Here is a 72,089-nt window from a genome sequence, read left to right on the forward strand (position 1 = left end):
CATGAACACTGCTCTCAGTTTCCCCCAAAATTTACATCTTACAAAACTCTTGTATGACATCACAACCAGGATACTGATAGTCAAAGTAGTTTGGGATATACAGATTTACAAGGGCCTCTGATATCAGAGAATTTTTTTCAATCAAGACAACTTTCGGGGTGCCTGGATGACTCTGTTAAGCATCCAGCTCAAGATCTTAGCTCAGGTCTTGATCTCAGGGTCATGAGCTCAAGCCCTGTATTGGGCTTCATGCTGGGTGTGGAACCTACTTCACATAAGAAGACTACTTTCTGTGCTGCGTTAATGCTAAGTTAAGGAGCATCTCACCCTCAAAAGCTAGGAGGGAGCAAGGAATAAAGTTTCAATCCATCCTTTCATTGTATCAACTCTGGAAAGTATTTCTTTTTGTTTATTCAGCTTTTGGACATACTGTTTAAATATCTTCATCACACATCATCCGTTTCCTTTTCTGACAAAGAAAACATGGGTAGGGAAGACCTAACCTTAGTCATCTAGTCAGTTATGCCACTCTTGACTTTTCGATATCCCGATGATGTCTTAACTCATTACAAAGAACAAGGTTTCAGGGCAGCCCTGGTGGCTCAGCAGTTTAGTGGGATCGAGTCCCAAATCGGGCTCCCTGCATGGAGCCTGCTTCTCCCTCTGCCTGTGTCTCTGCCTCTCTCTCTCTCTGTCATGAATAAATAAATAAAATCTTAAAAAAAAAAAAAAAAGAACAACGTTTCAGTCCTAGTGTGGTAGCTACAGGCTTTGCAATGTACTGATATGTCTTTCAGATTCACCACTTGGGCTGGGAACTTGAACCAAGAGATACAGAATGTAACTGGTCTGAGTATCATGCTTGAAGGAAAGTTTTTGTCCTAGCCCTCATTTTTTTTTCCTAGCCCTCATTTTAAAACCCACCTAAGCTCCTTGCCCCCTTGAGAGACTGTGAACTTGAACATGGAATAGCAGCATTTTGTTACCAGCGTCCTTTCTTCTCCTGTCTTGCTGAGATGTGTGCTGTGTTGCATCCATGGTGACACTGACTATATAGTCATATTTTTTTAAATTTCTGAAAGCCAGAGGCATCTCACTGACCTCCAGCTGTTGCCTGTGGGTCGCCACCTTGGCACAATCTCTTTTGGTTCACGTGTATATGGTCTCCATCAGCCCTGGCCTGATCACGTCTAGTCTCTACCGTCCACAAAAGAGCCAATAACACAATTTTTAAAGCTTCTTCCATGCCATCAGTTTTGAGTGCTAAGCAGAATAAAATGTTATCAGATGCTTCTGTTCTGCATCTTTTTCCAGCACTGACTCATATTTTATACACAGCAAATTGTCCAACTATAAAGCAAAACTACTGATGAGCTCTTTCATATTTTATGCCACATAAGTTAAGAGACATCTTGCAGAGTCATCCAACTCAGGACGGTAGCCAATAGCTTGTTCTGCTTGTTCCCTGAGTCCCATACGTGGTGGCATCATTTTAGTAGCTGGTCCAACAAGCTCTTCCATGGCTGTTTGATTAATAATGCTCTAGCTACATAAAATGCGACGTTGAATGAAGTCAATGAGTTTTGTTCGCATCTCTACTTTTAGTGGTGAAATTCATTTATTTCATGTGGGAAGGCATAATTTTGTCCTTTAAGGAGTGAAAATAAATCTTGGCTTATCAGATGGCCACCATGTTTTGTGATAAATACTATGAACACATTAACCCCTTTATGTTACTACTTGAAAAGTTTTGAAAGAAAATTGACTGGGAGAAGTTTGTAAACAGTCCAATAAAATAGAGCATTTGATATTTCTTTCTTGCCCCTAAAAGACAATTTTATTGATGTATAATTTCCATCTAGCATTATATTAGTTTCAGGTATACAACATAATGATTGATATTTTATATATTGTGAAATAATCACCACAATAAGCCTATGTGAATCCGTTACCATACGTAGTTGCAAATTGTGTGTGCGTGCCTGTGTGTGTGTGTGTGTGTGTGTGTGTGATGAGAACTTTTAAGATCTATTCTAGCAACTTGGTTTTGATATTTTTGTATTGCATTTCCCACCTGCAATTCTTTCTTCAGGTGACTCTGAGAATCATCCCATGCACAGATATATTTTTCCCGGTTCACAGACCTGCATTCCATATTTGCATCTTCACTATTCACGTTTGTGTTGTTATCCCCAGTTATAATATTTACATTTCCATTTTAATCCCTTTTGAATCATTGAGCCATTTTGTGCATGAAGAATATGACATAATCTAATCGTGGTTTTGAAAAATGCAGACCTAACGAACAATTAGAAATCATGCGGAAATATATTGAAGACAAACAGCCCACTGCTACTTAAAGCTAACTGGCATGAGGTGATCAACAGTTTCCTTGCAGTGTATCCTCTGCCCATACATTCACTTTCTCCTCTGTAAATAGACAAGGTCATTGCGAGAATGACAAACACCTCTCTGAAAGGGCCTGCCAGGCACATAGTGAATTATCAATAAACAGGGTTGTGATTGTAGTGAAAATGGCACTCACAAACTAAAAAGCCGAGATATGCCTTATGAACTTTTCCTAGAACAAGGAGAGGTAAGAGAGTGGTAGAAATGGACAAAAGCATCAAGAGCCTGACCCGCCACTGCCGGGAGAAGGCAATCGATCAAGCAGATAGGAGTGCTTTTGAGTCTGATGGACGCAGGCTGAGTTCCCAGAGGCTGCTGAGGAGAGAACTTCTTGTGCTTTCTTCAAGTGACCACAATAAAACAAGAAATGCTCATGAATTCATTTTAAAGAGACAGAAAGGACAGTTAACGGAATTCAACTCTACTGAAGCAAACTCATGTCATGCAAATGAATAGCTATTGAAGAAAATTTCCAAGAAGGAAAAAATCAGTAACCCCGGGGTCAGGACTAGGCACTCGCCTTGTACCCCAAATTTAAAGGGAGTTGGGGGCAGACAAAAGACTCAATAATAGAAATAAATCATGTTTAAATGCAAAAAATAGTCCACAATGAACAAAATACTAAAATTTTAAATACAGACAGGACTCACGTTGTTAAGAAAAAGGATAAAAAGTATATGATCACTTCAGTAGATGCAGAAAAAGCAAGTAACAAAGTACAGCATCCACTCATGATAAAAATCCTCAACAAAGTAGGTCTAGAGGGAACATACCTGAATATTAAAAAAAAGACCTTAAATGAAAAACTCACAGCCAACATCATACTCAACGGGGAAAAACTGAGTGCTTTTTCCCTAAGGTCAGGAACAAGACAAGGATGTCCACTCTCATCATTTTTATTCAATAGAATACTGGAAGTCCTGGCCACAGCAATCAGACAACAAAAAGAAAGAAAAGGCATCCAGACTGATGAGGAAGAAGTAAAACTCTCTCTATTTGCAGATGATATGATATTATATATGTAACCCTCAAGATTCCACCCAAAAGCTATGAGAACTGATAAATGAATTTAGTAAAGTCCTAGGATATAAAATCCATGTACAGAAATACATTGCATGTCTATACACTAATAAGATAGCAGCAGAAAGTGAAATTAAGAAGGCATTCCCATTACAATTGCACCAGAAACAAGATACCTAGGAATAAACTTAAACACAGAGGTGAAAAATCTGTACCCTGAAAACTATAAAACACTGATGAAAGAAATTCAAGATGATGCAAAGAGGTGGAAAGACATTCCATGCTAATGGATTGATAGAACAAATACTGTTAAAATGTCTATACTGCTCGAAGCAATCTACAGATTTAATGCGATCCTTATCAAAATACCACCAGCATTTTTCACAGAACTAGAACAAACAATCCTAAACTTTGTATGGAACCACAAAAGACCCCAAACAACCAAAGCAATCTTGAAAAAGAAAGACAAAACTGGAAGTATCACAATTCAGGCTTCATGTCATATTACAAAGTAGTCATAATTTTTAAAATATGGCACTTGCATAAAAACAGACACATAGATCAATGGAATAGAATAGAAAACCCAGAAATAAACCCACAAGTATATGGTCAATTAATCTTTGACGAAGGAAGCAAGAATATGCAACGGGAAAAAGACTGCCTCTTCAATAATGTGGGAAAACTGGACAGCCACATGCACAAGAAGGAAACTGGACCACTGTCTTACAGCATACACAAAAATAAACTCAAACTGGATTAAGAACCTCAGTGTGAGAGCTGAAACCATAAAAATCCTTCAAGAGAGCACAGGCAGTCATTTCTCTGAAATCAGCCATAACAACACCTTTCTTGATATGTCTCCTGAAGCAAGGGACATAAAAGCAAAAATAAACTATTGGGACTACATCAAAATTAAAAGCTTCTGCACAGCAAGGGAAACAATCAACAAAACTGAAAGGCAGCCTACCGAATGGGAGAAGATATTTGTAAATGGCATATCCAATAAAGAGTTAGTATCCAAAATATATAAAGAACGGATACAACTCCACACCAAAAACACACAAATAATCCAATTTTAAAAAGGACAGAAGACATAAACAGACATTTCTCCAAAAAAGACATCCAATTGGCCAACAGACACATGAAAAGATGCTGAACATCACTCATCATCAGGGAAATGCAAATCGAAACCACAATGAGATTAGCACTCACACCTGTCAGAATCTAAAATCAATGACACACACACAAAAATAAAAATAAAAAAATAAAATCAATGACACAAGAAACAACAGGTGTTGGTAAGATGTGAAGAAAGGGGATCCCTCATGCACTGTCGTTGGGAATGCAAACTGGTGCAGCTACTATGAAAGACAGTGTAGAGGTTCCTCAAAAAGTTAAAAAATAGGGCAGCCCCTGTGGCTCAGCGGTTTAGCGCTACCTTCAGTCCAGGGTGTGATCCTGGAGACCCTGGATTGAGTCCCACGTCAGGCTCCCGGCATGGAGCCTGCTCCTCCCTCTGCCTGTGTCTCTGCCTCTCTCTCTCTGTGTGTCTCTAATGAATAAATAAATAAAATCTTTTTAAAAAATTAAAAATAGAACTACCCTAAAATCCAATAAATTGCATTACTGGATATTTACCAAAAAAATACAAAAACACTAATTGAAAGGAATTCATGCATCCCTATGTTTATTGCAGCATTATTACAATAGCCGAACTATAGAAGCAGCCTAAGCATCCATACATAGATGAATAAAGACAAGGTGGTGTATGTATACAATGGAATATTACTCAGCCATAAAAAAAGAATGAAATCTTGCCATTTGGGGTGCCTGGGTGGCTCAGTTGGTCAAGTGTCTGCCTTCAGCTCAGGTCAGGATCCCGGGGTCCTGGGTTGGAGCTCTCTGCTCAGTATGATGACTTTTTAAAACTTGGTCTTTAAATAAATAAATAAATAAATAAATAAATAAATAAATAAATACTTGGTCTTTTTTTCCAGCAATTTAAATAAAGAAAAGTCAGCTTTACTACAGATGAAGAATCAAATGGCATTAGATTTAGAACAACTTCTAAATCATCATGAGGTACTTTTTCCTTTTTGTCACAGTGGGGAGCCTGCTTCTCCCTCTCTCTCTCTGCCTACTGCTCACTCCCTTCTCTTTCTCTCCGTCAAACAAATAAATAAAATCTTCAAAAATCAAAAAACTTATAAAATGAAATCTTGCCATTTGTGACACGGATGGAGCTAGAGAGTATTAAGCTGAACAAAATAAGCCAACCAGAGACATACCATATGATTGCTCTCATATGTGGAATTTAAGAAACAAAACAAACAAAGGGGAGGAAAGAAAGAAAAAAGACAAACCAAAGGACAGACTTAACTACAGAGAACAAACTGATGGTTCCCATAGGGGCAGTGAGGGGGACGGGGGATAGAGGAAATGGGTGATGGGGATTCGGAGTACACTCATTGTGTAGATCAGAGAGTCATATACGGAATTGAGGAATCACTATATTGTACACCTGGAACTAACAGAACACTGTACATTAACTACACTGGACTTAAAATTTAAAAAATAAGTAAATAAATGAAGATAGGACCAGAATTGCTGATTTTTTCCTTTTGTCTCATGCTCCAGCATGGCTTAGCAGGCACTGATTCTTGTATCTACCACTTTATCCCATCTGAGCAGGCTTTTCTCAGCCTTTCCATCATGGCCCAGCTGGCTCTTCCTAATTCTCCAGCAGACAGTAACTTTCATTGCTGTGCTTAATTCCAGCTCACAGGGCCATAGGTTCCTTCACCTGTTATTAAAAAAAATTGTAGTTTCTTTTTCCCCCACAATCCACTAGGTCAAAAATCTCTGTGAGGGGAGCCTCCTTGCCCACAGTTCATACACATGCTAGTATTTGAGAGTCGTGGTTCTAGAGCACTCTGTTCCTTTAGCTTTCTTGGCACGAGTACCAAAAAATTCCTCTTTCCTCATTTGCTGATTAAGAAATTGAATTTTTCCAGAAAAACATTAACTAGAAGACAAAGAAGGAAAGCAAAAATATTTTCATGACTACTCAAAAGGATGAAGACAGGTGATTCTGCAGAGCACATACTTCTCCAGAGAAGATTCATACTGCGTCAAAGATGCAAGAGTTCCCAGACTATTCAGCCTCTGGGTACTTTCCTCCCTCAGGCCGAACTCTAGAAAGAGAAGTCTTCAGAGATTTCTACCGAAGCTGCATTCAGTGGCCAAGTTTGAGAAACACTGCATAATCTAACGCCCTCTAGAAAATTTAAAATTTACATCAGTATGTAAAACTCCAGCCATAACAATATTTGTTTATCTTTGCTTTGCCTAAGATTTTTGAATGTTAGCCTAACACAGAATCTTTTTATAAGTTAATCAAAAATTAACCATCCTGAAAGAAGAAAAGAAACTAATCCAAGTAACTTTTTTTTTAGGTTTCTCTGTATGCAATTTTATTTTTAATTCCTTTGTCTTTCATACCTATTGTTGACATTTTTATGACTTAACAGGTGTGTTTTTTTTAATTGTGGCATGTTTATTGTAAGAAATTTGGAAATACAAGTTTAATAATAAAAAAAAGGTCATCCAGCCACTAGCCATCATCCTATCACCCGGAGGTAACAATTTGTATTTCCTTCCAGTCTGTTTTTCTACATGCACACACATGCGCATACACATATACATATATGTTATATGCATATGTATTGCAAAATTGGAATTATATAGTATACCTAGACATTTACCCTGCTTCATTCACCTGAACAATATATGCTAATATTTTATATCTTAAATATTCTTTTAAAATATTGTTTTAAATGGCTGCAAAATGCCCATATTCTATTACTGTTTTTAGTTTCTCATTATTATACATAAATCTAGGATGAATGTCTTTGTTCAAGTATCACTGACAATGTCCTTAAGACAAATTACTAGGAATAAGTACCAGGCCAAAGAATTAAACATTTTTAAGATTTGGGACACCTGCTGCCCCACTGCTTACTGAAAGCTTGTACCAGCATATATGCCTGCCACAGTGGAGAAGGACCCCATGTCACTTCATCCTCACCAGCCCTGGATGTTACTTTTTAAATTTTTTAAATTAATTTTCTAGGAAAGAACAGCATATCACTGTTTTAATTTACTTTTCTTTTGATTACTAATTAGGTTGGAGATGTTTTCATTAGATTATTGACCACTATATGTTTTGTAACCATTTGTGATTTATTCAAGTTTTTATTCATCCTCTTACTGGAGTGTTTACCTATTATCATTTTACGCTAGTATATTTTATAATCAGGTCTGTGTCATTTGTATTGAAAATATTTTCCCTAGTTCTTCATTTACCTTTGATTTGGCTTATGGCACTGTTTGGTATACAGAGTGTTTCATTTCAATGTAATCAAATCCACTGGTCTTTCTTCTTGTGGGAAAAAGAATATATACTTAGAATAGTATTCTTTTCATACAGATCTGGTAAGATCTGATAAATATTTACACGTATTTCCTTCTGGGTCTTTACTAGTTTCATCATTTACATTTACTTCCTTAATGAATATGAAATTTCTTTGGGTATAGGGCATAAGGTAGAGAGCCAATTTAACTTATTTGCAAATATTTAACCATTTATCCTACCACCTTTCTCATTTGCTTCACATAGGTCCTTCATGTTTAGAAGATTATTTCCAGATACTTCATATTTTTGCTGCTACTGCAAGTAAGATTTTTTATTTCTACTTTTTATTTATATTTACTAATTGACCTTATTTTTTAGAATATAAGAAGCTGTTATTTTTTGGACATTAATTTTGTAAAAAGCAATCCTACTAAACTTTCCATTTTGAATTATGCATCAGTTGTTTGTCTTGGATTTTCTAGATATAGAATTATATCCTTTACAATTAATGATAATTTTTTTTCTTCTTGTCTAATACTTGTGAAATCTCTTTTTGTTGTTTTATACATTCACTAAAACACTATTAAAGTGTTAAATAATAGTTACAACAGGCCATCTCATTTCTGATTTTAAATAAAATATGAAACCATTTATTCATTTAACAAATATTTATTTATAGTCTGTTATGTGCCAAGGTGGTTCTAGGTACTGGGAATACAGTAGTAGACAAACAGTAAGAAAAAAAATGAACTTCCTGTGTCTATAATTCTAATAATACTTATACTTATTTTAAGACAGATCATTCTTCATAGAAAGAATTTTTGAGGGATGCCTGGATGGCTCAGTTGGTTAAGCGTCTGCCTTCAGCCCAAGTCATGATGTCAGAGTTCTGGGATCAAGCCCTACATAGGGCTCCCTGCTCACTGGGGAGTCTGCTGGCCCCTCCCCCTGCTCATGCACTCCCTCTGTCTCTCTCAAATAAATAAATAAAATCTTTTTTCAAAATTAAAATAAATTTTAAAAAGAAAGAGTTTTGAACATCCAGAATTATCCATAGATTAGTGGATGGTCTCATGTGGTGGGGCTTTCTGAGGTCTAAGAGTACTCACCCATAGAAAAGACACCTACACAAGAACGTCCTAGAAACTATTCCAGCATTGGATGGATGGTTGGGCTACATTGTTTAATTTAACAAGCATTTATTAAGCATCTATCATCTGCTAGCTGCAAGAGAGGTAAATAGAACATTCTCTGTCCTTCATGGTTTCAGAATCTAGCGGGAGACACAGTCATATGGACAAATTCATTATAGTAATGTGAATTATGGTATGAGTGGTTTAAATAGTCTTATACACAGACATGAAAAGAGAAGTGAGTAGTTCACTCTGCTCATTTAAGGGAATGAGGATGGCATTCCAAGAATAAGACACAGCATATGGAAAGTCAGGATCATAATGGAACATGTTCATGGTTAACTACAATGGTTCAGTGTGACTGGAGCACACAACCTTGGAGTTCCCTTGAAATCCTGAGATTATATTATCTACTGTTAATAGAAATGTTATTAATGTTAACATATATATTATTCACTGTTATATAAATTCATGTGTTGTGTTTCAAATTTCTTATTAAGCTTCTTTTCTCAGTCTTCCTATGCTAACGTACATTGTAAATCTCTAATCATGAAATATTTACTTATAATTTAGAAGCCATTTGTTTTTAAGAGGAGTTGCAGGGTTTAAGGTAGCTAACAGAACAGTAAAAATATAAAAAGATAATTAAAGTAAAAATTGCAAATCAAAACCACATTAAAATAGGGTGACAAATATATCAATCATTTGAATGTGTGTGTCCCCAAAGTATATTCTGTGGAAGTAAAATTGTGGTTGCCAGTAGCTGAGGGTGAGAGAAATCAGCAGTTATTATTTATGGAAAGTTTGGGGAAATGAAAAAATGTTCTGGATGATGGAGGTAGTTGTGTAACATAACATACTTAATGCCACTGAAGGGTGCACTTAAAATGGTTAAAATGGTAAATTCTTTCTTATGTGTGTATTTTATCACAATAATATATGTATTTTATGGAATGCTAATACCAAGAAGTGTTAATACATGTTATATGGGAGAAAAAAAAAAAGAATCCTCCCTTCAAATAAACAGGGGGCAGAGGAATTGAATCAAAGTAACATAGGTTTCTTTTCCACAGACATTTCTGAGTCTTTTGTATATTAATGTGTATTATGGAATATGCTATCCCATAATTCCCAGTTGTATTTACGCACAGAGTATCTTGTGGGGCTCTCTTTCATGGAACCCACTCAAGGCAATGCTGGCATAGGAAATAGTGTGTCTACTATGATTGATTATTAAATTTACTGTCACTATTTTCTTGACAGCTAAAACAAAAAAAGAAAACACAACCAGTTAGAGCTCAGAATAGGAAGCATTTTTCTTTTTCTTGTGCCCAATACTTAAAAGAAGTGATTATGTGATCCTTCCATGAAAAAACAAAGCAAGGGCACCTGAGCGGCTCAGCAGTTGAGCATCTGCCTTCAGCTCAGGCCATGGTCTCAGGGTCTTGGGACAGAGCCCTGTGTCAGGCTCTCTCCTCAGCCGGGAGCCTGCTTCTCCCTCTCCCTCTGCTGCTCCGCCTGCTTGTGCTCTCTCTCTCTTTCTCTGTGTGTGTCAAATAAATCAATAAAATCTTTTTAAAAAGAAGAAGAAAAGAAAGCAAAAAACAAACAGTATTATCTTCAAGAGTTTTACAAAAGGTGCAGAAATGTTCTTCATGCAGCTCTTTCTAATATTGACTCTCAATAAATGTTAAAGCTGAAATATGAACATACAACTGAGTAAAGGTGTCAGGTTGGTGTAACAGAATTTGGGTACAGACAAGAGAACTTTACAGAAGTAAATTTATGAATCACAGAACGGTGGTTATAAAAACGAACCTAAAATTCCTGGCAATAAAACATACGGACATAGTGCTAATAAACTGACCTCTCTTGTGATATTTCCAGAAAACCAGAGTTTTCGTATTTTGGCACTTTATGTCAAACTCGTATCCTTCTTCATAATTTTCAGTTATCACTTTTTTGTCATAGGGAACATAGAGACACTATTACGATGGCTTTTGTCACCATGTCTCCCCGAGACGGATCACAGTCTAGTATTCATGCTGCTTTTAAATATTCTCCTATCTGAGATGCATCCAGAGGCTACTTTTAATTGCTGCCTCTGATACACGTTACCCGTTGTGACTTCCCCCAAATTCTGTGACAAATTAGCTTGGAAACTCCCATTCTGAACAATCACTCTTGTTTCTGAGCCATTCCGACACACCAGGCTGGCTAATTGTGTCATAATGTATTGCTGTAATTAAGCATCTTGACAGGAAAGGGACGTGTTTATGTTCCTCGCCAGCATGCCCTCCTAGGTTTCACACCCTGAAGACTGAAACTCAACAGAGAAGCATGAAAGGGGCAGAGAAATCTGTGGGACATATAAACTATACATCTCTGCCAGATGCCAGAGCCTGAGGCTTTCACGTTGACCTTGCCTGTACTTGCTCTGTGGCATCAACTGTATGGATCCAGAAAGCAATGAACTAACATTGTTTCAAAAGGCAGCCATGTTGGAAAGCCTCCTTCTGCGTTTCCGGTCTTGGTTACCATCCGTCTGGTCAACCAAGCTAGAGAACTCGGGGCAACCTTTGTCTCTCCCTCTCCTTCCCCATCTGTATTCTATCCATCACTTAATCCCAGCTCAGAAAACTGTCTGGACAAAATCTGCCTCTGTGTCCATGATCCCTGTCAATACTTAGGGCTCCCATTTTTCCTGGACTATTAGAATATGTTCATGATTTTGGTTAGATTCTTTTGCCTAACTTGAGTCTAACGCTCTTTAAAGCAAAGTTTTAAAATATTTTATTTATTCTTGAGATTTTATTTATTCTTGAGAGACACACAGAGAGAGGCAGAGACACAGGCAGAGGGAGAAGCAGGCACCCACTGGGAGCCTGATGTGGGACTCGACCCCAGGACCCCGGGATCATGACCTGAGCTGGAGGCAGACGCTCAACCACTGAGCCACCCAGGTGCCTCTCTGTATAGCACCTTTCAATCCGCTGCGTGAGTTATTTTTCTAAAACACCTATCTGGTGATCCTACTTTTCCTAAAATGCCCCCACTGACCCTAATAATCACCTGCAACAATATTTCTCTCAGTGAGGCCTGGGAAACACTAGCACATAAAAATTTTAATAGGTATTGTCTAAAGTAAGGATTGTATACAGCCAGCTCTCTTTGGGAATGTCAAGTTAAGAGATGTGTTCACTTTTCTTTACCCACAAAACCTCCTAGAGCCTTGAAAGTGATGCTGTGTATCATGAAGCTCCAAGATGCAGGAGCATAGCTGTGGGGCTTCACAAACATATCAGTTCTGGAACTCTTTCTCAAGAGTGTCTTGCAGAAGTGTGTTTCTATGGAGAACACTTCAGGAGATACTGACCTAAAGGGGAAATCCTCACTCCTTGGTGTGACACAACAATCTTCAAGACGTGTCCTTATACCTCCCTTTGCAATCACGATGACATGAGTTCGGATATAAATGGCCAGTGGTTGGTTCCTATCCTTGGTCCAGCCCCTTCCCGAGCATGTAATAGGGACCCCTTCTCATAAGTTCTTGTCTTCTGGATGGAGGTGTGATCATCAAGTGACGACCCTATGAAATGAAATTGACTTCAGCCTTTCACAAGGAAGCAGCATGTTGCTTATGTCTGGGAAGGTTTAGAAAATGGAAAAGCAGAGCTTACCAGCCTGCTCTCTGAAGTGAGAGGGCTGCCGTGGGACTGGTTGCTCATGGTGGCAGTGGTGACAGTGTGGACACTGGGTGCCCTGACTCGCACAGGCCACCAGGAACCAATGAGGGTCTTTCTATTGTAGCAAGTCCAGTAAGCCTGCCTCTAGTGTCATTTATCTGAAACTATTTCAGCTTTTCCTGCGGGCTGTCTGCTCCTACTCTGTCAAGGAAGAGGCCCCTCCTGAACTGGACAGTCACCCTCTAACCCGCCACATGGGACCAACCCCAGATATGCAGACACCTCAGCAGGGCTGATGCCAAACAATCTTAAAACTTGTCTTTGATGACCTGCTTGTGAAAACCTGAGAGACAGCTCAGCTGCTTACGGCTCAATGGAAGAGAAGAACAAGGCTGAGGAGGACAGGGTATGCAACAGCTCTGATGATATCAGCCTCCATTTAGAACCTTCCATGGCTCCCTATTGTCTAACCAAGATGACTCAGCCTGGCAATAAGGATCTCCAGGAAGGCCACATCCCCCCACTATCCCTCTAATTATTGGGCAACACGGTGATTAAGAGTGAACACTGAAGGCTGACTCTCTGATCCCAACCCTACATCCATTACTTGTTACTAGGCAACCTTAATCTCTCAAAATTTCCATGGTTTCTGTGTCTGCAAATGGGAAAGAATGGTAGTAATCGTGCCCTACTTGCATGATCATTTTGAGAACTGAGATAATGCATACAGAGCGCTTAGCACAGAGTTCGTTTGTCACACAGTACTAGTCAATAAATCAGGGTTGGCAAACTCTGGCCTGTGGGCCAAATCCAGCCCACTGCCTATTTTTGTAAATAAAATGTTTTGGGAACTCAGCCACAGCCATACTGCCTATGATTGTTTTCACGTATGACAGCAAAGTTGAGACCGTGTGGTCCACAGAGCCTAACGTATTTATTATCTTGCCCTTTATAGAAAAATCTTCCAACTTCTGCAACAAATGTTACCTTAATATTTTATTCCACTCAAACTGTACCACTCACCATTCCTTGAATGAACACTGTGATTTCGTCCTTTGGCCTTTGCTCAGTCGTTCCCTTCACCTGGAATGCCCTTTCCACCCACCAGGATATGTAAAACACCCAACGCAATGCCTGACTCAGGGAGTGCTCAGCCAATGTTTCTTCCCTCTCTTCCCAGCTCTGTTTTTAAAAATTTCTGATATTGATCCATGGAATTGTACTTTCTTAATTGTCATCACTACATAATATTCCTTTATAAGAGTATACCAAAATGTATGCAGTCTTCTGGTGATGGATATATTGGTTGTTTTGAATTTTTACGACGACAAATAATGATCCTAAACATACTTCTGTACACTATATTCCTTGCCGGGTAATTGCTGAGTTGCAGGTGTGTTCACCTCTACTAATTAGCGCTAACTTGTTTTCTGCTGTCGTCGTGCTTGTTTTGACTCCAAACAGCACTAGATGAAGAGGTCTTGCTTCACCACCTCACCAACGCTTGGTATGGTTTTACTGTATTTGCTGCCAATGATGGGGGTGTAAACTGATACCCCACAGTGGTTTTAAATTCCACATTTCCCTTCTTGCTATTGAGGGTGAACATTTTTCATGAGTTTATTGGCTATGTGTTCTGTGAAATGCTCTTTCATGGCCTCTTGCCCATTTTTCTTTGGACTTTCTCTTAGTGATTGTTTTTTTTCATTGACTTTCTATTATGTCTTTATTACTAATTTGTAGGAGTTTTTTTTTTTTTTAAGACTTTATTCTTAAGTAATCTCTACTCCAACATGGGGCTCAAACTCACAAGATCAGGAGTCGCACGCTTCACCAACCGGGCCAGCCAGACACCCTAGAGGAGTGTTTTGTTTTGTTTTGTTTTGTTTTGTTTTGTTTTGTTTTGTGGACTGTTGTCTGCTACATGAGTTGCAAAGAATCTCTCTGGAACCCTTGGAGGGTCCCTATTTGGGGAACTTGTTCCCTGAGGTTCATGCCCTCAGAACCAAGTCCAGTGATTTGGCTCAGAGTATCAGAGTTTTATGAACTGAGAATGCTCACACAGGCCCAATCTCACTTTTCCTACTGGCCACCATGGGTCACAGGCCTGTGACAATTCCATCGATGGCACTGATCATCCAAAACTACCATTTTAGGGCTCCAGACAGCATTTGAGGTATGTTAGCTTAACTACAGCATCCTCTGCATCAAGTGCTCATGTCCAGATGTCCCTTCTTCAGCATCCTGAATGTGAGTTCCTAAAACCACCTCCCCACACACTGCTCCAGAGTCAACTGGTCCAGGGAAGCTGAGAAGCCTGATGACCGCTCCTGTGCTGTCAGCATCCAATCTCTGCTCAGCAATGGCCTTTGGCTGACTGGCTGTGCCCTCTCCAGTAGGGTCTCAGCTCAGCCCTCCCACAGCTCACCAGGCTTTTTCGAGACCCAGCCAGGCTAAGAAGAAACTGGAGTCCCCCTGCTTCACCTGGAGAAAGCGAGCCAGTGTCCTGCTCTGCAGCTCAGCTCTTCTAGGGCCCAGCAAAGGCCCTGTGGTGTGCAGGTAACAGAAACAGCCCCTTTGTCAAACGTTTCTCTCCTTGAGCAAGAAAAAAACATGAAAATACAAGCGCAAGTTGTATTCTTCAAGAGGTAAATATGGAAAATGTGTAAACTTCACCCTTGATTTTCAATATGTTTTCCAGATCTGAGAAAGTTCCCCAAATAAAGTTCAAAAATTGAATTCTATGGGCATGTTTGAAAACATGCTCCTTCTCTGATGCAGCTATTGAAAAATTCTAGAGGCAGGGTGCCTGGGTGGCTCAGTCAGTTATGCATCCGCCTTTGGCTCAGGTCATGATCCTGGGGTCCTGGGATGGAGCCCCCTGTCAGGCTCCATGCTCAGCAGAGAGTCTGCTTCTCCCTCTCCCTCTGCCGCCCCCCCCCCATCCCCCATGCTCACTCGGGTGATCTCTCTCACTCAAGTAAATAAATAAATAATCTTAAAATAAAATAAAACAAAAATTCTAGAGGTGAACATTTCTGTGGCCTGAGACCTCCAAAGGGGAAGCTCCTTTCCTGGAGATGCATTCCTCATGTCTCCACCAGGACTCCCTTCCGTTATGTACCTGAATTCCCCTGAGGCTGACTGTAAGGAAATACATATCAAAGTACCACAAAAATATTTTTTTTCAGTTATTGATTTAAACTTCGTGGCCTGGGAAAAGTAGAAAAAGAGCATCAGAGTTGACTTCAGTGTTTTAAAACACCTAAACAGAGGTACTCTTTGCCAATAAGATACACACCCAAGAGGAAGGAGAGTCAGCATCCAATCTCTGCTCCAGAAGCAAGGAGAAAGCCACCCTCCTGTAGAGTGGATGAAGCAAGATCTTCTTCTTGAAGGGAAATAATCTTCTCCCAATAGTAATAAAAACTATGGCGCAGAGGAACAAACTGGTTCTGGGTTAACTGCTTGCAGATATGTTCGCGCCCTCGCTTCCTGTTTATCTGTGTCATAGACAGTGATACTGAGTCGCTGGAAAAGCCATCGGAAGGTGAAGTGCCAAAGCCACAAGTGTGCAGCTGTCAGAGGATGCTGTCTAATTAGTCCTCATCTTTCACCAGAGAACACAAGAGAATGAAATGGGTACAAACCAACCGGAGCCTGAAAGGATGAGCATATAAATGCTTTTCTGGCAGGTAAGGTTGTGAAACATGCCATTTCAGAGGTTCATAGGGGGCGGGGGGTGAGCAAAGGAGGTGGGGGCAGGGGGAAGCAGGAGGATCTCCCGGTTTGGAAATGGGAACAAGTAGTGAGCTAGCAGGACGCTGAGCCAGATGATGGAGCAGTGTGAGTGATGGGGGAGCAGAGGGCCAGCTGGGGACAAGGCACGAGCCGGGCAGCACATTGACAAGCCCTTGAGACAGGCAGAGGGACAGTCCTCTAGGGACTCAACTGCCTCAATGTTCATACTGTGCTGAGGGCGAAAGGCCATCTTAGCCTGACCCCCAGGAGCCTGTGGGTCTACTTTAACATGTAAACACTCCTTTAGAAATTTCCTTTGGTGACAAAACATGAGACACCTAACTCTGGGAAATGAACAAGGGGTAGTGGAAGGGGAGGTGGCCGGGGGGTGGGGGTGACTGGGTGATGGGCACTGAGGGGGGCACTTGACGGGATGAGCACTGGGTGTTATTCTGTACGTTGGCAAATTGAACTCCAATTTAAAAAATTTAAAAAAAAAAAAAAGAAATTTCCTTTGTCTCTAAACCCCCAAGGTATGCGTTGGTGATCTCCCCCCAAGCACATGGCCCACCCCTACTCATCTGAAGGGTCTCATGACTCAGGTTTAATTAGACGGAAATCAGTGGCCTCTCCCCAACAATAGCTACCCCCTCACGGTCCTGGAAACCCTGCTTCCAAAATTCCTTAGAGAGCACGCCGTCCCCAAACCCCTCCCGACTCCCAGGTATATGATGAGCCACCCCTCAGGGGCCCGGGGCAGCCGCGCTTCCTGCCCCCCTGGTCCTGTCCAGCATTTTGCCCCAAGGACGTCTCAAGAATTCTCCCTTGGTCGTCGGCTCTGGACCTCACCCCACCAACCCTCACCTATATTCCAAAACTTCATCATGAGGACAACATATCACTCGACCCTGTTGTTTCAATCTCTTACACCTTCTCTGGTTGTCTCTTTGACACTCGTATCCACATCCAGGCCCATATCATCTTTCTGTTGGAAAATATGACTCCTCCTAAATAAATCCCCTGTCTCCATCTCCCCCACCCCCTCAAAATACCTCCATATACCTCCAAAGTGCTCTTTCCAAAATGCAGGTGAAATCAAAACAGTTCCCCAGGGCCTACAGCATAGGATCAAAACTGCTTGGCATGGCGTACATGATCCCTTCTGACCTAATCCTGCCCTTCACTGTCCTGCATTTCCTCTTTTTTTTTTTTAAGGTTTTATTTATTTATTCATGAGAGACTGAGAGAGAGAGAGAGAGAGAGAGTCACAGACAGAGGGAGAAACAGGCTCCCCGAGGGGATCCTGATGCAGGACTCGATCCCAGGACCCCAGATCATGCCCTGAGCCGAAGGCAGATGCACCACTGCTGAGCCACCTGGGTGCCTCTCTCCAGCATTTCCTGATTGTGTTCTGCAGATGACGGGAAGCTGAAGAATATTGTTGGGCACCCCACACACGATGGCTTCTTGCTTAAATAAGGGGAGGAAATGTTGGATTAGACAGCCCCAGGATTTCTCAGAGCCTTTTAAATGCTGATAAACATTGCAGATTTCCCAGGGGGTGTAGTAAATACTGTGGTGCCCCAGCCAAATCTCTCCTTCAGGATGGGTGACCCATCCCCCAGCTTCTGGGACTCTGGGCCACTGACACACACAGCTCTGCCCCTCTCTGGATGACCTGAGGCCTCAGAGAGCAGCCCTGTCCAAGGCTCGGCCTCCTCTGGGGGTGGGGGTGGGGGGTTGCCCATAGCCAGGGGTTGGCTGGTGGAGAACACAAAGGCCTGGCCATCTTGCCTCATTGGAACCACTCTGAGAGGCCATCCCAGCCCCAGGAATCTCCGCAGGTTAGAATGAGGCCTCAGTGCCAACCCCACTAGGGATCAGCATGGCAGCCAGGAGAATGTGCCTCACAGAACTCCAACCACGGGCAATGTGATTGGCCAAGGGCCCAGGGGCTATGCTTTGAAATCTGTTCCACGTTTGCACCAAGGCCATCCTGCCATGGGCATCTGCCTCTCAGTGACTGAGTGTCAGGGGCACAAAGACAGAATTCCTTTGCCAGCAGACTTTCCTGACAGCAATCTAGATGCTTCCACCCAACTCCCCCAGCTCCAATGATAGACGTCTGGTGTAAATGTTCACCAACCACGTGACTTGATTATAAATTGTGCTGGTCTACCCAATGCACCAACACACAGTCTTCGAATAATAAAATATACAGTACAGCTCATTGTAAGTTCCACGTAGCCATTGTCACAGATCGCTCTCAGTTGACTTTGGCTAAATCCTGTGTCTGTAATCAGCCTCTGGTCATTCGGGATGATCAAGCACAGATCCAACAGGAGTGTTGGTTGATGCCTTGTTTAGGTAAAGGCAGAAGGCAGAAGGGAAACAAGAAAAATGAATTTCAGAACTTTGCTTGTTGGTCAATGACTAGTGAATTCCTTGTTTTTTGTTTTGTTTTTATTTTTTTATTATTTTTTTTTCTTTGTTAAATCGAACAAGGATTTTCAAGCACTGGAAGATTATTTCCTCAATTTTTGTGCTCTTCTCAATGTAGCAGCTACAGACCTGATACACTTTTAGGTTTAATCTGCATTATTAGCTTTTTTATCCATCGCCGTCTTAAGCCCGGCAATCAACAAAACAATTAATCAAGCCTTGATTTGCAGTGTGTATCAATACGGGGTACAGATCATCACCACGGCTGATTTTAAGTTGTTGGAAGATGATCACAAAACAGAGGTTGGGAAGAGATGTGTACAAGCCCACCATCATACAGTTTTTCCATCATATAGTTGCAATACACATTAATGTCCTCAAGGATGGAGAACAGGAAGTTGTAATAAAATAATTAGGAGATGATGACGTTTTGCTCACAACCAAAGATTTAATGAAGCACTGGGATTCCCTGACTCTCTTAAGCCTGTACGACCGTCTTACGCAGAATGAAATTTGGAATCCATGTCGTCTGGTTTCTAGACTGACCTGTAAGTCCTATTTCATACCAATGCTTGTTGACGACCTGGAAAATCACCCAGAGCTCAGCGGGTGCTGTTACCATGTTCCATGATGATAGAAACAAAACTAATGTGCTTTTAGGTAAGATACTCTTAGAAAATTACTTAAATTTCCAATATAATGATGACTATTTATTCTCCACTGCTTTCTTTTAAAATAATCAAAACCAGCTAAAAGTACAGATGTAAAATATTTCTCTGAGCGCTGTGCCATTTTGATGGAAGCTGACAGATTAAAATTCTTAACAAATACACCCACTGCGGAATGCTAAAGTATACTTTCGGGCAATTTTTCAGAGCCATGGATTCCATTTATTCTTGTCACCATAGCAACAAAAGGAATCACTCTATTATTTTCGTTGTAGCATTTCCAATTATTTTTTCTCATGGTTTAGGCCACAGACAAAACTAGAAAGAATGGTGTTGGCCAGAAAACAAGCCATAAAGTCATAGTGTTCTCTCAAGGCTAAAGGTTGCTCCTGGGTAGCTGATACCTTTTGGCCTTTAGGAATCTCATACTAAAATCCCATATCTTTGGGGAGGAGCGGGGAGATTTACTTAAAAACTCATCACATGACCTGTCTCGAATTGCAGGAAGAGGAAGAGGAGACATTTTACCAATTATGTAAACTAAGAAAATTTAAAACTAATTTTCAGAGGGCTTTCTTTGGGGGTAGTGAAAGCAAATTACACCTCAATGATTATGGACTCCCAGTGATGAAGCAACATTCTGTTCTCTGCTTCTAACTTGTCAAATATGGTGTATTTGGGGGGTAAGATGACACAGCGGTAATAAGCCCCCGAGGTCAGAGCATCAGATCCCGCCCTCCACGCAAGACACAGGGGAAGAGGAACAAAACTAAGCCTCACTGGGCTTTGCCAAAACACCATACCATCTGACCACATAAGAACACACTTGCGGGATCCCTGGGTGGCGCAGCGGTTTAGCGCCTGCCTTTGGCCCAGGGCGCGATCCTGGAAACCCGGGATCGAATCCCACGTCGGGCTCCCGTTGCATGGAGCCTGCTTCTCCCTCTGCCTGTGTCTCTGCGCCTCTCTCTCTCTCTGTGTGTGTGACTATCATAAATAAATAAAAATTAAAAAAAAAAGAACACACTTGCTAAAATAAAAAAATAAAAATAAAAAATATATAAATAAATAATAAAAAAAGAACACACTTGCTGAGCGGCCAAAGGTAAATGCATTCCTCCTGCAGAAATGACTGTGTACGTATGGTTTTTCTGCACACGGACTCAGCATCTCACGCCTTACAGCATTGGGGATAAAATAATGCCACAATTTCATACCTACCCACCAGATTTCAGGAACCACATCCTCTCCCGTCTCTCCTCCTGGTGCTCCTGGTGCTCCTGCCGCATCTCAGATTATGGCAAAGTCCAGCCTGGAGTCAGCCCAGAAGTGAGACCTCACCTTCTCCCTTGTTAGCCTCCTCATCAAATCACCGATCTGTTTTCCCTCCTGACAGTTTTGCCTTTTCCAAGATGTCATATAAATAAAATTACGTGGCCCTTTGGGTCTGGCTTCTTTTCTTTAGCTAAATGCATTTGAGATTCTTGCCTATTGTTGCACGTGTCAGTAATTCTGTTTGTATTTACTTAAAGGACCCCAAAGAGAAAAAAAAATTCTAAAATACAAGAAGATATTCCAAGAAGTAATGAGTAGAGAAACCTGGCAGAACCACCTTAAACCAAGAGACCAAAATGATCACCAATTACAAAACAAGCCAACGTCACATGGCTAGTCCCAGCTCTAACTAGAGATCAGATATTTGAGTTATATTTGGGAGACTGGGCACTTCCTGATTAGCTGCCTGGGCTTGAATTCTGGATCACAGATTATTATCGCTCTGGTTTCCCCTACAATTTTAAAGATAAGCCTTTATCTCTCTCTACTTCTTAATTACTAATACGTCACGGTTTGAAAATCTGAGCCTTGGAAACACTTCCTAGAAGGATTTCTTCAATTATAAATTTTTAGACATTAAAGGTTTTTGATCATAAATATATAGTCATTGTATAAATCTGGAAAACAGAAGGAAGATTTAAGTCCCGCATTGCTGTTGACTTTGACAATCAGACAACCCCACGTGGTATATGTGCTCAGTCCTTGGCTACTTCTTAGTCTGCTGCATTTTTCTGCTAGAGAGAGAAACTGGATTTCAGCTCCACAGTTACGGCTCTCTTCTCCACGCAGCTTGACTTGTGCAGGAAAAGTCACAATGCACGTCCTCATGACTGCCCTTTCCTACACAAAAGCATCAAAGTTAATTTTCAAAAAGTTAAAAACCTGACCCATGCACAAATAGAGGACGAATGCTTGCCAAAGATTTATTCTACTCTTAATGAAAGAACCAGCACGATGGCAGGGTTGGTTCAAGGAGCTTTTCAGGAAGTGAGTATATATGGGCATTTGACAAAAAAATGTTAGAATAAGAGTTCTAGGTTATGCAACACTGGATGCATGTCCCACAAAGCAATAAGCTGTAACCTTTCCATTATCTTTTCTACCACTCAGAAATTATTTGCATCTTTTTCAGACAAATATCTCAAGATAACTGGTAATTCCATAACCGGTTATGGCCGGACGCTGGCCGGATAACCGGACGCTGGCCCTTTAATCATTAATAGATAGCAAGACAAGCAAGTACATTGCCCTAAATATTTCAATAATCCTAGGGTAGACTTGTTAAATAATGCTTTAAGATGACATTGAAAGGACAAGCTCTCCTCTTTTTGCCTTATTTCCAAGTTTTGAATACCAAATTCACTTTTTAAAAAATCTTCCAAATTTTTTTCTCGATATATTTAAATGTTCTTCAATAGCAGACAAGTGGACTTTTTTGACAGTAATCTACACAGTGAGTTTTTCTACATGGTGAGATTGTGCTGATGCCTAGAAAAGTCTTTATGGTAGGGTTGCAGGGTTAGCAAATAAAAATACCAGACACTCAGTTAAATGTGAATTTCTGATGAACAGATAAGCAATAGACATTTTTTAAAACAATATAAGCATAGTAAGCATATAAACAATGAATAATTTTTAGTAGATAAGTAGGTGCCAAACTTTGCATGGTTGCGCATTATTATTTCTTTGGCCCTGCCACTTCTAATACTCTATGAAAATATCCCCTTAACAAATCATGAATATAACGCACACATTTTTTCCTAGCTGCATTTTGAATCCCTTCATATTTCCAGCTAATCATGTTCTACAAATGCACTGTGTGTTTGAATACTGTACTCTATTTAGTTTGCTCTAAAATGAGCAATTTAAAATGTCAGAGAATCCCAGGGTTACATCGTACAGGGAGACAGCGAGACAGCTTTGTAGCCTGACAATACCTGGGGTTTGGCTCTCGGTGAGACAAACGTGATCACAAATACTCACTTTGTTCCTGACCTTCCTGAGGCAAGGACTTGAATAACCCCCTATTGTTTATACTGACCTAATTCAAAGTTCTTTGTGGCTTACTTCCCCGGACTTACTGACACTGGTCTCCAGCTGCAGTTTGGCTTTTGCAGCTTCGCCTCCTGATTCTACAAAGTCCTGGGAAGTTTTCCTGATCCTTTTTGATGAAGTCATTTTACTTCGATTTTTCAGGCTTCCCTGGGAACCGTGCATTTTACCACTTCCCTCTTTAATAAGAGGGACAAAGCCTATGGTACACATTTTTTTTCTGTGCCAGAAATGGAAACTGAATACGTGTACCATTCTGCAAAATAAAAGCATAGCTCAGAGATAAACGTCATTAGGACTCGTGAATGTGTGTGCTCTCATCCCATCTCTAGAAACTTCTCCTCGAGCCAATGAGAAAGAAGGCTCAATAGTCAGTGATGGATCCACCTCAGGAACCGAGAAATACATACATATGTTGTTCTCCCGAATGACTGAGGGATCATGGACACATCAAGAAGCTAGTCTGAGCTACTGTCCTATCCGTCAAGTACCCCAGGGCCATGCTGTCTGAGAGCCTGGAAAGATGCAAACAGTAGAGACTGTTATTCCAGCCTTGGATGGAGTAAGAAATAGAGTATCTAGAACTCAGGGTCCTTCACTTCCCACATCTGGTGGTGTACCCTAATTAACTCAATCATCAAGATTTACCTTTCCTCAAACTCGCTAAGTGGATTACTTAAGGCCGTACCTCAAGCAGAGGAAAAGAGATTCAAGATGGATGGTCTGAAATATAAGAAGATATGAAGAACAAAGAAAGAGAGAGATCTATAGACCAATATGTGTGAATATGGGCTAAATAACTCTATATAAATTAGTAGTAACAATGTCTAATGAAATTTTAAGAACTAACGTACATAACAATATGCAGCCAAGAAGACCAATGAGTTTAAGCTGTTCTAAATTCTCAAACTATCCAAAATCAGAGTAAAAAATTTGAACTCATTTATAATCTGATAAAATAAGTATGCAAGTGAAAATATCTCAGCTAACCAGTAAAAGAATAGAAACAGAAAAATAATTTCAAAGCTGGGATTAAGGAATAAATGCATAGGGAAAGAACACTATTTTGTTCCAAAAAGAAGCAAGAAAAAAAAAAAAAAGAAGAGAGGAAAAAAGAAGAGAAAATGCAGGACAAATGGAAAGCACAAAATGAGACGATATATTTAAACCTAAATGCATCAGTAATTATATTAAATGGAAATGGATTGAATTCTCCAGATAAAGAAAAATATTGTCAGACTGGATTTTAAGAATTAAATCCAACCCTTTGCTGTTTATAAAGACACATCCAATCCATAATAATACAGAAAAGTTGAAAGTAGAAAGATGGAAAATGATATGCCATGCAGATCCTACAGGAAAGATAGATGGTGTTAATATAAAAACAAAATAAGGCAAAAAGCAACAGTGTAAAAAAAAAAAAAAAAAGAGCCACATCACAAAGACAAAAGATTCAGCCTACTAAAGGATTTTTTAAAATTTAACTTATGTGCATTTAAGATACAGCCTCAAAATACATAAAGCAAATATTGCAGAAATACGGAACAACAGAATGATCCACAATTACTATGAGAGATCTCATTATACCTGAGTTATTAATACAGCAAACAGAAAAAAAATCAGTAAGGATTTAAAAGATTTGAACAACATGTTTAAAAAACAACTTAATGGCACATAGAGAACATCATACCTAATTACATAGAATGCTCACTCTTCTCAGGGCACCTGGCTGGCTCAGTCATTAGAGCATCTGGCTGTTGATCTTGGGATTTGTGAGTTCGAGCCCTATGCTGGGTGTAGAGATTATTTAGGAAAATAAAATCTTTAGGGGGCTCCTGAGTGGTTCAGTGGATTAAGCAACCAACTCATGATCTTGGCTGAGGTTTTGGTCTCAGGGTGGTGAGTTCATGGGGTTCATGGGGCTCACCATGGAGTCTACTTAAAAGAATGACCATATATCTGGTTGTTAAACAAGTCTTGACAAATTTTAAAGAATATGAATAAAATGTAGCATGTTCAATGACCATAACAATCTTACTAAGGATCAAAATCCAGAAGACAACCAGGAAGATATTCATGTGTCTCCAAATTAAAAAAAAAAAAAAAAAAGTCTCAAATAATCGTGAGTGAAGGAATCCTATTGGGAAGGTGAAAGTAGTAAAAATTTTGCAAAAATGAAAATATCATATATGAAAACTTGTGGGATAAAACTGAGGCAGTATTTAGAAATGTACATAGGCTTAAGTGCAGATATGCAAAAGAAGAACAACTAAAACCTAATGCATGACACATCCACCTCAATACATTAGGAAAACAGTTTCAAAATAAACCCAAAGAAATAGAAAGGGGAGGGGAACAGAAATTAATGAAAAAAAAAATTTAACAATGAGGGTATTCACCATTTGCTTTGACATGGATGGACCTGGAGGGTATTATGCTGAGTGAAATAAGTCAATTGGAGAAGGACAAACATTGTATGTTCTCATTCATTTGGGAAATATAAGAAATAGTGAAAGGGAATAAAGGGGAAAGGACAGAAAATGAGTGGGAAATATCAGAGAGGGTGACAGAACATGAGAGACTCCTAACTGTGGGAAACGAACAAGGAGTGGAAGAAAGGGAGATGGGCGGGGGGTGAGGGTAACTGGGTGATGGGCACTGAGGGGGGCACTTGATGGGATGAGCACTGGGTGTTATGCTATATGTTGGCAAATTGAACTCCAATAAAAAAAATTTTAAATAATAATGAAATAAAAAATTAATAAAAATTTAAAAAAAAAACAATGAGGGTATTAGTAAAGCCAGAAACAACTTCTTTGTAAAGACCAATAAGAGTAACCAACTGGAGGGAAAAAAAAAAGAGAAAAGGCACCGATTAGCCATAATCAGGAATGAAAAAGAGGATGCTGAAGATGCAAGAAAGGGGCAAAGATAAAGACAAAACAGAGAGGAGACACTACTATAAGCTATTTCATGCCAATAAATCTCCAGAAAATAATGTTTCTAGAAAAAATATAACTTATCATTTCTTTTTTTTTTTTTTCAGAGAAAGAGAGAGCACAGACAGGGGGAGCAGCAGGTGGAGGGAGAAGCAGGCTCCCTGCAGGGAGCCCAATGTGGGACTTGATCCCAGGACCCCAGGATCATGACCTGAGCCAAAGGCAGACCCTTAATGTACTGAGCCACCCAGGAGCCCCAAAATTTAACTTAGTAACACTGATTCACAGGGGGGCCTGGGTGGCTCAGTCAGCTGAGCATCTCGGTGTCCGGCTCTTGGGTTTGGCTCAGGTCATGATCTCAGGGTCCTGGGATGGAGCCCTGTATCAGGTTCTGTGCTCAGTGCGGAGTCTGCTTGAGATTCTTTCTCCCTCTCCCTCTGCCTCTCCCTCTGCTCATGTTCTCTCTTCTCTCTCGATCCCTCTCTCAAATAAATAAATACATCTTTAAAAAATAAAGTAGAGAAGAATGTCTCCATGACTACAGGGTGAGGTTAAGCTAAAAGAAAAGCGAGGACAAAACCAAAGCAACTGGGGATAGGTCTTGGGTGCATCTGTGTCTGAAACAGGAAAACAAGGCATGGTGGGAAGAACAGCGACCAGTTTAACTAGCATCCCAGGCATTGAGAAAGAGCATGAAAACATTTCTGAAAATGAATTCATAGTATATTCATATTAACACTTTTTTATTTCAGCAACGTCTGCTAAATACATTTGGAAACTCGCCTGGGACTCCTCTCAGGCAGACTCTGCTTTTCGCCTCTCTTGGTGAAAGATCACTTTTCCACACTCGCCTTCTGGTTCTTTTCATTCTGACCCACTCGAATATTTCCTTTTTTACAGCTTGCTTGCAGAAGCATATAAAATAAACTTCCTTAAAGTAAGACTGAGGTTTATTCGATTTTTAAAGCATACTTTAGGCTCCCAGAGATATTTTTTTGGAGCGAAAGAGATCATTTGTTTCTGAAAACTTTCAAATATGGTTTCATATGTAGGATTACATTATAATTGTGAGTATGTTCATTTGCTTACTTGGCCTATTTTTCTAATGTTTCTGAATGATTACATAAAAAAATGCTTAACAAATACAGCATGCATGGTTTTGTGTAGGAAAAACTATTGGCATACTTTGCTTAACAATTGGGGTATGAGGGCGCCTGGGTGGCTCAGTCAGTTAAGCATCTGCTTGCAGCTCAGGTCATGATCTCAGGGTCCTGGGATCGAGTCCCACATCAGGATCCCTGCTCGGCAGGGAGTCTACTTCTCCCTCTCCTTCTGCTCCTCCCCGAACTCAAGCGCTCTGTCTCTCTCTCTCAAATAATAAATCAAATCTTTTTTAAAAAAAATAATTGAGGTATGAGGAACGAACTTGAATTTTTTTTTTAGGTTTCTTTAAATTTTGAATAGCGTAACTATAAATTATTTAAATAAAATGTGTACTTTCAGTTTTTTCACCTTCGATGTTTCTCCCTGTAATTCATTCTCGTTTGCCTCCCCGGAGAAAGAGGAGAACGTTCATATTGAGCCCCCACTTTGTTGTAAAATAAAATGCCGAGTAAATAGAGCAGAGTTCTGCTCTAAGCTGAGAAAACTGTCATCACCGTCAGAGGGCAAAACAAATTTACTAACTGATAAGCAGTTGAGCTCTAAATTCTTGTCAACAGCCTGTGTTTCTTGAAGCAATGTTTTATTCTGTGTTTCATATAGTTAGGAAAATGTGGATCAAATTTCCACTACCTGTTATTGTTATAAAATAAATATTGCCCCATTTGACTTTCTGAATTCTGTCCTCATTCTCTTCAACAAGACTGAACACTGCGCTTAGGGAAGCAGACACACCTAAAAATATATTTAACTAGACTGTATTTATCCCACCTTTTAGTTTCAAGGTGAAATTTCAGATTTTAAAATTGTAGTTACCTCGAATGATTACCCCAAATGGGGGTGTAATGATATCCTGCATTTATGATTATTGATGTACCTTTTTATAGATTCATTTTTCTCTGGAACTACTTATTTGATATGCATTGATGAGCATAATTGTAATTAGTTGTCTAGTTTGGTAAATGAGTATCTGGGATAATTTATGAGTGTTTCTAATTTTTAGTTCGGAGTTGACGTTTTGATATTGACTTGAGTACTTTACATAACTAGCTAGATCCATGTGATGACTCACATTTACAGTGAAGGAGATCCCTGCAGAGACTTAGAAGCACGAAGGTGAGCCTTGAGTTTAGCTATTCAATGCTTAGTTTCTTTACAGGGTAGCAAGTGTCAACTGCCCAAAAAGGACCCTCCAGCCTGGAAAGGAATTCCTAAAAATATATGGGTTTCCCCAGGTTAAATTTATTAAAGTTATAAAGTAGAAACCTGACATCTTTTAAAGCTTCAAGCCCAATTTCTATATCTTGATATTTTACTTAGAAGTCTAACAAATTTTATGTAGAAAATAACAATCGCTTTGCATTATCCCTTTATTTGCATTTCAGGGAACTCCACCGACCAAATCATCCTTACACAAGTATTCAACATTACTTAGAAAGTTAATTAAATTCCCTTAGACATTTCAAAGTCTGATAAATTTGAGGTATCTGGTTCTCTCAATACCTCAAGCACCTAAGAAAATGTCTTAGGTTGGGTTCACCAGTAGCACATTCAGACAAAAATTCACATAAAAGTGACTTATTAGAAAAAAAAATTGGTAGGGGACTGAGGAATTAGGGACAGAAGAAGGCCATGCAACAGTGTAATCTCAAGCTGACCACGAGGTGGGGCCACCTTGACTGGGTCCCACACAGAAGTTCTGCAGGTCACACTTTTATATTGTCCTAATCAGCAGCAAAAAAAAAGCCAGAGTAGGGCGTCCGGGCTACACCTAGTGAAATGGAAATTCTCAGACACTTCCAGCTTTGGCAGCCTGAGGGCAGCTCTCTGACAGAGATTGGCTCCTAGGGTCCTACCGGTTGACCGTGAAAGCCTGCCAGGAGCCAGAGCACACCACAGTGGGAAGGGATCTGAGGGACATGGGTGGAGCAGCACTGAGATCCCTCCACGCCTCTCCTGAGTTGGCTTCACTGCTCTTTCAGGGTGGTGGCTGGTCACAATTTCAAGAGAAGTGTCAGTGGAATGCACTATGGCTGGTTGGTCCTCAACCTGTAGCCAATTTTCCTCTCCCTCCTCTCCTGTCCATTTGAGATTCCCCTCATCTTAGGCCGCCATTTGTTTTTGTAATTTTTTTTTTATTGGTGTTCAATTTACCAACATATAGAATAACACCCAGTGCTCATCCTGTCAAGTGCCCCCCTCAGTGCCCATCACCCAGTCACCCCCACCCCCCGCCCTCCTCCCCTTCCACCACCCCTAGTTCGTTTCCCAGTTAGGAGTCTCTCATGTTCTGTCTCCCTTTCTGATATTTCCCACTGATTTTTTCTCCTTTCCCCTTTATTCCCTGTCACTATTTTTTATATTCCCCAAATGAATGAGACCATACAATGTTTGTCCTTCTCCGATTGACTTATTTCACTCAGCATCATACCCTCCAGGTCCACGTCAAAGCAAATGGTGGGTATTTGTCGTTTCTAATGGCTGAGGAATATCCCATTGTATACATAAACCACATCTTCTTTATCCATCATCTTTCAATGGACACCGAGGCTCCTTCCACAGTTTGGCTATTGTGGACATTGCTGCTAGAAACATCGGGGTGCAGGTGTCCCGGCGTTTCCCTGCATCTGTATCTTTGGGGTAAATCCCCAGCAGTGCGATTGCTGGGTCGTAGGGCAGATCCATTTTTAACTCTTTGAGGAACCTCCACACAGTTGTCCAGAGTGGCTGCACCAGGTCACATTCCCACCAACAGTGCAAGAGGGTTCCCTTTTCTCTGCATCCTCTCCAACATTTGTGGTTTCCTGCCTTGTTAATGTTCCCCATTCTCACCAGTGTGAGGTGGTATCTCATTGTGGTTTTGATTTGTATTTCCCTGATGGCCAGTGATGCGGAGCATTGTCTCATGTGCATGTTGGCCACATCTGTGTCTTCCTCTGTGAGATTTCTGTTCATGTCTTTTGCCCATTTCATGATTGGATGGTTGGTTTCTTTGCTGTTGAGTTTAATAAGTTCTTTATAGATCTTGGATACTAGCATCTTAGGCCGCCATTTTGCTGAAGACATGCCCCAGACCATCATCTCTATCTTTTTTTTTTAAGATTTTATTTATTTATTCATGAGAGACAGAGAGAGAGAGAGAGAGAGAGAGAAGTAGAGGAAGAAGCAGGCTCCCTCAAGGACCCCAAACTGGGACTCGATCCTGGACTCTGGGATCACACCCTGAGCTGAGGGCAGCCACTCAACCACTGAGCCACCCAGGCATCCCTGGACCTTCATCCCTGAGAAGCCTGAACCTCTGGTTACCACAGCCTTGTCACACCATAGTTGCTTATTCGCAATTAAAAATCTAGAACACTAAGAGGTGTCCTAGTGTGTTCTAGACATGCTTCTCTCTGCCCCCAGTATGTGGCAGTAAGTGGACCTCCTCATGCTAACCTGTCAGGATATTAACTCCCTCTTTGTCTGTCGGTCCTCTGTCAGGAGGAGACCAAAAGGACCCAACCAGGTGGCATTCACAGCTTTAGGTAGACTGGAAATGTTATTGGATCCCTGGTCAGAGTGTCCTGTCTGCAGGCCCTCGCCTTCCCATCACACACAACGTTGCAAGTACAAAAAGCACAGATTACCCCCAGTGGGTCACCAAGAGTGATGATGAGAAGGGCTGCTCTTGCCCTGGGTTCCCAGGCTCCGTCCTGGGTGCCTCTCATTTTATCATGGATTGTTGTTGTGCTCACTCTACTTTATGACTTAGTGGGTCTGACAGCACCCCACCACCCAGTTCATAATAGGCAGCTCTGACCACGTATCGACTGATAAATAACTTCGTCAAAGACTCAGCACCCAACAGCAGAGGAGGAGCGTCTTCCAACGGTGGATAGTTTTCTTCTGCAGGTGGCATGGCCTGGCTTCAGTACCAAAGGTGTCTACACTAAGACTCTCCTACTGGAGCCCACCAGAGGCAATGTCTCTGTCTGCCAAGGATACCTCTAGCACCATGGGATCTGCTGCGCCATATGGCCCCAGAAGCAAGGCCTCTTGTCCTACAGCTACAAAGACTGCTACAAGGCCCTCTCTTGCTCCGGAACCCACACAAAACTGATAGCTGAATGGTGGCCCCCCGGTGTGTAGGTACTGGCTGTCGGAGGGGAAATCACTTGGGAGCTGTGGGCCTGGAAACGGTAAAGGGGTCTGAGAGGATATTCAGGGCGCACACTGACAGCACCTCCCAGAGAAAGCAAGTGCTCCCTAAGCTCTTAAGTCATTTTTGTGATTCTAACAAATCGTCATTATCAATTTAGTAGGTCAGATTTTGTTAAATGTTTCGATCATGTTAAAATCAGAAAATACTCCAAAAATTCAAAGATGGCTACCACACCCATGTAAACATATCTTTGAAATGTGAATTTTTTCTTTATCATCTCTCTCTCTCTCTTTTTAAATACCTTCCTAGGGGAATGGTGACTTTGAGCACCTAGGGTTAATCGTTTGGAAACCGGGACCCAAGGAACTCCAGACTTAGGGGCGCAGCTCCAAAGAGAGCCTGACAAAATGTGCTCTCGATGTGGAACCCACCGAAGCCACCATTTCTTTGCCAGGTCAACAGACTTTTCTAGACGCGTGTCCTTCAGCGGGGTTTTAAGCAATCACGTAGGTTTCCATTTCTTGAAAAGGAAACTTGAAATTCCTTTCCCTCAAGTGCCCCATGGTTTTTAGATAAAGGGGACTTTCTGCGATCCCTAGGTTTCACTTCATCTTGCTGATTAAACCTTGTTGGGTAACATCCTGAACTAAGGCCTGCTGTGTGCTAATAAGGTTTGAACTTAATCAGTCCCTATGCTTCCCTCTTTCCCTTTTACTGTTTTTATGCATTCCATTGGCTTCCATTCCTTACTGACGTTGCTAATACAAAGAACTAGGAAGTCTAAGCGTAATTCCACTATCATGCCTCACACTACCTGAGGGAGGGTGTATGTCACCTAGGCTCTCACGCACGGAACAGAGCCAGTCACAATACAGGGTTGACAGTTCTGGTCAGGAATGCATTGGGTAGGGCGCCTGGGTGGCTCAGTGGTTGAGCGGCTGCCTTCGGCTCAGGTCATGACCCCGGGGTCCTGGGATTGAATCCCCACATCGGGCTCCCTGCAGGGAGCCTGCTTCTCCCTCTGCCTGGGTCTCTGCCTCTCTCTCTCTCTGTGTCTCATGAATAAATAAATTAAATATATTTTTTTAAAAAAAGGAATACATTGAGTATATAAAAAGGCAGCCTCCCTTGGATGGAGGCACCTGGAGGTTCTCACCTCCTTACCTCCCTTCCTCTTTCCTTCTCTGGCCCTATTTCTCCCTAGAGTACCACGTCCATCTTGCTGAAGCCCCTGGGGCCCAGGTTGCTAAGTGCCACCTTCACAGTGCATGGAAAACCTCTTCACCCCGGGCCCTGATTTTTGCATCCTATTCTCTAGATGAGAGAGGCTCATTCACCTTGATCCCCTATACTTCAAAGGGAAGCATTTTTTTAAAAAGATTTTATTTATTTATTCGACAGAGAGAGAGAGAGAAAGCACAAGCAGGAGGAGCAGCAGAGGGAGAGGGAGAAGCAGACTCCCTGCTGAGCAGGGATTTCCCAGGTCCCCGGGATCATGACCTGAGCTGAAGGCAGATGCTTCACCAACTGAGTCACCCAGGTGCCCAGAGGTAAGCATTTTTAAAACTTCTTTCACTGCAATTTTTGTGCCAAGCAGAAATGATGCCCAGACAAAAGATGGAAAGAGATAAAGGCAGAAAGCAAGACCAAGAAGCCCTATATTTTTAGCGAGACTTCTCCCTCTAGCAGGGACTGCATCACTCCCAAAGCGCCCTATCATGCCCCTGAGGCTCACGGTCCCACTGCCTCCCACTCCATCCGGAGGTGGTCTGGATTCACAAGGTGAAAGCAAGAAATAAAAGCAAAGAGCTGGAGCTCCAACGTGGCCAGATCGTGCTTCCAAGGATGGCGAGTGATCTTCTCCCCTTCCAGCCCTCCTGGGGAGTCTGAATTTATGGGTTGTTCCTACAACATTTTTTATGGATTCAGGACTTGTCTCCAATCTGAATTGCCTTGAAGAAGCTTTGGACTTTTATTTACCTGCCTTTCCCTAGTTTGTTCCTCCCTGGCAAAATGTAAAACACTTGGCTGTGTCATCCCAGTGTGGCCTGGCCTCACTGCTTGGGCCTCGACAATGGCAGTGAGACAACATTCGCTTGTCAGGCCCAAATTATTGTAATGACCAGGGTCTTTTACTAGGCTTCCTTCCCCAGGCATTTTGAAAATGTATAAAGAATAATAACATGCAGGTGCCTGGGTGGCTCAGTCGGTTAAGTGTCTGCCTTTGGCTCTGGTCTTGATCCCAGGATCCTGGGATCGAGCCCCAGATCAGGCTCCCTGCTCAGCGATGAGTCTGCTTCTTCCTCTCCTTCTGTTCCTCCCCCTGCATGTGTGCTTGCTCTCCCCCACCTTCTCTCTCAAATAAATAAGTAAAATCTTAAAAAAAAAAAAAAAAAAAGAGTGATAAACATATCCAGTTTGAAGCTTGCTGCCCTGATAGGCAACCTGTAGATTATTTCCTGTCAAATCTGGATCTGCTTCCAGAAGCTGCTGTGTTCTCCCACAATACACTTTACTCCGAGGATGGGCACAGACCCTTCCTGAATATCCCACAGTGATAGACGACGCATGGTTTGTACATGCCAGAAGCCAGCAACAGGAACAAATGACAGAAACTGATGAAAACGGACAGTCCCCAAGCAGAGTTCATCAGCTCTCATAACTGAAAAAATGCAGGCATATCCTTAGTTTGGGCATGGCTGGATTCAGAGGCGTCAAACTGCCTGTCTTGACCCTGTTTGGCCCTGTCTCCTTTCATCTCCAGCTGGAGGCCCCCAGCAGCTCCAGACTTGCTCAGCCTGGTTTTAAGAGGATATGGCATTTTCACAACAGTCCTGGCAAATGCAAAGGCTGACTCTGATGGGCCGAGCTCGGGTCATATGCTCAGCCTGGAGCCAATCCCTGTGGTCAGGGACACACAGCGCTCTCGGGGACCAGGGCTGTGTCCCAGGCACACCCCGGAAGCTGCTGGACCCCTTGGACCACGTGGGGAATCCAATTGCCTGAAGAAAATGGAAGGTGCTGTTTCCAGAGAAGGGTAAAATGAATGTCAAGAAGGTGAAACAACAAATGCCCGCTACCCTTGCAGATCATAGAAGGGACTGCAGGAGGGAAGTCCTTTAAAACTTCACTCTACAAATGACTGCTTTGAGAATTCCTAGGTACAGGTCACCCCACATGCCTTGGACTCAGCCCCATGAGGCCCAGAGAAAGGCGGTTTCTCTGTGCCCTCTTCCAGGGCAGGGCCCTCTGGTTCCTCAGCCCAGGATTAACCTCTTCCCAGGATCACGGGTGGTGGGAATATCCACTCCATTCAGAGAAAATTCAGCTCCTGCGGGTAGTGTGATCTGGCCACGGGATTCCAACGAGACATTCATCCACTAGCACTAGAGTCCCCAACATCGGACTTCCTTAGCTGAGGGAACACCATGAATGGGATGCAGCATTTCCAGGCCCATCTAGCTCCTTTTCTCCCTGTAAAGATGAGGCTGCATGTCTTTCCTTTTCTCCAGAGCTATGCGCGCAGCTACTCGGCCAGTAAGCCGTATCACCCCAAGAAGAAGCAATAAGCTATTGGCCTGGAATTGTCCAGATGAGGTTCAGAGGGATCATTCACTTGAATCACTTAGCATTTAAGAGCTCAAGAAACATTAGATATCAGTTTTTTCAATGACAATGACAATGTTCTGGGCAAGGGGTTCTGCTCTGGCAACATTGAGGGTGGAAAGGAGAAGGAGAGGGAGAAGAGGAGGAAGAGGCCCTCGAGGATGGCAAGACAGAGATGGAGCACAGCAGTTGCTGGGTTGCTCCTCGGAGACCCCTCCCACCCAAGCCCCAGGCACCTATGTCAGCCCCCAGGTGGCCCCCCTCCACCGAAGTCCAGAATAGAAGCAGGGCTGTTTGGGGTGATCTAACCCCCTGAGGGCTGTAGCCCTATTGCTGCAGAACCCATGGATCTGTCCACAGTGCCACTGCCCTCCAACACAACAATTAATCCCATAAGGAAAGGGATTGTTGGTACCTTGTACCTGTACTTATATTTGGGGATTGTACCCTTGTACTCACATTTGGGGGTTTCTGATCCAGGTGTCACTATCCTAGTGACTGCTGTAACTTGTTTCTGAAATCATTTCCTAGACTCTTTAAATTAAATTCATCCGTGGGGCGCCTGGCTGGCTCAGTCAGTAGAGCACACAGCTCAGGGTCATGAGTTAAAGCCCCACATTGGGTGCAGAGATTACTTAAAAATAAAATCTTTTGAGGCACCTAGGTGGCACAGTTAGCCAGTTGAGTGTCTGACTCTTGATTTCAGCTGGGGACCTTATTGCAGGATCATGAGATCGAGCCCTGGGATGGGCTCTGTGCTCAGTGTGCTATCTGCTTGAGATTCTCTCTCCCTCTCCCTCTAACCCTCTTGCTCATGCTCTCTCTGTCTCTCTGTCTCTCTCTCTCTCTAAAATAAATACATATTTTTTAAAAAATTCATCAGTAGAAGCAAGTGACTGTAAACATTTTTAGTCTTAATACTTTATGCAAGACAAAGATCAAAGGCGTGTACACTCAATGAGAAAAGGCAGTGTTTCATGAAGGTGATAAGAACTAAGCGTTGTTCCTAAGTATATATTTTGGGTTTGGTTTTATTTTTAATAGCTCAGCTATGATACTCTGAGTTCACCTATATAGATACTGAAAACAGATCCAAGTCCTCAAAAATACCAGAGATGCTTCACAGTAGGGGATCTTCACACCCGAACCACCTCCCACCATTTGTGCTTTGGCTAGGCACTCATTCTGTTGCTCCATCCCTTTTAGGACAGTTGAGGTTTGCAGAAGGAGTCCTTAGGGTCCGCAGCACTGTGCTTATAATTTGGATTTTGAACACCAAGTGAACTTTGGTACCTGCTAATGGGGCACAATAGAAATAGCCACCAATGGGAATAATTGCATTTCTCTTTATAGCATCTGATACCAGATAGGGTTTTTTCTGAGAAAATAAACTCTTTTAATACATGTATTAGCAAACTAATACAGCATTAATATCAACTAGTTACTAATTTAGGCAAAGAAAAACCATTTTAGAGTAAAAGTGAAGTTCACATTGTCACAGAGTCATTTACCATTGGTGACAACACTTAATAAAACCCTGGTTTCCCCATTCTACCTTTTTTTTTTTTAAGGTTTTATTTATTCATGAGAGACCCACAAAGACAGGCAGAGACACAGGCAGAGGGAGAAGCAGGCTCCCTGTGGGGGAGCCCGATGCACGACTCGATCCCAGGACCTCGGGATCACGACCTGAGCCAAAGGCAGATGCTCAACTACTGAGCCACCCAGGTGCCCCCCATTCTACTTTAAAGGGAAACCCCAAACTCTCCCTTTCACCAACAGAACTGTGTAACTTGGAAGAGTCCAGAACTTTACAGTGATTGTGCTCCTTGAAATTAAACTGCAGTTTTCACTTTTCTTTGAGTAAAAAGCTTTCAAAACGTGCTCAGAGAGAACAAGCATCGATTGTTCAACTCCTCCAAGGAGCCGCCTTGGTCTCTGCACCCCCGGTGCCTTCTGCATTCTGAGTGCGGGCTCCTCTTCTGAGAGAAGAGTTACTTCCAACCCTGCTCCCGCCCACACCTCCAAGGCCACGCGCGCTCAGAGCTTGACAACAGGAGGAGCTCAGTCCTATGCCCCATAAAGAAGGCCTTTACTTCCAGTTTCTAGCAGGACGACCAACATGTGATTAATTCGCGGGATTGAAGGTGCACTTCTCACCAGGACGTCAGGCATTGTTCAGATATTTAAATTTCGCAAACAGAATCAATGGCCTGGTGAGGGCATCATCGCTGCTTGCCCGGAGAGCTGGGCCATCTGTCGCAACACTGACATTCTCAGGCATTTTGGATGACAGAGTGCTGGGGTCTCTTTGTGGGTTTCAGGATAAAGTCACCCAATAGGGCTCCGTGACTGAACCAGGTTTGAGTTCCTCATAATGTGCCAAGATGGGGCCCTTGGCTGATGAGACAGCAGTGAGAAGATGGTCTGGCGTAAAAACTGTCTCAAGAGCAAGGGGTCGAGTCCCCCAGCACAGATTCAACAGTGGAAGGGAAATCCAGATTTCTGCTCTAGAAGCAGAGACTTTCATTTTTCCCTAAAAGGTCATCTTCTGGGGTTTTTTTTAAAGCTATTATGAACAATTTTCTTTTTCTTTTTTAAGGTTTTATTTATTTACTTGAGAGAGAGAAGAGAGCACAAGCAGGGGGAGCAGCAAAAGGAGAAGCAGACTCCTGGCTGAGCAGAGAGCCGGACACAGGGCTCAATCCCAGGACCCCGGGATCATGATCTGAGCTGAAGACAGACGCTTAACCTGCTGAGCCATCCAGCCACCCCAACAGGTCACCTTCTTAGGAGTACACCTCTGGGTCATGACCTGAGGACATCTCAGTGCTGATACACCAATCACAGAAATGCACAGGTATTCCTCACATGCAGCGTGGGGCATGCAAACAAGTTAGGCTTGTGCTGCGGCTCTTTGCACCCCCGGGTGACCAGCTGTCTCACTCCTCCACTCAACTCCAGGAGTCTTTAGGAAGCACTTCTCTCCCTGGGGGAATTGTCTGACTCACTCTCATTGGGGTCCACCAGTCTTGATCAAGAGTTAGGTGTTCCTAACCTAAGACATTAACCTTGTTTGCAAACAGCTTAAGACATAATACTATGAGTTTGGCCTATTTATTGGGGAGCCCAAGACAGGGTAGCCAAAAGGCAAAACTGGAATCAGTGTTGCTAGCTGCAGGTTCAAACTTCCACAAAAAGTTCTTGGAACTCCAGCCCTACCAGCTCGACCTGCTGCAGGTAATCATTATCCCTGCCACCCACGGAAGCATTTACAGAAAAAAGAAAATATCTCCCCTTACTTTCCCTCAGGACAATGCTGAGCTCTTTAAAATTTCCCCTTAGTATACAAAGTCCTCTAAAGGATTGCGGGGGGAGGGGCAATCCCAAATTCTGGCTCTTTATGTTTCCCCAGATGGCCCTAATCACGAGCCAGGCACAGCCTAAGGGATCCCATGATTCCCCAAGGCCCAGCTGCAAGCTCACTTCGGTAGCTACGTGGGTCTGCACCTTTCTGGTATTGCCCAGAAATCCTAACATTTCTACCATTTTGACTCATCCTAAGGGATTAAATCACACTATGTGATCTTCCTGCCGACAAGCAGCCTCGCAACAGGTAATTTACGAAAAAAAGATTTTCAATTGATGGGCTAAGCCCGTCCCTGGTGATTTAGGAAACTGTCGGTCTGGGTGGACAGATTTTCCCATTAATTCCTCGTATTTACAAGAGGAACAATAGAGGGAAAACCATTTGATTAAGTAACAGTTCCAATTTGTAAGTCTTAGTGTATCTGCATCTGTGATGTGATGCTACGCTGAAAACATAACTCAACTAATCGAAATGAGGTTTTTCAGGTTTTCACTATTTTATTTTTGCCTCTTGGTGTAGTAAACTCTCAACCACTTGAAAGGAAAGGAAAGGAAAGGAAAGGAAAGGAAAGGAAAGGAAAGGAAAGGAAAGGAAAGGAAAGGAAAGGAAAGGAAAGGAAAGGAAAGGAAAGGAAAGGAAAGGGAAAGGAAAGGAAAGGAAAGGAAAAGGAAAGGAAAGGAAAGGAAAGGAAAGGAAAGGAAAAAGGAAAGGAGTTTCTCATTATGATCTGAGACATTAATTCTGATTTTAGAGGTTTTGGATCATTTCCTCCAGGTATTAATCAGCTCTGGCCATATGGTGAGGGTGAGGTAATTCGTTATTACTTTACAATGAATGCCCTTAATTACATCTTCAGTAGTAATATTAGTCCTTCTGTTTATTTGAGTTTCTAAGAGCTGCAGGCAACGTGATCTGAATTGCATGGAGGATGAGCTCCAGCTGACTGTGTAAACTCACATGAGGAATCTAATCTGAGAAGACAAGAGCAGGTGGGGGTGACGAGGAGGCAGCCCATTAGCCTGCCCAACTGGCTCCTCTTTCACCTCCAATTTGCTGCTGGCGTTTTATACTTAGCTGTGACCTCGCTCACAGTCATGCCAACCTGGTGGTCAGGAGAGAGGGGCGCCCATCCTGCTTCTGGACCCTCCAGCTGCCCCGGGGGCACAGGTATGACTCAATTTCAAGTTATCAATGGGGAGCCGTTGCCCTCCTTGACAGCATCTGGGAAAGGTCATCGCTTTCCCGAGATGCAAATGGGAAGCCTTGAAGAGCATCCCTGGGAACTTCCAGGTCCTTAATGTGAAAGGGGAGAGCTGTTGCGAGAGGGCGCTTGCCGGATCTGGGTCCACGGCAGCAGTGAGCAAGGTGCAGTCCACGCCGCCACACCACAGGGAGACGCAAGGTAGGCTCTTGATTCTTAGGTGGCCCACCTGCTCTCTCAGCCTCAGCTCGGGGATCCACTCACGTATCGGTCCCCCAAAGGCTTGAGGCTGGCAGCTGGGTGTCTGGGCCGTGGGCGAAAGGACATTTAAGACAGGCAGAGACCCGTTCGCTGCCCTGAAGACACTGGGATCTCCTTTTGTAAGAGTCCTCACAAAGCCATCCACTGAGTTGTCTTTTGCATAACCTTTGAGTCAGGGTGACTTAAGTTTTTCAGCATGAAAACTATATTTCTACCCACCCACTAAGGTAGAAGGAGTCGTCAGTCAGTCCTGTGCTGTGTTCTTCTCTGTCTAGGAACCAGGGCTTGACCTCCAGACGAGGTCCTGCCCCGGAGAGAAGTCACTGGAAAGCCTCCATCTTGGTCACCCTTTGGTGTAGGCCCAGCACCTCTTTCCGATTTCCTTGCTCGGGTGTCTTAGGCCCTGTCTGTGAAGTCCCAGTGGACTGTGATACCTCTTGATCTCTCAGGCAGCGCCACGCCTGACTCCCCAGACTTCTCCCTGCAACTAGGCATGCGTTTTTGGAGGAAATAGGGGCCCCCTCTTTTGGATTTGTCTTGGTCTCGGGTGTCCAGTTCCCCTGGGACCACAGGCTTTCTCATCTAGCTTCCTGCCACTAATTTGCTTCCCATTTTGCAGATACTGACTCTTTCCAGTCACCCACTCCCTGTGGCATAGTGCACAAAACTGACACATGCCACAGGCCCAGGGTATCTTCTGGGCCAGTCATTCGAGAGCAGAATAGGGCTCACAGATCTTCCTTGAAAACAGCCGCATGAACTAAAGGGTCAAAAAGACATTGCTAGCTGCCTGTCAACACGGGCTTAGCTGCAGGAGGCCGTGATCGGTCTGCTCCCAATGTCAGGGAAGGCCTATTTCACATCAAAAGAAGAAAGAAAATAAAAGAGCTAAGGGTATGTTGGTGTGAAACCAATGAAATTAGACTTTGAACTATGAATGTGAATGATAATTGAATGGCATATGTGTGCTTAAAAAAGATGAGAAAAAATTATCACTGCCCAATCCCATTTTTGAAAGAGGCCTACAAGTAAATGGATGGAGTATATGGGGTAGATCTGATTTAAATCTAATTAAATCACAGGAATCTATACCACAACCCTAATAGTAGTCGTCTCTAGATGGCACCATGGATTCTGTATGGCTTTTCCAAAACTCAGATCATTCTGAATTTTTAAAGTAAGATAATATGAATATAGTTGACCTTTGGGCAACATGGGTTTGAACTGCTCCAGTCTACTTGTGTATGATTTTTTTTCAATAAATACAGTATCATGAATGTACTTTTTATTCCTTATGATTTTTGTAATAACATTTTCTTTTCTCTAGCTTATTTTATTGTAAGAATACATATATAATACATATACAAAATATATGTTAGTCGGCTGTTTATATTACGGGTAAAGCTTCCGGTCAACAGGAGGCTTACAGCAGTTAAGTTTTGAGGGTGTCAAAAGTCAAACACAGCTTTTTGACTGTACAGGGGCATGGGTGCCCCCAACCCCCGTGTTGTTCAAGGGTCAACTGTGTGCATGCATTTGTGTGTGTGTAGTGTGGAAAATAAGATTTTTCAAATTATCTTAAAATGTGAATTTAAAGTCAAGATAATTCAAAGTGCTTCTCCTGTGACTTGATGCCTAGCACCTTTGGAGAAGGCTGCACATGAAGCTAGTGTCAGGAAGAGGAGCCTATTTAGAGGGGAAGATAAAAAGGGGAAAGTCCAAGCTGGGACCCAGTGGAGAGGGACAGAGTCAAGAGAGATGTCAGTTGGAAGTGAAGTGAGAGGAAAGAGTATGCCGATTTACTGGTAAGGGTGAGTTGAGGTGACACCTAAATGCAAAGCAGTCCTGGTATCACTCGATTTGCTTGGCAGAAGGTGGGTGAGAATTTGTAGGGAGACACCCTTATAATCCATCCACGTGGTTTAGGGAAAATGTGATGCAATTTGATGTCTGACAAATCCTTGGAGATTAAGACTCAGTGTGATCTCAGTGGGTCATTTGTCTTCTACTCAAAAGAATGATGACATCACTGTGAGTGTTGTGATTCAGGAAACTAAATGCAAGTGCAGCCTTGATGCATGGCCACTCCCGTCCATGTGCCATGATACGGAGGAGAAAGGACACTTGCCGATCCAAACACTGCCTGGCCCTAGAGTCAGGCCAGGGAAGTCCCAGCCACAGAACAATGACTAGCCAGGTTTTCAGACTTCGTTTCTGAACGTTGAGCAGGTCGTTTTTGTTTGCTTGGTTGGTTGCTTGGTTGCTATTTTTTTTTTCCCAATATTTTTGGCTTCATTACCTTCTTTAGCCTTAAAGCTAATTTAATTAGCTTGAGTATTAGGAAAGGATGCTTCTGCTTAACCAGGTCATGACCATTCAAATTTTATCTTATCACAAATTACTGAAAATTCTGGCAAGAATTAGCAACTACTAAATTACAATAGGCCATTGTGCGACTTAAAATTTTTTTCCCAAATAGGTTTTATGTTAACAATAAACATTCTGGAATTAGAATGTCTGGGCTGTGGTTGAGGCATTTGAGTTTGAAAAAAAAAAAAAAAAAAAAAAAACGAAGGTCTTCACAGGAATGTGAATTTGTTTTTAAAGAGTTTATTTATTATTCATTTAAGAGAAGGAGGGAGGAGGGACAGGCAGAGAGAGAGGGATAAGCAGACTCCGTGCTGAGCGTGGAGTGGAGCCTGCTGTGGGGCTCGATCCCACGACCCTGAGATCACGACCTAAGCCAAAGTCAGGAGTCAGACGCTTAACCAACTGAGCCACCCAGACACCTCAGGAATGTGGATTTTTAAAATATATTTTTTATTAACAAACTCTGTATTTTGGAGCACTTTTAGGTTCACAACAAAACAGAACAGAAAGGACAGAATTCACATAGTTCCCACTGTTCCCATATTCCCTATTCCCCATCCTCCCCCATCATATGCACAGCCCCCTCCCACTTTCAATACCCCCCACAGAGTGGCACATTTTTTACGGTCTTTGAACTGACACATCATAATCATCCAAAATCCATAGTCTACATTAGGATTCATGCTTGTTGTTTGTGTACTCTTTGGTTTAGACAAATGTCTAATGACATGTCATCACCATTATAATATCCTATAGAATTGTTTCACTGCCCTAAAAATTCTCTGTGTTCTATCGCACTCACCTCTGGAAGCCACTGATCTTTTTACCGTCTCCTTTTTGCCTTTTCCAGAATGTTCCAGAATCGCTGAAGTCCTATACTATGTAGCCTTTTCAGATTGACTTATTTCACGTAGTGATCTGCATTTACTTTTCCTCCATGGCTTTTCCTGGCTCGATAGCTCATTTCTTTTCAGTGGTCAGTAATATTCCATTGACTGAGAGGCTGTGTTCATTTAGCCATTCACTTACTGAAGGGACATCTTGGTTGCTTCCAAGTTTTGGCAATTATGAATAAAGCTGCTATAAAGATGTTGTGCAGGTTTTTCTGTGGACATAAGTTTTCAGCTCACTTGGGTAGACACCAAGGAGTGTAATTGCTGGGCTGTCTGAATGAAAATAAAAGATCTGTTTTACAAAAAAAAAGTGTCAAACCAAAATTAAAATTGAAATATTTGCTAAATGTGGTTTTAAATGTTTCAGCCAAAAGACCTAAAATAGCAAAACAAGAATCTTTCCACCCACTACCCAGCATACTTGACTGGTGCTTCTTAATCCCCTTCCCCAAGAAGTAACCATTATCTTAATTTCTCATTAATCCTTCCCTCATATTTCTTATATTTTTACTACTTATACATGTACTCCTAAACACCTAGGGTTTTTTTTTTTTTGCATGTTCTTAACTCTAGATAAGGGGTGATATATGTATATGTATATATACACATATATTCTTTCCCAACCTGTCTTCGTTCTCCTCCTCCCCACTTCTCCACCAATACTCAGCTTACAAAACTCATCCATATTGAAATGTGCGATTCTGAGTCATTGCCTTTCATTGCTATGTTGTGTTCCATCCTGTAAACATACCACCATCTGGTTTCCCATTCTCTTGTTGTTGAACATTGAAGGTTGCTCCCAGATTTTCACTATTACAAACAATGCTGTGATAAACATTCTGGCATATAACTTTTTGGGACATGTTGGCAAGACTATCTCTGGGACAGTGCTACTCAAAGCATGGTCCAAGAACTGTTTGTTTCTGGTACATCAACGCTTTGCTTCCTTCATCAAGAACGTCTCACTGTGAAGCAAATTGAAGCTACACTAAATAGTGTGCTTCATGATAAAGCTGATTTGCAATGTTCTGGTGCAAGCTCTTCTTACTGAAGAATTGGCTCTCTGAATAGCTCTGCTCTTGGGTATATATCTAGGAATGGAATTATTGGTGGTGAATGGTCTACTTTCTAATAATGGCAAACTGCTCCCCAGAGCTTAACACCTAACAGCAAAGTATGAATTCCCATAAATCTGAAATACTAAAATATGTCTGCCTCAAACATTGCAGGGCCTGGGGCAAAAATGCAAATGGAAATCCCATACCACATGTCTACATATTTAAAGTTCTAAGTTATGCTAACCAATTGTTAAGTAAGTCCTATTACCCTACATTGACAATTCCACCTTCATAGCAACCTAGAAAGTTTGATTCAAGTTTAGAATTCATTTCTTTTTTTTAAAGATTTATTTATTTATTTGAGAGAGAGAGAGAGAGAGAGCACACACACACAAGTAGGTGGGGGGTGGGAGGGAGAGAATCTTCAAGCAGACTCCCTACTGAGCACAGAGCCTGACTAGAGCTCAATCCCAGATCCTGAGGTCATGACCTGAGCTGAAATCAAGAGTCAGGTGCTTAACCAACTAAACCACCCAGGTACCCCTCAAATTTAGAATTCTTGAAGTCCTTCAAGTTCACTCCATAATGTGAGTAGCTGGGGGGAGCTGTCCCCTGGCCTCTGACCTGCAGTGCACCCCCCTTCTCTCCCCATCCCCTCCTCCATCTTGTACCTCACAGGGCCTCCTATGTACATGTACAGACATTCTGTCTCCACTCCCATAAACAGCCATCCTTTGGCCACGTTGGAAAAATAGGCCAAGTGCAGTAAAGAGCCCACTCTAGACTTGAAAGTAAATTTATAGCTGCTTGGACAGAGAACCCCACAGCCGTCCTCCTTGTTCCAGGAGGAAGGGATGGGCTCCAGTGGGCGCACCTTCTTGGCTCTGGGTACCTCTGGCCCTCTGGAGAGAAACAGAGCCAGAGGAAGGTCAGAGTTAGGTTAGGCTCTGTAAAGCAGGGCCAGGGCAGGGGCCCCTCTTGCCAGGATATGAGGGCAGTACTTGGCATTTATTACTTTCAATAAAGTCTTTAAATTTTCAGTGTTCTGTGATTTATAGTACTCATTAGGAAAAATATCTCTGATACACCTGCCTTCATTTCCCCTTTTTAATTCTTTATCTATTTTAACTTTTTGTGTTTTCTTGATCAATCTTGCTGGAGTTCTATCTTAATCTTTTCAAAGGACCAGCTTTTGGTTTCGTTAATCTCCTCTGTGTTGCTGTTTCCTCCACTGTGTTGACTTCTAAAATCCTAAAAAGATTACCTTTTAGGTTCATTTTATTTAAACATCCATGTTGCCTGTTAAACTGATTTTGAGCTAAAAATTTTCCTCAAAATTCTACTTTGGCAGTTTCCCATGAACTCTGACAGGTAGTGTTTTCATTATAGCCTAATTCTATATAATTCTTACTTTTTATGATTTCCAAGTCCTTTGTGAACCTGTGATTCTTCAGTACCATGTTATTTGCTTCCTGTGTAGCCTTCCTGTGAAGGTGGGTCTCTTTAAGTAATTCATTTGCGATTCCTTTTAAATTTTATTGCAGTGCATTTAGAAAATATTCTGTTGAATAACGATCCTTTGAAATGTAGTTTGGCTTTCTTTAGAGCTTATTACATGACCTAGAAAATTCCTAGAATTTAGCTTCTTCATGGAGGTCTTGGAAGGAAGAGGAATCTCTTGAAAAAAGAAAACAAGCAGTGAAAATTAAAATTCCAGCAGAGGGCAGCCCACTGGCTCAGCGGTTTAGCACCTGCCTTTGACCCTGGAGACCCAGAATCGAGTCCTGCGTTGGGCTCCTTGCGTGGAGCCTGCTCCTCCCTCTGCCTGGGTCTCTGCCTCTCTCTCTCAATCTCTCCATCTCTCATGAATAAATAAATAAAATCTTAAAAAAAAAAAAAAAAGTCCAGTAGAAACCAAAGAGTCCTACAATCGAAGATATACTGACTATTCCCAACACCAAAAAGCAGGAGTCCTTTCTTAAAGAACCTGTACTTTGCTGTCTGGACAGAGAGCCTTCCTGGACTGAGGAACCTACTAAGCTACTCAACCCCTCACTCATGCGGTGGATGCATGTGTTACTGATGTAAAACCCAAGGGGCACTAGCCGGGCTCAGTCAATGGAGCATGCAGTTCTTGATCTTAGAGTTGTGGATTCAAGTCCCATGTTGGGCATAGAGATTACTTAAAAACTAAATCTTAAAAAAATGAAGAAGAAAAAATCCAAGACACATATATGAACAGACATAGGCAAATTCTATACAAAGCTACCATGAGAAGAGTGTAGTGAGAATCCAAATTTGTTTACTAATACAAAATTTTACACCAAAAAAGAGGAAATTAAAAAATGGTAACACACTTCACAAATTAAATATAACTAAACAAGAAGCAGCAACTATGACAGAACACAGTGAATGAGAAACACTGGACGGAGGTAGACATAAAAAGTAAGTGAAACAATTTAACTCAGAAAAAAAGTGAAGAGAAATCAACTCCTGAAATAGAACTAGATTTCAAGGTGTTCAAAGCAGAATAATGAGATGAAAGTATTCAAAAGAGGGGCACCTGGGTGGCTCAGTCAGTTAAGGAACTAACTTCTGATTTCAGCGCAGGTCATGATCTCAGGGTGGTGAGATCAAGCCCCCAGTTGGGCTCTGCACTGGGTGTGGGGCCTGCTTAGGATTCTCTGTTCCTTCTCCCTCTTCTCCTCCCCCCAACTCTCTCTCACACACACACACACTCTCTCTTTCTCCCTCTAAAAAAAAAAAAAAAAAAAAAAAGTATGCAAAAGAATTAGTGACAGAGACATCATCCAGCTGTGCCAATCATGAAGCATCATCTTGAAGTTCCAACCCCTTCCTTCTATAATCTGACCCACAAAGTAGTCCCCACCCAGCCCCACCTCCAAGGTCTGAGTTCCACTCCTGGCTCCATCCCTAAAGTCCTCCATTTCCCCTTCTTGTTCCATCCACCCTAGGAGCTGCCATTACTACTAGTTCCATATTGCCTTAGAGTTCTCTTCTTATGCTTTTATAATTAACACATTTTTACCCAATTGACTTTTTTTAGATGAAATTCTTTTATGTTCAAACAACCTGTGTGTGTACTGGCTCCAGGCTGGGCCTTGACCTCACTGGCGAACTTAAGTAGAGAAGGGATTTTTTCAAAGGATACTGGGTGACTCATCAGAGGAGCAAGATGGTGGGAGAAGCAGGCTTGCTAGGGCAGGAAGGCAGCCTCATTCTTTCTGCAGGGATCATTTGGACAAGTCCCCGCTGTGGGGCATTCTCATCGCTGCACCCACCACACCACCGCAGGCCCCACGAGACAGGAGGTTATGAGCATGCAGGTAAGGCTTACTCTGCAGAGAGGAGTGCATAAGTGGCCAGGTTTCTGGCCAGTCACTTTTCGTAGATCCATTCCTCCAAAAACCATTTCTCAAGCACCTTCTGTGTACTAGGCATTAGAAAGAAACACAAATAAACTATAGAGGTCCTTTTCAAGAAACTTAAAATCTAGACCAGTGTTTCTCAAGATTAGAATTTGTGAAAATTATCTGGGTTGCTGGTTAAAAAGTACCCTACCCCAACACCTCCCCCCGCACCTCGAGATTCTGGGTCATTCAGGCTGGTGTGAAGCCTCGTAATACATGCTTTTTAATGAGCCTTCCAGGTGATGTTACTGTCAGTAGATGTCGTACAGGCCACAGGAAGGAACACTGTTCTAGATATTGCAAAAATAAAGGAACTATGTAGCAGATGGACAAAACTATATCTGGGAATTCTCCAAATTCTCCAAAATGTGTATTTATTGATAAAAAGAGGCAGGGGGGGTGCCGACTCTTGATTTCAGTTCAGGTCTTGATCTCAAGGTGGGGACATAGAACCCCGAGCTGGGCACCGTGCTGGGCATGGTACCTGCTTAAGATTCTCTCTCCCTCTCCCCTTGCCCCCACCCTTTCCCCTCATCCTAAAAAAAAAAAAAAAAAAAAAAAAAAAAAGGTAGAAATGCATGAGAGGATGGTTCTATGAAACTATAGGACTTCAGAAAGAGATCAGATCCTTCCTGCTTGATTTTAGGCAATAAATGCTCATTGTGTGATTGACCAGGATACCACAGCCTTCAGATAAATATAACTTAGAGAAATCTGCTTCTTTCAGTTTTTGGCCAGCCTTTAAAAAAATTCTGCAGGATATTTCCACTTAGCAACCACCCATAACTGTACCTTCTGACCGTGGCCATGCAAAAGTGAATCAGGCATGAATATGCTTCTTGAATCATGCATGCCCTGGTGAACCTTGATCTGCTGGTCATATTCCTATATTCTTTCCTATTCTTAACCTGTTGTTTTTTCCCTTCTTTTCCTGGCTCCAAACACCTTCAATCTCCCCGTCTCCAATCAATTATCGATGATTTTTTTTCAATTCTTGAGCCATAGGTTCCCCCCATAAAATGCCCTTCAGTTCTTGCCTCTACTTCCAATATGTTATCTCCCATCCCCTGAAGCTCCAGGGAAAACTTTTTATCCATTCCTACTTAATGGAGATAGGTGGAGGAAAAGAAGATCTTTCTACACATAAAGACAAGTACTTGGAAATTATGAGCAAAATAACCAGAAAACATGTCAATAACTAGTCCTCTCCCCTTGCCCACCTAATGCCTCCAACAATCACTCTACATGGACTTAAATTTACACAAGAGCTTGTTTGACTTCCCATCTAGATTGCAAAGAAAGGCAAAATAAATCTCACCGTGAAGTTGACCTGTCAATTTACAACATAAATAACTCTATTTCCTGCCTATTACGACCCTCAAGTCCTGCTAAGAGTCCTGGGTAGAAGGCCCCTTAGGTAAACATGCCTTTGCTTTGGCAAATGCTGTTGTTGATCTACCCTGGGTTCAGAGTTTAAGGGCTTAACACTCATTTTTACCTTGAACAAGCAAAGCGGTTTTTTTGTATGTATGAAAAAGAAAACATCTTAAAAATTTTGTAGACACTATTAAAAAAAAAAAAAAAAAGCAAGTCCAATGTAGTGAGCAAGAGGCAGCACATAAAAAAGACCCTAGAATGAACAGAGAACAAACCCCCAACCCCCAGGGATGAGCTGCTGTAGGTGATACATGATGTTCGGGCTTGATGGGGTCTCTCTGGTATAAACCATTCTTACATTTCTGGGCCCAGAGCAAGTCTAAACACTTAGAGGGCTATTCAGTCATATTTTGGCTCCCAGAGCAGAAGTAAATATATGTGCCTGCTTTCAGATAAAGAGTAACAGAAAACTCAGCTCAAAGACCTTTCCAAACAAGGAAATATGTTCATTCACAGAAGAAGTTGAGAGAAAAAGCAGGCTTCAGGTTGCCCTCGATGATGTTAGCAAGGATCAAGATCTTTTCAAATCCCTGCTTTGTAGTCCACACGGACATCTGCATCTTGAAGCCGGTTCTTCTCCTCCTAATTGCAAAGTGGCTGCCAGTACCAACCACGGCTTCTCCCTAAAGAAGGAGGAGGTCACAAGCAACCCTTCCTCAGGGTTCTGTAGCCAGAACTTGGTCACCAATCCATTCCTACAACAATTCCTGGCAAGAGGAAACACATTTCCCTTAAATTATTCTAGCCCAAGGCAAGTTTTCCCTCTGATATTTGGCTATGTGGTGGATAAAGGAGGTTTTGAACAAACTCAGGGCTCTGTTAGAGGAAGAAGGGAGTACTGCCAATTAGGCCACCCACAGAGGCCCCTACGGAGAGACAGAGTCTTCCGTGAGCAGGAGCATAAAAATGGCTACATTAAAAATGGAAAGATATTGAGGACCCTTCCAACTAGCAGATTCCGAAAAGCCTGGATATTTCCTAATCCTCAATCCATTTATTCATTAAGTATTCGCTGAGGTACTATGCAATATCTTGGGCAATATCAGGGCTTGTGTGGGTCCTGCAGAGATAGAAAGGTGAATAAAAATAGTTCTTCCTCAATAAGCAATGAGAACCATATGATGTGTTTGTAAATAACAATAAAACTTAGAATTACTTTGTGCCAGTTCAATGTCCAACAGATCACTGCTGAGAAAACTTAAGGAACAGCAGCAAGAAGAAGGTGGCATCTGAATTATTTACAATACTAACATATGAAAGCTACCCGTCCACCAAGCGACGAATGGATAAAGATGGTGTGAAGTGCATACACACATACCACACACCACTGGAATATTACGCAGCCATGAAAAGAATGAAATCTTGCCATTTGTGGCAACATGGATGGAACTAGAGGGTATTATGCTAAGTGAAAAAAGGTAGAGAAAGACAAATATCATATGCTTTCACTTACATGTGGAATCTAAAAAACAAAGCAAATGAACAAGCAAAAACAGACAAATAGAACAAAGAGGTGGTTGTTACAGAGGAAGTGGGCAAGGAGCTGGGGTGAAACAGATAAAAGGTACAAACCTCTAGTTATAAAAGAAGTCACAGGGATGAAAAGTACAGCAGAGGGAATATAGTCAATAATATTGTGATAATGTTATATGGTCACAGGTGGGGACTGCACTTAGGGTGAGTGCTGCACAATGTATAGAATTGTCCAATTGCCGTGTTGTGCGCCTGAAACTAATATAATGTACAACAACTTAGCTCAATTTTTTAGAAATATAAAAGAAAAGGTAGCCTCTGAGTTGAGGCTTGTGAGAGAGAAGTTTTACATGCAAAAGTCAGGACTGGGGGTGGGGGCAGGTTCTCCTGGGTAAAAGGACAGAAGCTGGGGGAGGACGTTAAAAGACATGCTGAAAGGATCACTTATCTTTTTCTCTTTTGTTCTTCCTTTCTTACTGTAGATTGTTCTCCTAACCCCCACCCCCACCTCACTCCCCACAGAAAGGAGCAAAGTATCCAACTCATCATTCTCATTACTATACTGGTTATCCTCCTCACACCCCCTCCATCCTCCACTGCTCTCCATCTTATCCTGTGGCCCAGTGACTGTCTTTTATGAACTACATCTACCAGGTCCCTTTGCTTCAGTCATAGTTGGGTTCAGCTAAAAGAAGGCATAGGCTGGAGACTACAGAGCAGAAGGAGAAAGACCTGGAGACAATATTTCTCCAGCTTCCTCCTTGCCATCCTGTAGGTTTGCTGTGGCCACATTCCTTTACTAAAAGTCATGGCTTCATGAACAGCCCTTCTCTACAACTAGCTTCCAGTAAATGCGCCGTCCCTGTTCACCAAGTTGAGAGAGCAGCTTCCCAGCATCACCAGCTGTGGATGCTGTGTCATCTTTTTTTGGTTTCCCTTAACACTGTCAACACTTTATATAAAAGTCCTTCCAGGGACACTTAGGTGACTCAGCAGTTAAGCGTCTGCCTTAGGCTCAGGTCATGATCCTGGAGTCCCGGGATCAAGTCCCACATTAGGCTCCCTGCATAGAGCCTGCTTCTCCCTCTGCCTATGTTTCTGCCTCTCTGTATGTGTGTGTGTGTCTCTCATGAATAAATAAATAAAATCTTTTAAAAAATAGTCTTTCCGGGATGCCTGGACCTCTCAGTGGTTAGGCACCTGCCTTCGGCTCAGGTTGTTATCCCGAGATCAAGTCCCGCATTGGGCTCCCTGCGAAGACTCTGCTTCTCTCTCTGCCTATGTCTCTGCCTCTCTCTCTCTCTCTCTCTCAGTCTGTGTCTCTCATGAATAAATAAATAAATCTTAAAAAATTAAAAAAATAAAAGTCCTTCCATTAAATTCTCCCTGAGTCACCTCTTTTTAGTATTCCGTCTGCTTCCTGCTAGGACCATGAATAACAGAACTTCATAGTCAACTGAAGTTAGCCAGTGACTTTTTAAAAAATCTCCTTTGTCTACTGTTTCCTTATGTCTTGGTCCTAAAAGTGTCTTGTTTCCTCATCTCCAAAGTGTCGTGTCAATAATAAACTTCCCACGGCACCTGGCTGGTGCAGTTGGTGGAGCACATGACTCTTGATCTCAGGGTTGTAAATTCAAACCCTACATTGGGTATAGAGATTACTTAAAAATAAAATCTTAAAAAATAATAATAAAAAACTTCCCAGCAGACCTACAAGTTGTAACTCTTTCACCTTTACCCCTAAGGAACTAGATAGAGCTTTCAAAATGTTGGAACAGCACAAGAGACAAACGAAAAAATAGATTAAAAATGAGATTTCATCAAAATTAAAATCCTTTGTGTTGCAAAGGATTTCAGCAAGAAAATGAAAAGACAACTCACAGAACTGGAGAAAAATATTTGCAAATTATGTATCTGATAAGGGACTTGTATTCAGAATAGATAAAGAATTCTTACAACATGATAAGAAAAGATAAATAACCCAGTTTTTAAATGAGGAAAGGATATGAACAGACATTTCTCTGAAAAAGATACACAAATGGCTAATAAGTGCCTAAAAATATACTCAACATTATTAGTCTTTGGAATATGCAAATCAAAGCCACAATGAGATACCACTTCATACCCACTAAGACAATGATAATAAAAAAATAACAAGTGTTAGAATGTGGAGAAACTGGAGCTCTCATGCACTGCTCATGGGAATACAGAATAGTGCCAGCCACTTGGACACATCCTCAAAATATTGAACACGTTCTCAAAATATCAAGCACAGTTACCATTTGAACCAGCAATTCCACTTCTTGGTATATATCCAAGGGGAATGAAAATATGTGTCTGCACAAAAACTTGTACATAAATGTTCATAGTGGCATTATTCATAGCAGCCCAAAAATAGAATTGACCCAAATGTCCACCGACTGATGAATGGATACACACAATGTGGTACGTTCGTACAATGGACTATTATCAGGCGTAGAAGGGAATGAAGGTACATGTGACAACGTGGATGAACCTTGAAGACAGGTTGAGCAAAAGGATTCAGTCATTAAAGACCACGTATTGTATGATTCCGTTTATATGAAATGTTCAGAATAAGCTAATCCATACAGATAGAAAGCAGATTAGTGGTTGCCCAGGGAGATTTGGGAGTCAATAGGGAGTAACTGCTCATGGCTGTAGGCTTTCTTTGGGGGGGCAGGTGATGAAAAGTTCTAAAATTGACTGGGGTGATGCTTGCACATTTCTGTGAATATACTCTACTCTGTCCTCCAGTTACCTGCCTCTTCCAAGTATCTCCTGGAAGCCTAGGAGGAGAGCAGATGATTCACACCTAAACAAAAATTCTGACGGATGTTGGAACTTATGAACTTAAGAAAACCTCAGGGATCCTCCAAAAGTTTCCAAAATTTAAGACTTGGAGGACTTGTTTCTTTCTAGCATGCCTGACGTTTCCTAATTCTCCAAAGATCCAGCGTGAAACAATGATCACGAGCTTTTTCACCAGAGTGTTTTAATGTTAAAATAAAACAATTTTTACCAACCTCCCAGAGCATCTCGTTAACATCCTGCCCGTCTTCTTTATATTCATAACTACCATTATTAAGAGAACTTATGGCAACTTTAGGAAAAGATGAGTTCAGCCACAGAGATCATATACCTAAACTTGTTTATGCAAACACATTCCTGAGCTAGCTTTGTGCTGTAGAGAGAGGGCACTACGGGAAGCCAGGGGCCTCAGTAGTTATGTGACCTTTGGGAAATCACTCAGCACAAATATCTGGTTCCATCAAATTAGAGCCTCCAACTAGAATATCTCTGGGGAACTCCCAACTTAAGTGATCTATCAACTTGAGCATTCATGTCATCCACCTTAACCTAAAAATCATAAACACTGTTGGTGGTAATAAAGCAGCAAGGCTGGTCTAAAATTATTGTTGGCTACATCACTCTTCATCTTCGAGATGAAAGATTTCCATGAAATCTTTTTATGGAAAATTCTAAAGCCCTACACAGATCAAATGGGCTGAATATTAATAAACACTTGGATGACCTAAGTGAAACTGATTTTGTCTGATTCTAACGGCAGTTGGTAGCAATACTGTTTTAAACTGTGCTCGTGATGTTCTGGGGAAAAGGTTAATCAGTCTGGGATGACCTAAATCCTTGTAACCCACGTGTAGGAAAGTGAGTATGACTTGTGCAAGCTCTACATCCCAGTTGAGGCTTCAAGTGCTTCCGGCGCTGGCAGCGGTAGTGAGAATTTTGCGGAATTGAAAAGTCAGGCCTCCCCAAATGTGTATAGATTATGGATCATCCTCTTGGGAGTAAAAAGAGAATAGCTGGAATTATGGAAAGAACAGTGGCTGAAGACTTGGTCATCTGAAGTCTGACTTTGAACAATAGAGACTGAGAATTCTCATCAGTTATGAACCCTAGATCCATAGGCACCCACAGAAATTGGAGCGGTGAGTATACACAGGTGTGGGCCCCAGAAGAGCACCACCAACTGATGAGGAACCAGGCTGTAAGGGACAGAAAGGTCCCACAGGACCAGGACAGACATGTTTCCCTGACTGTTGTCTGCCAAGCATGTCCTCAGTGAGAGGACCCCAAAGTTTACACCTGAACTACGCTGTAATTCACCTCCTATTATTCGTCACATCTGGTATGTCTAAGTTAACTGTTCGGTAAAACAAGCTATGCAACCATCCTGTCACGATGAAAGCCATGAAACAGTTTAAGGTTGGGGGTGGGGCGTTAGATTTATCAGAGTTTTAAGATGGATTAAGCCAGGGTAGAGCAAACCAGAGGCAGGAAGAGACTTTTCCAGAATTTCATCCATAATCTAAAGAAAAGGAAAAAATGGTGCTATAAACCAAGGCTGGGGCAATTGCCACCTCCATCAAAAGTTCAAGGACCTTGAATATACGAAACAGAAGTGACTTGGTGACCAAGTCTTGTGACTTGGTGTAGGTGAGAGCAGAAGACTCTAGGATATCTCCAAGATTCCTGGTTCCTCACATTGTGAGGATGTTGATACCCTTAACCAAAGAGGAAAATAAAGGAACAGAACTGGTTTTCAGCAGGGAGGAAATTAATTCAGTTTTGAACCTGGAGATTAACAAGAGGCTCTGGCCCGCGTGTTTCTCCCACCCGATTCATGCCACATTGTAATGTGTGACTTCTGTCATTTTCTGTGAATAGAGATGCTCTGACATTAACTGGGGAGATTTATTTTTTATTTTTTTAAGATTTTATTTATTTATTCATGAGAGACACAGAGAGAGAGGCCGAGACACAGGCAGAGAGAAGCAGGCTCCATGCAGGGAGCCCGATGCAGGACTCGATCTGGGGACCCCAGGGTCATGCCCTGAGCTGAAGGCAGATGCCCAACCACTGAGCCACCCAGGCATCCCAACTGGGGAGCTTTAACTGTGCTGTTCTGTAGTCTACACCTGAGCTATTCCACTGGGGTTCATCAGTGGACCTTTATTTACTGCCCTTTGTACCTTAAATCTAACTGTGTCCTCAAGAGATTTTTTGTATTCAAAGTAAAACTCATTTCAGCCACACAACAGACATGTGCTGATCACGTGCTATGCTTCAAGGTGTCATCCAGGAGATGTGGAGTTCGCTCACGTACATGCATACAACACCGTCCTGCCCTCAAAAAGTTAACAAGCTGATAGATGTTTTGATAAGCTCTTTGAGGTTCTTTGGGAAAGGCAGCTTTTTTTTTTCTTTAATTCAATTTGCCAGCATATAGTATAACACCCAGTGCTCATCCCATCAAGGGCCCTCCTCGCTGCCCATCACCCAGTTACCCCCTCCTCCAACCCACCCACCCTTCCCCCCACTCACCTGAAAGACAGCTTTTCTAACTGGTGAACCACCTGCCTCATTTTCTCGGTAGCTCTTCAACTACAAAGTAGGTCAAGCAAGAACAGGGTGTTTAGTGACTTATAAATGAATATAGTGCTTCTTGGGTCCTGGCATTCCACAGCATAATTACACACTCCCCAGCCTGCTGCTGCACGCCCAGAGGGCAGAATGGAGCCTCGTGAGACTGATGTTCCGGGCAGGGCCATGCAGACCGGCTGAGCAAGTGTCATCGGGCCCAGACTGAGCAACAGATGAAGGGAGGGATGGGAGAAGGGACAGATCCAGCACCAGCAACACGGCGTCCCCATGTTTGGGAGTCCACCAGTTCTGGCTACAGACTACCCATGGATGAAACTGTACCCAAAAGGAGAGCATCATTTTCCCATTTATATAAGACAGGGAAGGGGGTATAATTCGTATGCATGTAGAAACTGCGTGGATGGATACAGAGGAAGCTGTTGACCCCCGGGAACCAGGAATTATTCTAAGGAGAAAAGCATGGGGGAAGGCAGTTAGAGTGGGAGAGAGCTTTCCTTGTCCTGTATCTCCTTTCTGTTCTATTTGAATTCTTAATGCATGTGTATTACTTCTTCTGTGAAAATGAAAAAGTAAGCATTCAAAATTTTTATTTTTATTATTTTTAAGATATTTTATTTATTTATTCACGAGAGACACAGAGAGAGAGGCAGAAACATAGGCAGAGGGAGAAGCAGGCTCCCTGCAGGGAGTCCAACGCGGGACTCCATCCCGGATCCTGGGGATCAGGCCCTGAGCAGAAGGCAGACACTCAACCGCTGAGGCACCCAGGCGTCCTGCATTCAAAAATTTTATTTTATTTTATTTTATTTTATTTTTTAAATTTTAAAATTAAGTAAATACATAAATTGCCGTAAGACCCAACAATTCCAACACAAGGTACATACTCAAAAGCTTGAAATCAAGGTCCCAAATAAATCCTTGTGCACACGGGGTCGTAGCAGCACGATCCACAAAAGCCAACAGGTAAAACGACCCAAATGTCCATCAACAGATGAATGATGAACAAAATGACAGCTAGCCACATAATGGAATATTACACAGCCGTGAAAAGGAATGCACCACAGACATGTGCTACAACACAGATGAACCTTGAAAATGTGTTATGTGAGAGAAGCCAGTCCCAAAAGACCCCATACTGTCTGACTCCATTTACACTTCATATACAGGATTGGTAAGGCCACAGAGACGGAACACAGACAGATGGTTGCCAAGGGGGGGTAGGAGAAAGGGAAGAGGAACAACTGTTCAATGGGTCTGGGATCTCCTTTTGGGGGGTGAGGAAAGTGTTTTGTAACCGGGTGGAGGTAGCGGTGGCACAACAATGTGAATGTGCTAAATACCATTGAGCTGTTCACTAAAAATGGTTGATTTGGTATTACAAGACTATCACTGCAGCAAAAAATAAATTACTTCTATTTTTAAGTAAACAAAAGTGGGAGGAAGAAGGAGGTAGCGGGAAGGTCACAGCAACAGCAATCTGAATGTCAGTGGGTACAGAGTAGAAGCCCAAAACGTAGCTCGCCATGTATCAAAGTAGTTCATCGAAAGTAGAGCATAATGAGATTAAACCAAAATTCAGAAGAATGATCGTGAAGCTTACCCACAATCCCATCACACTAAGAACTATTTTCATTTTTGTTTCCACATGGTCTCAATGGCACATGTCTTGGAAAACACTGAATTAATAAGCCCTTTTGCTAACGTTCCTTCTGCTTTGGGAAGCACGTTGACTCATAAAAATACTCTCATTACGTTTCTTCGTGTTGAACTGGGCACGTATCCAGCTTGAAAAGAGAATCGTTCGATTGTGGTTAGACCTGGCAGGGAGCTGCCCCTCTGAAGTCCTGCTGTCACCCAGGTGAGAGAGCAGCTGTGGAAAAGATCACTATGGCATGAGCTCTGGCCTGTACTGCCCCTTCCTAGGCCTGGCATCATCCCCCACGATGTCTACTTCATCACACGGCTGTGTCCTTCTCTTTGACTCAGCACCCTTAAACCTGGGGTCACTCTCCACTGACTTGGCCTGAGGGTCCTTTCTCATATACAGCCCTATAAGAAGGCCGGGCGCATCCTACACCTGGCCTCTGACCCTAGATAAATTAGATGTCTCCTAGGCATCTCCAGAGTCCTCCGAAACCATTTGGAAACCATCATATTGACTCTAAAGGAAGTTTGACCACTCTGTGATCCTAAAATTGTTTTGGTGCGCTTGGGCTGCCCTAACAGAGAACCCCGAGGAGGAGGCTAAAATGGCAGAAATTCCCTTTATCACAGTTCTGGAGGCTGGAAGTTTGAGACCAAGGTGTTAGTTTCTTCTGAGGATAGGACTAGGGCCTTAGAGAGGGAAAGGCAACCCTCCTTTCATTTTAGCTGTGCAGAAATGCAGATCTGTTGAAGAGTTCTCCACCCGCACCTGTCTCCTCTGTGAAGCAGGAGGCCAAGTCACCTCCTGAAAAGGAAGGGACGGTGGGGCTGACGGCTTCACAGTGTCATCTGAGGGAACACTGCTGGGAAGGCCGGGGGGCCAGCTGTTCCTGCCTGCCACCACGTTCTCTCCACGATGCTCATCAGAGCTCAGGAAACCAATGACTTTGAGCTGAGAAGACCCACCGTCTGGGGTCCCCGGGGCTCGGCTACCTACACCGTCTACCCCTTCTGTCCAACGGGCTTGAGAGCCTGCATGCCCTCAGTTTCCTAAAGCCTCAGGGAGCAGGCACACTGATCTCCATAAACTCCTTCCTGAACCACCTGCAGCCTCCAAACCTACATCTTCAACTTGACGGGCGCCTCCTATTCTGTCCCCCAAGCCCAGGGAAAGCTCTTGTTTCTCAGAAATCTGCCGTTAATGATTTCCCAGAGTCCTAGATTTTAGCACATCTGGTCTCCCCCCCACCCCCACCACCGTATTACAGCCTTGCAAGAGCTTTTGTCCAGGACACATTCCAACTAAGTGTCCGTCGATGGGTCTAAGGGACTTTGTCGTCCTGTTCTTGAAACTTTTCCGGAGGTTTGAGATTCTTCAGGATAGAAATGCAGCAAGTGAACAATCCAAGAATCTACCCAAATCCTTTTCTAAACTGAATCAGCTTCGGGTACTGTCGCCCCTGATGAAGACCCCCGACACCTGTCAAGGAGAGAGGGACGTTCCCTGGAACTGTCACTGGGGCCCAGGGATAAACCAGACTCGCTGGGCCCCGGGACCTCCCTGCAGAAGCAGACCCTGCGCGCTGCAGGAAGAGGACACCTGAGGGGTGGGGTAGGGACACCAGCTGCCCCACCTGCCGCCCCTTCTCCCCAAGCACTACATCCACTTGCTGCGTCCCGTGACGGGCCCACTGCTGCGGAGCCAGGTCATAATCGGCTTCTCTGCTAGCAGAACTGGTCAGTTGGTACTTCCTGGTCGGAGTCACCCAGCATTGATTGAGCTTTCAGTCTGGAGCCGCTGGGTCTCCTGGTCCGCATCCACACCTCTGCTGTGTCTGCTAGCTGCTCCCTGGGCTTGCTGCTGATGTCCTGCCTCCACCATCCCTTGGTCCCCCCACATGAACTTGGTGGCACCTGGAGCGTCCTGGCTGCCGACGCTGTCTTTGACCTACTGCCCCCCTTGGTTAACCTGTAGTTTTCCATCTGCCTGATTTCACTCCCTTGAGCCATGCGTATATTCCTGATGTTACTGAAACCACTGGCCATGACGCTAGGTATCCCTTTGGGTCTGGTATACCTCAAGCACCCCCCGGATTGCATGCATCCAGCCTCTCTCCAGTGATTTTAGATCTCGCATTTACCCAGTATCCAGCCCTGGATACACTGAGAGCCATGAGGCTTGTAACATGCTCTAGGCTTTTGAACAAACTAGGTATTCTCAAATCTGGCTCTCATACACTCTCCTTGGCCTTTACCTTGCACCTGGTTGCACTTACATATTGTGCAACTGCTTCACTTGCTGATACTTCTCCCATTTTGGTCCTCCCCCCTACGCCCCCCCAGTGATTAGACTTAATGCTTTCCACCATTTCTCTCATGGTGATCTCCAAGCTTCGCCTCTGGGATTCCAGTTCCCAGCTTGGCTGAACACTCACTCTGGATTTAACTCATTTCCAGAACGTTTGGCAGCATATTTATGAAGCTCCCTCCAGCTCTACAAGGGGGAATGGAACAAAAACATTTAACCTAAAACTATTGGTTAAACAATAAAGATGCCAATTACATTTTTTAAAAAAGTAAAATCCCGACCCTAAAAAGATCAAATATTCAAAAGTAGAAAGAAAAACAGAGAAAGAGAAAAGGAAAAAAGGAAGAAACAGAAATGGAGAGAGAGAGAAAGAGAACTATAAAAGTAGTAGAAGAAAACTTAGCTTTTTTTTTTTTATAACTTTGGATTAGGTGGGGTCTTTCTAACAGAGACACAAAATCCAGACACCATAAAATAAAATACTTAGAAATTTACCTTTATAAAACAGAAAACGCTTTAGCATAAAAAAATAAGCAAAGTCAAAACACAAACAAGAAATTGAGGAAAAACCACTTTCTACAGTGCCCCAGATGAAAGCTAAGCTCACAAATATAAAGAAGTACTATAAATTAATTTTTAAAAAATCAACAACCCAATAAAAGAATTGGCAAAATATAAGAATAGACCGTTCATAAGAAACAAAATGTAAAAGGCTTTAAGACGTGTAAAAGAGGGATACCTGGGTGGCTCAGCGGTTGAGCATCTGCATTTGGCTCAGGTTTGTGATCCCGAGGTCCTGGGATCAAGTCTTGCATCGGACTCCCTGCATAGAGCCTGCTTCTCCCTCTGCCTGTGTCTCTGCCTCTCATGAATAAATAAATAAAATCTTTAATTAAAAAATTTTGACAAAATATAATACACCGTTTACAAGAAACAAAATGTAAAAGGCTTTAAGACGTGTAATAGATATTCTACCTTAGTCAAAATATACAAATGCCAGTGAAACTTCACTGAAACATCACCCTCACCAATCAGTTTGGCAAAAATCAAAGAGTTTGGTAACATGCCGTGTGGCCAAGGCCATCAGCAAACAGACCCTCTCGTGAGTGTAGGTACAAGTGTAAACTGGTAATACCGCAATGGAGGGTAATTTAGGAATCTCTATCAAATTTATAAATGCATGTACATTTCATTTCAGAAACTCTAGGAATTTTTGTTTTTTTAAAAAGATTTTATTTTTAAGTAATCTCTACACCCGGTGGGGACTCGAACTCACAACCCCGAGATCAAGAGTCACGCTCCACTAACTGAGCCAGCCAAGTGCCCCTTCTATGAACTTATTGTATCAACATTCTCACCTTAGTGTGAAATGATTAGGAATAAGTTTATTCCAATATTGTTTGTCTAGAATATTCAGAGTATATCCAATATTTAACAAAAAGTGAAAACAACTTGATAAAAAATAATGCTAAGATTTTTTAACTTTATGTGGTAGGAGCACTAAACAAGATCTGAACAAAGTTTTTGAGTGTATAATATGTTATCGCTGACTATAGGAAGACTACTTTTAAAATAATAAGTGAAATAAATTCTCAGACTCAAGGAAAAGGTTTAGAGAGTCACACCTCCCTGTTTGGTAATCAAGTAACTCCTGCCCTGCCTCAGGGTCTGCAGATTTTTCAAAATGCATTCCTCCACGGAAGCCTGGGCTTGGTTATCTGCATTGAAATGCCTGCATCAAAAAAAAAAAAAAAAAAAAAAAAAGAAAAGAAAAAGAAAAAGAAAAAGAAAAAGAAAAAGAAATGCCTGCATCTCCAAAAGCTGTTTCCCTTGACGAGCAAGCTCGCTCCTGTGGAAACACAGATCTCTCTGGTTTTTACTAGTCCTGTGGAGCTGTTGATTTATTGACAGATGGTGTAGCATTGAAAATACAGCCACACGGGAGAGGGGGAAAAAAAAATCAATGAAAAAGACAACCAAAGCACTCTCTCCAAACAGAGTCCTTCTGATTCTCGTCAACGAGACTGAGAAATTTTAAGTAAAAAAACACATAAAATGAAATATTTACAGCAGGTGTGCTACGCATGAGGATTTATGGCAAGTATTGCAACTGGCCACGCCTAGAACAAAAAACCTCTTAAACGCTTTTTGTAAGAGCTGGTCCTCTCAATCTTCCCCGTGATAGAGGAAAAAAAAAAAAAGACAACACTTTTAACACTTTTTTTAACAGCCTTCATCTCCCTAAATCTTTTCTTTTCTTTTCTTTTTTTTCAGGATGCAATTAATTTGAAAGCTTTATCTAAACGTAGACTGAGTGGATCAGGGTAGAAAGGGAAATTGATACACTTCAGATTCAAGATAACTCAGAGAAACGGAGTGACCTATATATTCAGAACATTTTAATAATGATTATGTGTCCCTTCTGCTCAGTGCTAGAGGAAGAAGTGGCTGGCAGTTGGCAAAATAACCACTGGGACAGGGTAAAACTGTCTGTCGGAAATCTGTTCCTTTTTGTGGCTCCTTGGGCCACACTCCTTGTGGGTGCTCCCTGCCAGCGCTGGTGCCATCGCCGCCCTGGGTGCTGGAACCTGCCTGGCCTGTCACACGCTGATCACATGCATTCCGGCGGGCGAGCCTTCTTCTCCTGGTCTGGATCCCATGACGTTAGGGGGACCAGCTGATTTGGTGTGACACTTCCTATAATTTTTCACCTGGAGACCAAAAACAAAAACAAAAACAAAACCCAGACGTTTGAAAAGAGCCACTCGAAGAGGTTGTAAACAAGCACGAGGTCTGCTTTCCTGTCTCATTAGCAGATTCCATCCTGCAAAATGCATCCTCTGGAGGCTTCCTTTTTAAGAAACAAACTGTGCTAAATACCATGTGAATGGAAAACCGTGGATTAGCCTTAAAGCTTCGAAAATGGCCATTTCCCAATTGTCCAAAGCCAGAGCTGCTGTCACTTCTGAACATAGTCTTCTGAAGTGTTTGTTAAAATATTGCGGAATAAGGCGTGGAAGGAAACTCCAGGGTTAACAGGATAAAGTGCAGCAGTACCCGTTCAACAGGCTAGGTCTAAATTTTTTCCAAACTGTAAAGTTTTCCCTCCTTTGTGCAGGAAGTTAGAAAAGAAACTAAAACTAAAGCAGTTTTAGTTTAATGCCTGACACACAACTGGGGTTTGGGGTTTGTTTTGGTTTGGTTTTTTTCCTACTTCTGGAATATTCCATTCCATGTTGGCAAAACGCGTATTCCTAACTGAAAAAGAAACAGAAGAAAGGTATTGTGAAAACAACGCCTGTGCTCAGTTCGAATGTGCCCTCCTCAAATGTCATGTGCCTGTTTGTTCCCTCCCATAATGCAAGCTTCATTCCAGGTAAGCCACACTCGGCCCCATCTCACTTCTCATGGAAGGGCAGGGTTCCTTCCAGTTCCTTCCAGAAACAAGGCCAAAGGCAGGTTGAGCTGAGGTCAGGTGCTTGGAGACGCCAAAGAGCAGAAAAGCAGAATTGGGGATGGGTGGAGGTCAGAGCATAAGTCAATAGCCAGAGACACCAAGTTCACACAAGGACAAGCTAAGACCGGCATTTTGGGGGCAAATCTAAGAACAAATCAGGCAGGGAGAGGCAAGCAGGCGAGTTAAAAGATGCTAAGAAACACATGAAATGGGCATGGCTGGATCTACACAGCCGTTCATTCTGTTTTGTGTCAGATCAGACTTTTTCCTCTTCAAACCGGCTCCTACTGGTCTTAAAGAAGCCATGCTCTGAGAAGAGGAGAGAAGAAACCAAAAGCAAAGAACCTAAGGTGGAGACTTGGCTATGCACAGGTGTGTACCACCACAACCCACGAAGGAAGAGCTACAAGCAACACACAAGCTAAAGATTGGCATCACTGTCATCAGCACGATAAATGATACGTAGCAGTACATGCTACATTATTTCTAGGGTGCTACATGAAGCAGTAGCACCCTAGAAATACAAAGACTGAGGTAATGTTCACCCCATGATTCATTCATTAAAATATTGGTTGAGTATCTACCAGCTGGACGCCACCCTGAAAGCTGGCGATGAAAAGTTGAACAAAACAAAAAGTTGAACAAAATATAGTCTGTGGTCCCAAGGAAGTCACAGAGAAAGACGAGTAAATAAGCAATTTCAGTACAGTTGGTGAATACATTGCAAGCAGAAGTCGTGGAGTAGAAGATACGATAGAAGGATAACAGGCGGTGTCCAACGGAAATGAAGTCTAAGCTGGGGACCAAGGGGGGATGCAGGAGAACCAGAGGAAGGAGACCCTCTCTCCTTACTTAAGCCTTCTGTGTCATTCCTCTCCAGAGTCAGGGAGAATTGGGAAAGGAGTCCAAAGAAGACAAATGAATGGAAGCCGAAAAGACATGACCCATCTGTCAGGAGTGAAGGTAGTAGCATGGTGTGATCTTGAGTACTGTCAGAAGTGTAATTCTCAAAATGCTAAAAAAACATGTGTAGAAAGCATATGTCAGGGTTTCGTTGAGCTCCTTCATGGGGGAACCAACAGAGCGACTCCAAGGCAGACAGAAGAAATGGATGTATATATAGCCTATGAAAGAAAAGAAGACTGATTGGGGCACCCAAGTGGCTCAGTCGGTTAAGCATCCGACTCTTGATTTTGGCTCAGGTCATGATCTCAGGGGTGGGAGATGGGAGCCTCGTGTCAGCTCTGAGCTATAAACGTGAAGCCTGCTTAAAAGTTTCTCTCTCTCTCTCTCTCTCTCTCTCTCCCTCTCCCTCTGCTCCTTCACCTTTCTCTTTCCCTCTCTAAAAGAAATAAAAGAAGAAGAAGACAACAACTAGAATAAAAGTATTGAATTAGATATAAAATTCATTAATATCCCACAGGGCAATAAACTATCATCTTCATGGTTCATTTCAATAGAGAGGAGAAATCATTTGCATTGCTCTTGGACAAAAAATGATTTTTATCTTAGTCATTTCCTACATATTAACTTCTAACATTTTTGTAAAATGTCTGGGTCCTATTAGTTAGTAAATAATAAGTTATATAAAATTTATTTTTTTTAAGATTTTATTTATTTATTCATGATAGACATAGAGAGAGAGAGGCAGAGACATAGGCAGAGGGAGAAGCAGGCTCCATGCACCAGGAGCCCGATGTGGGATTCGATCCCGGGTCTCCAGGATCGCGCCCTGGGCCAAAGGCAGGCACCAAACCGCTGCGCCACCCAGGGATCCCCAATAATAAGTTATATAAAGTTATATTTGCTGAGAGTCAAATGATCCTTAGACAGGTTTGCTAAGTGATGCCCTAGCATAACAATTAAAATCACACCACTATGTTTCCGATAACTTTTTAAATAATTGTAAATTATTTAATCAATTTTTTTTAAAGATTTTATTTATTCATGAGAAACATAAAGAGAAGCAGAGACATAGGCAGAGGGAGAAGCAGGGTCCCTGTGAGGGGCCCAATGCAGGACGCGATCCCAGGACCCCAGGATCACGACTTGAGCTGAAGTTGGATGCTCAACCGCTGAACCACTCAGGTCAGGTGTCCCTTTAATCAATTTAAATTGATTTAAATAACATGGATTAAATATTTTAAATAATTGTAATTTACCAAACCTAAAAAAAATCCCACAAAGAGAGTTGTGACCATCACCAGTCTCTACAAATGCTGAAACTTAAAGTTATAGAAAAAAACTGTTTCTACCTGATTCTAAAACATATAGATGATAAACATCTACATGGCAAGCATTGGTTTTTCTCATTTAATCACTTGGCCCATCCCACGTAGTAGGTTTTACTGTATTTAATTTCTATAGTGGAGGCAAGAAAGGAGGGAGAAATCAAATAACTTGCCCCAGGCATAAATTAGTAAAGCTGATGGGGAGCGCAATTGCACAATATCAACCCAAATTTAAAACATATACATATCCTTTGACCCAGTTAATTCTCCTTTAGAATCCATTCCAAAGTAATATTTGCTGTTTGGTACAGCAATGTTTATATTAGCAAAGGAGAAGGGAGAGAGGGAAGGGAAGGAGGGAGGAGGAGGAGGAGGAAAGGAAGAAAGACCGCTCTGATTCATCAAAAGTGAAGTGGTTAGGGGCAGCCTGGCGGAGGGGGGCTGCTCAGTGGTTTAGCACTGTCTTTAGCCCAGGGCCTGATCCTGGAGACCCGAGATCAAGTCCCACATCGGGCTCCCTGCTTGGAGCCTGCTTCTCTCTCTCTCTCTCTCTCTCTCTCTCTCTGTCTCTGTCTCTCATGAATAAATAAATAAAATCTTTTTTTAAAAAAAGTGAAGTGGTTAAATAAATTAGGGTATATCCATGCTGTGGAATATTAAGCAATCTTAAAAATGAATAAGGTAGACCCACACTGACCTTCAAGTTCTATTGTTCAGCAAAAGGAGCAATTTATAGAATAACACACTTATGTAAAATAAAACCTGCTTATAAAAGGCTGTAAAGGACACACCTCAACTGTCAATGGTCATCGCCTCGGGCAAGGGTAGTAGGCTTGGGGAAGTAAAGAAAGATAAAGGTGGTAAGAGGAGAATTCTCTACTTCTTTCTATACTTGTACAGTCCTGGAACCACTGATGATGGAAATTGATTACTTCCACAATTTTTAAAATAAAAAATGGTATTGGTCCAGGAAGGATTACCCAACTGATAAAAGAAATTTAATTGACAACTCAAACTCAGGTCTGGCTAACCTCAAAGACTTTGCAATTATTCACCTCATTGATTACCCATGACTTCATTTACAAAGGGATCTTTATTGAGAGTGTGTCTACCACTCATTTGTTGGTGAGAAAATTCCTTTAGAGGAGAGGAGACTCCCTTTGCTTCTCCTAAGACACTGTTGTGGTTTGTTTTCTTCCAGAACAATGAGAATTCTGTACCAGAACAGAACTGCTTTTCATCTGGATTACCAAGAAACTCAGGGGCAAATCTAGCACCTAATTCCCACATTCTGGTTTTAAGGTAGACACTCAATTTCCGGCACAAAGTGGAATTTAGTTAAATTGGGGTCCAGGTCCACATCAAAATATGGCTCCTGAGTCAGACCCAGCATAGGGGGCTAGATCTCCATCAATTACCTCAGCAAAAGGTCAGGATTTGTTCTAACAGACAGATGATCAAAGTCAAGTGTGCCTAAGCATCACCTGGTATTACTCATTAAAAATACAGATTCCTGGGACACCTGGGTGGCTCAGTGGTTGAAGGTCTGCCTTCAGCTCAGGTTGTGATCCTGGGGTCCTGGGATTGAATCCCGCATCAGGTCCCCCTCAGGAAGCCTGCTTCTCCTTCTGCCTATGTCTCTGCCTCTCTCTGTGTATCTCTCATGAATAAATAAATAAACAAAATCTTAAAAATATTTGGATATGAATGTTCATAATAACCAAAAAAAAAAATTAAGACAACCTACATGTCCATCTCCAGATGAAGAGATAAACTAATTTATTCATAGAAAGTTGCCTCTGATCATCCGTAGGAAGTAGGTAGGTAGGTCTGCTGCTACACATGTGTACCTATATGTTAACACTCAGGTGACCCCCTGGGACACCTCTTAGTGCTCTATGCTCAGTTTTATAGGTAAAGGGACAAGTACAGTAGACACAGCCTAAGAAGAGCAAGGTAACCAAAGGCTTACCCACTTCGGGGATGAGGTCAGAATCACTCAACTGGGCAAGCCACTAGATCAGCAGGAGTGCTAGCCCAGAGACAGAGAAATCTAGAATAGGATACAGGAGAGAGGGGGGATGAACATCAGTTATAGCTTTGAGATCAACTATGACATCAGGAGCTATACTTTATCCTTCCCCTCTCAGTTCCCAGGAAATAAGACCGACTAGAATTCTAGAGGAGCTGTTCCCAGACAGGACAAACTTGCTGTAAGATGCGAAGGGAAAAGAGCAGCTCAGGGGGTGGACTGTAATGGATACTTGTTCACTCAGGTGCCCCCTTCAGAGCCAGTGCGCCCTTAGCAGCTGCTGAAGGCTTACGGCTGTGTCCCTCTTTGGGACTTGCTCTCAGCCACATGACACCATCCTGCACAGGTGACCATCTCTTCCCAGGGGGTAGCCCATGCCAAAGACGTGACTGGCTTGTAGCTGCCAGCCTTTTAAAAACTGAAAGTTTATCTCTTTAAAAAAAAATTAATTAAAAGAGCCCTTTTCCAAATAGATCTCTGGACAGACATCCTAGGCTTTAGCAAGGAAGTGGGCTAAGTAATTATGGGGGAGCATAGCAGGGGAATTGCTTGCTCAAATGCAAGCTTGAGTCGAAACGTCACACGGGAGAATGTTTCCAGCTTTTTAAGACTCTCTCAATCCACATTTGCACCTGCACACACTCCCCCCAGTCAACCAGCCTTGCTAGTTGGGGTTCTCCAAACAAGATGCGCTGCCCTTTCCCCCTCTCTCTCCTTTTCTGCCCAGATCTGGCTCTGACTGTCTTGATCCTGACCTAATTTATTTGATCGTCCTCCTCACCTCAAGCCTTATGACATCTTCAGTTTGCAAAATGAGAATCTCTGCTTGTTTGGTCCATCTTCTGAAGCTTTTCTTCTTGGGGGTCAAGTGTCAAGTGGCTCCAGAGTGTAGAGTCCTCACTCTTACTGGAGGAGGGTTTTAGATGATGGAAAGAAGGGGCACAGTATAGCTTTCAGCTGTGCTGGGTGTCTTTTCAAAGCCACCTGTGGTCCAGTTTCCCCAGGTGCACAACCACGGGTCTTAAAGTCACAGTGCTCATAACCCTACAACCAACAAGAAGACTGGCCAGCCTTAGAACTGTCCAAATGCTTTTTTGTTTTTGGGCCAATGACTCTTGAGATTCAATCTACTGGCATAACATTGGAAACTGAAGAGCCCTGACCTCAGAGAGATAATTATTTAAAAGCTAGAGCCCATGCTATCTGTAGTATATGTTATGATTCCCTTATCTTTGAGTTGAGTAACTTAATTAGCTGGGATACAATGAGCTTAATTGGAATATTAGAAACAAAAATAATCACTAATATGATTGCTTGGAGCTTGAATTGAAAGCCTTGCTCTAAAAAGAAAGAAAGAAAGAAAGAAAGAAAGAAAGAAAGAAAGAAAGAAAGAAAGAAAGAAAGAAAGAAAGAAAGAAAGAAAGAAAGACAAAAAAAGAAAGAAAGAAAGAAAGAAAGAAAGAAAGAAAGAAAGAAAGAAAGAAAGAAAGAAAGAAAGAAAGAAAAAGAAAGCAAGCAAGCCAGCCAGCCTTGCTCTCCACCTTTGGAACTATAATTAATTAGTTTTTGTTGTGAAACAGCAGTACGTTTTGAGAACTTCAAAATACATTAGAGACGGGAAGTTGCACTTGCAGGGAGGTAGGCCAGGGGGCGCTCTGGCCCAGTGCTTACATTTTACTCTTAAATCTGGTTTGGGGCAAAGCAGGTTTTGCATGAGATTAGTACTGTGTTTTTTTATTTGTTTGTTTGTTTGTTTTAAACATAAAATATTACTTAGGGCGTTCTCTTATCTTTGCACACTTTTGTTCTTTCTTAATCTTCTCTTCATGACTGCCCATCCTTTTCCCCTCTCATTCTACACTACTTTTTTACATGTTTCTCTCCCTCTTTCTTCAGTAGCTTCTCTCTTCATACAACCTGTCTCTCTCTAAGCCCAGTACTGAGGACCAAAATGACATATGTGCTAAGTATTGTCAGGGAAGGAAAACCCACCAAGATGCACATGTTGGAAATGGTATCAATCAACACACCCAGGGACCACGTTCTCTGAGCCAAAAATTGGGGTGTGTGTTCTGATAAGTATGGGGGTACGTTTGGGAGCAGCCAGATAATATTTTTGGAGTTGAGCCTATCCAATAAAGTTCAGATCACATAGTCTTGGGACCTGTATAGAGAAGACCTCAAATGCACAGCCTCGTGTGCTCCAGGGAAGCTCCCCATACAGGCTGACATGGTGCCTTCTCACTTCTTGGACCTAAATCTCCTAAAATTCATGTCCTAACTCTAGATTCTACAGTAAAAACTAGTGCATCACATCCACAAAGCCTTTATTAAATTGCACATATTTAGCCAGGCAAGAAAGAAGCCCTTTTGATTTCCCCTTTGGTTCATTGGTATAAAGTGGTTCATGATGCTGTCTCGAATGGTAAAAAAAAAAATGAGCATCTCTGGAGCACAAACTAATATATATTAATGGGAGAACAGAAAAGATAGGAGGCATCCAGGAGCAGAGAAAAAGGCAAAGCCAGATGGGGTACCTCACCCCAAGCCCAGGAGTGAGGAAAGAAATCCAGCTGTGGGACAGAACTGACCCGGTCCCAGAGAACATGTCACTGTTTTCCTGGCCAAGAAGCAGGACAGACATTGACTTCTTTTTCTATTTTCCTCCCCATCTCTACCCCAGCATCTTCATCTTCTGCCCCTCGTTTTTTCTTGGCACTTTGCCAGATTTGTGTCTTGGAAAAAGTAGTCCTAGATTCACAGAAGCTAAACCAGGGAAAAGTCATGCCTTCCAGTCATGTCTTCCAACCCCCTGAATAAACAACTGAGGAGCCTGGTGCCCAGAGAGGAACTGTGACTTGTCCTGCTAAGAAGTAGCACAGGCACATCTTGAATGTAGCTTTTTCATCAACACTATGCTGCCTCTCTCCAGAAGATTTTTTTTTTCTAGAAGATTTTTTAGGCAGTGAAAACCAGTAATGAAACATTGTACCCTATCAGGAGACACAAGAGAGAAAGCAGGTGTCTTATAGAGAAAACAGAGATATGGAAGGTAATTGGTAAAATAGGAAGAAGAAAACCGATAAAATAAGACGGATGGACGGGTAGAGACGTGGGATACTCTGGGTTACACTGACCTCACCATCTCATGCTAAACTAAACCATTTTTTAAAAAGATTTTATTTACTTATTCATGAGAGACACAGAGAGAGAGAGGCAGAGGGAGAAGCAGGCTCCATGCAGGGAGCCCAATGTGGGACTCAATCCCGGAACCCCAGGATCACTGCTCAAGCAGAAGGCAGACACTCAGCCACTGAGTCAGCCAGGCGTCCCTAAACTAAATCATTTAAAATCATACTGTAGATTCCATTTCTAGGTATTTACCCACAAGAAATGAAAACATATCCACCCACAAAAAAATTTGTACAAGACTGTCCATAGCAGCTTTACACATAATATTCAAAAGTTATGAATCTCCTAGTTATGATTGAAACAGCCCAGGTGCCCATTAATGGGAGAATGAATAAACAAAATGTGATATATCCAGACAATGGAATGTTGGTCAGGAAAACTGCAATGTTCACATGAACATGGGTGGCTCTCACAGATGTTACACTGAGCAAAGGAAGCCAAGCAAAAGAGTATATACGCTTTGATTCCCTTTTAGGAAGCTCTAGAACAGATGAAACTGATCACTAGTGGAAAAAGTTAGATCACTAGTGGAAAAAGTGGAAAACTGATCACTAGCCTGGGAAGGGGGGGATGACAGTAGCAGGGATTAACAGGGAAGAGGCATGAGGGAAACTTCTGGTATAATGGTAATGTTCTATGTCTTGTTAAGGATTTGGGTTACAGGGATGCCTGGGTGGCTCAATGGTTGAGTGTCTGCCTTCAGCTCAGGGCCTAATCCCATGATCCAGGATCAAGTCCCACATTGGGCTCCCTGCAGGAAGCCTGCTCCTCCCTCTACCTGTGTCTCTGCCTCTCTGTGTGTGTGTCTCTCATGAATAGATAAATAAATCTTTAAGAAAAAAAAAGGATTTGAGTTCCACAAGTGTGTACATTTGGTCAAAATTAATGGAAAAATCTACCTCAGATCTATGCATTTCATTGGGTGTAAATTTTATTTCAAGAGGAAAGAAAAAAAACCAAAGAAATACTAACTCCTAGTTAAGGATATGGCAATTTACTTTGACATGAGTCCAAAAGATAAGATGAATTGATGAACGGAGAGACCGAAGATACATGATAAGGCAAGTATAGTAAAATATTAACTGGACAGTCAGGGTGGTAGGTACATGGTTATTCACAATAAAGTTCTTTCAACTTTTCTGCATATTTAAATTTTTTCATTAGAGTATCTTGTGGAAAACTCACTAAAAGGACACAGGGTTTTTGAAGAAGAAGAAGAAGAAGAAGAAGAAGAAGAAGAAGAAGAAGAAGAAGAAGAAAAAGAAGAAGAAGGGAAGAGAAAAGAAAAGAAAAAAGAAAAAGAAAGAAAGAAGAAAGAAAGAAAGAAAGAAAGAAAGAAAGAAAGAAAGAAAGAAGAAAGAAAGAAAGAAAGAAAGAAAGAAAGAAAGAAAGAAAGAAAGAAAGAAAGAAAGAAAGAAAGAAAGGAGGAAAGAAGAGGAGAAGGAAGAGGAGAAGAAGAGGAGGAAGAAGAAGAAAGGAGGAGGGGGGGAGGAGGAGGAGGAGGAGGAGGAGGAGGAGGAGAAGAAGAAGAAGAAGAAGAAGAAGAAGAAGAAGAAG

Source organism: Canis lupus, chromosome 15 (assembly GCF_048164855.1).
Source record: "Canis lupus baileyi chromosome 15, mCanLup2.hap1, whole genome shotgun sequence".
Classification (NCBI taxonomy): domain Eukaryota; kingdom Metazoa; phylum Chordata; class Mammalia; order Carnivora; family Canidae; genus Canis; species Canis lupus.